Source organism: Trachypithecus francoisi, unplaced genomic scaffold (assembly GCF_009764315.1).
Source record: "Trachypithecus francoisi isolate TF-2019V2 unplaced genomic scaffold, Tfra_2.0 Lachesis_group3, whole genome shotgun sequence".
Taxonomy (NCBI): Eukaryota; Metazoa; Chordata; class Mammalia; order Primates; family Cercopithecidae; genus Trachypithecus; species Trachypithecus francoisi.
Window position 1 is genome coordinate 104,128,482 of NW_022681468.1, and position 72,089 is coordinate 104,200,570.

Sequence of the window (72,089 nt, forward strand, 5' to 3'; positions counted from 1 at the left end):
AAAATTATTTATAAGGAGAGATAGGGGTGTGCTCTGGATATTACCCATTCTGTGATGGTCTGTAGTCCTTTCCTGCAAAGGAATATGGGTTAAAATTCCCGCCAAGGAAAACGGGAGTATCAATAATATCTAGTCGCAAGCGCGCTCTGGAAGCCTGGGTCAGAATCAGTTCAAACAATTCAGATAGGGATCTAAATCAGACGAGAGCCGGGGGACGTCTCCCACCGGTCTCCGCTGGCTGTCCTATAGCGCATCTGCCAGGACTTATGCCAGCTTTCAGCTTCAGTTACAGACCTCACGAGTCACAGATTCAGAAAGGAGTCAAACGGGCTAACAGCCTCAGATGCAGAGCGGACTCAGAGAGCCGCGGATTCAGACAGGCTAACAGCCTCAGATTCAGAGCAGACTCAGAGAGCCGCGGATTCAGACAGGCTAACAGCCTCAGATGCAGAGCGGACTCAGAGAGACGCAGATTCAGACAAACAGAGACGAGCTGGCTCACCTATTAGCAGATCGATCCCAGTAGATCCATTGACCGGGAGTCTGGTGGGCTTGGGGGAATCCCAGATGAGCCCCCAGATGTTATGCCCAGACCGTTTATTCCCTGAAGAAGACCACCAGAGTCCAGAGTCAAAGCCAAGTGGCAAGGATCTTTAATGCAAGTTCGAACTTGGTCCCTCCGTTCTACAACATACAAGAGGGCCCCGAATGATGCATGTGCCCACTTTTTATAGCCCGATGCATACAGGATATGTAAGGTTACAGAGGTACAAAGGAATTCTTTTGGTTGCAGCATCACAACTGGTAATTGGTTAATATTTTAAGTTACACAATTAACAGTTTTCTACTTGTTCCCGCGCATTTAGTAAAACTACAAACGGTTGTGACCTTATCAGGGGCTCTCTAGGTGGTGTTTCTGAGGTGTGCGTGGGGGGGTGTGTTTGTGTTGGGCTCAGGAAGTTGGGACAAAATAGAGGAATGTGTTTGTACTGGGCCCAGGACTAAGATATGTGGCAGACACCGGTAATTAGAACAGAACAGAGCAGGACAGAGACTTTCACAACATTTGTCCTTACAATGTCTGGAGTCTATAGATAACCTAATCGGTTAGGTCCGGGGTCGATCTTTAACTAGGCTCAGGGCACCGCCCGGGCTATTTGCCTGTGGACTTCATTTCTGCCTTTTAGTTTTTTCATTTGATCTCTTTCAGGTACAACTAACATAAGATCACTTTACCACCATGCATAATCCTGACATTCTCTTGGATTATCTTGGAGCATCTCAGCATTACACAAGGTTCTCAAATTTGGCTCCCCAACCTTGCTCATTTATACACAGAAGACTAGACTGCTTAGTACAGGTGGTGACTCCCTTCCTCCTACCCTAGAAAAAACAAAGCAGATCCCTCATCTGAATGTGATCACAGACTAGGAAATTCTGGAGGTGAATAGCTGGAGGCTGTGGGCAGCAGGGAAAGATGGGTGTCTTTCCTGACCATAGAAATAGGTCAGAAGCTGCCCTAAAGGCTGTGTGCTACAGCATTTCACTATTTAGCTCAACTACCATTCCCTCCATAAGAGTGTGAGTGGAAGCTTCTTAGAGCACCATGTTGCCTTTAAACAAAGTCAAATTTTTGCTAAAAGCCATGGTCATGGTAAAAGAAAAAAGAAAAACCCTCTGGCTTTGGAAGGCTTTCTCAGTAATGTCCTAGAATTAAGATTAAACAGAAAACCAGCCTGACCAATGTTCTTCTGCCCCATGGCTTGCTCTCAGCTCCTCTTGGTAGGGCCTAGGGCAGTCAGGCTGTCTGGCTCCAATCCTTGCTCTGCCACCTGTGACCTTGGACAAGTTTCCTGCCTTCAGTTGCCTCATCCATAAAATGCAGATATTAATAATACCCTCTTTTTAAGTTATTAAGAGGATTGAAAGAGCTAATCAAAAGTAAAAACTAAAAAGACTTGGTAAGCATAGGCAGAAAGGGGAAAAAAGTAAAAATAAATAAATAAAAAGACTAGTGCCTAGCACATAAAAGTTCATCAGGAATTAATTCTATAACATGAACTCAATTTTGCAAAACTTCAAAGTACATATAACTTTTACTAGGGTATACATACCAATAATAAATTTACAACTGTAGACATGTTTGTCTATAGTAAATATAACAAAGACTAAGCAATCAGATACTAAATCATTAAGTGATTAGCAGTCAGTATCTTTAATTTTCTTGTATATTTTCCATAGATTATCTTTGTAACAAAAAGAAAACAAATCAAATGAAAATGAAATGAATTTTCTCAAAAAAAATTAAGACAGGAAGTAGGCTCACAAAGTAATATAAAATATATCTTATGATTTATATAAAATTCTTAATAGAAGTACCTTCTTTGCTCCAAGCTGCACACTGGCTTTGCCTTTGACTCAGGTGGCATTTATTTGCATGATGACTGATTCTATCGAGTAGGCACTGCTTCAGCCCTACAGGAAGAACAAAACATCTCTAGAACACAGCAGCATTCCTGATTCCCACTTGAGAAGCCCTAACAAAATGGCATATAACTTAACAGCAGCAGACCAGTGTTACAAAGTCTGGAGTCAAGGGGAAAAAGTAAAATTGGAACATTTCCAGAATCTCACAAAAAACAACAAACTGATGTTCTAAGTGCCCAACGTGAGCAAATTAGAACCTTAAATAAAGGTCACTCTTAATGCCTATTCTAGCATAGATTCAGCACCAAGTACAACGTCATTTTACTGGTTTACCTTTTTTATTTTATTTATTTATTTATTTATTTTGAGACAGAGTCTCACTCAGTTGCCCAGGCTGGAGTGCAGTGGTGCCGTCTCGGCTCACTGCAAGCTCTGTCTCCTGGGTTCATGCCATTATCCTGCCTCAGCCTCCTGAGTACAGAGGGGCTGCCTAAAAGTGGTTGACTCTACTACTGGGACTACAGGAGTCTGCCATCACGCCTGGCTAATTTTTTTTCTATTTTTTTAGTAGAGACAGGGTTTCACCGTGTTAGCCAGGATGGTCTCGATCTCCTGACCTCGTGATCCACCCACCTTGGCCTCCCAAAGTGCTGGGATACCTTTTTCATTCTTGAAAGTAGGAGCTATGAAGAAAAAAGCAACAGCAACAACAAAAAACCCACTAAAATGTCTTTAAGAGAACCTTCTACTTACCATCTAACTTACATAATCAGAACACTCTATTGCGTGTGAAAATTGAGTATTATAAGAAAATAATCACCTGTTTTGTGAGAGGTTCCATACAGAATGCTCCTCCACCCAATATATACCTTAAAAAGAAAAAAGGAAACACAGAAAATTATCTTGAGAATTATTCCTGCTTAAACATTTCTGTGTGCCACTATCAAGAAAGCATGCACACAGTAAAGATAAGAAGAGAACATGCAAGCATGAACATACTTGTTAAGGATATAGGACTATGGATAATTTAAAAATTCTAATGGTATTACTCTCATGTAATTGCTCTGAAATTCTAGTTAATTGTTTGAAATGGCTCTTAGAACAGAATACTTTGAAATTTTGATGATGTCAAAAGCTAAGAACTTGGCCCTAAATATTCCAAAGAATAAGGGCAGAAGAACCCGTTTCCTTAAATGGCATTTGAGTATTCTTTACAACGGAAACTTTCTCTCCCATCCTGTGATGGCCAAGGGTTTTTCCTCTGACAATGGCACTGACCTTACCCTATCCAAAATATGAACATCTGCATGGTTTCATGGTTCAAATTGTTTTTATGCATTCTGTTGTGAGAATCAAATGGTTCACACCATGCGGCTTCTCTCAGGGACTCCTCAAGTCTTTTCTAGGCCTGAAGACTGTTCTCTGAACCAAAGACAGCTTCTGGGGATGTACCAAATCTCCCATTAGAAAATTATTTAGATCAAGATGTTTTAACCTTTTAACTCTTTCTCAAACAAAATAATTTCATTTCTCCTTTAATGTTATTTTAAATTTCAAAATACACAGATAGCATGCATAAAATAAAATCAAAGGAATGATAGTTTTAGAACGAAAACTGTGGTAATTTTGAAAACACAAAAGCTAAGACCACTGATTGGATCTACGTGGACTCCAAGTCCACCACAAACTGTTCTCTCCTCTGGGGCTTGGCAGTTTCTTTACTGTTACTCCCCTGTTTCTCAACCAGTTACACAGCAAGATGAATATCCAGGGGTAATAGTTTACTTACTAGAAAAAAAAAATCTGTCACCAATTCACAGAAATGTTTCTGTGAGAATATTTCCTACAACTCTTCTACGTGAATCCTACCCTCCTTGTGTTATAGCTCAAACTGGTCTCGTGTACTCTGAATCCCTCATTCTCTTTCCTAGATACCTGATTGTGTTTACTTTTCACCTATGTAAATAATCTTCCTGCAACCTCCACCAACTGACCAAACCCCATTCACATTTCACTGCCCAACTGAGATCCCACCTACTTCATGAAGAGCAACTCTTTGCAGCTTTAAACCTCAGAGAAATTAAGTCCATGCTTAGCTTTTCTTTTTCTTTTTTGTTCAGATGGAGTTTATCTTTGCCACCAAGGCTGGAGTGCAGTGGTGCAATCTCAGCTTACTGCAACCTCTGCCTCCCGAGTTCAAATGATTCTCCTGTCTCAGCCTCCTGAGTAGCTGGGACTACCAGTATGCACCACCACATCTGGCAATTTTTTTGTATTTTTGGTAGAGATGAGGTTTCACCATCTTGGCAAGCCTGGTCTGGAACTCCTGACCTCAAGTGATCCATCCCCCTTGGCCTCCCAAAGTGCTGGGATTACAGGTGTGTGCCACCGTGCCTGACCTATGGGTAGCATATGATAATCAATAGGGTACTTAGAGTTCTTAGTACTTTTAATCTCCTCTTATATAGCTGGCATTTGGTATAATGAAAAACACTTTACTAGGAATCAGAAGATTTATTTGGGTAGGTCACAAGCTGACTTATTATTCAAATTATTCATCCAAATAATGAGGACTATAACACACTGTGGCAAAAAAGAATCAATGAAGATTCTATGTGAGAGATTTTAAAACTGAAAATGGCACGACTCATAACTTCATGTATTTGTCTCGATTCTAGGTGGTATACTAAGATAATAAACTTACATTCTTGGGATTCTTACAACAAAATGTTGAAAAGCTATACTGGTCCATTTTATAATCACGTTTTCAAATGTTTTCATACATTTATCTTGAATTTACAGAGTTTTATCCAAATCTTCTCCTTGATCATTTTTTTTTCTCAAATAAGATTCTGAACAAAAATGACCCGCTTTCCTTTCCTGTGCTTATGGGAATATTGAGTCAACATACACAATTTTATAAACCAGCACATAAAACTAAAGCACAATGCTAATGTCTTTTCTCCCCAATCAGTAAGGGCTTCATTAAAAAACCCTTACATTTTAACATTTAACTATGAAAAACAAAAGAACTATGGTCTGGTGGCTAGTAAAAGGCTGGTGTAGTGAGTAAGAGACACAAAGGTTAAACAGTTACTATTTTTCAGTCTTGTGTTTATTTTGTATACGTAAGTATTTGGCTGGGTTACCTAACACTGGACTTCCAAAACTGACCATGAGGTTTTATGACAAGAGAAGTACTTTTTATAGCAATTTTACTGTTGAAACCAAAATAGCCCAGAGAAGCTTTAAAGGTAGCAAAATAAAACAGTACACAATTCTAAACAACTCTGCTTCACACTCAACCTGGGACTTACACTCACCTAATAGTATATTTGTGATTACCTTTGTAACAAGCTGTCAAAAGGAGACCTCTAATATCAGCTCATGAAGGAATCACTTCAGCATGTCCTGCTCTGCAGCAGAAAACACATGGGAATCACTCAGAACTCTGGATTTCCAACAGAGCAGCATTTCCCAGAGAGTAAGCCCGAGGGCACTGTCCTCTGAGATGCTGTCAGGAGCACTAATAACAAATTTGGGAAAAACAGAAAATGGCATTAAGGCTTCCAGGTGTCTTAATTTAATTTAATGTAACCTAATTTAGGAGAGCTAAGTAATTAAACATGAGGCCAAAGTACATAAGAAAGCGGCAGCCCTTTATTGCAAATATGCACACACTCTTGGGCGAGGTTCTCTGGACCTCAGGTATGGGGCCAGGGAAGTCACGCCAGCACTCTCGGTGAGGTTCTCTGGTCCATGAATGCGGGGGCTGAAGAAGTCACGCCGGCTCCTGCCGGCAGCGGACTTTTATGCATTGGTACTGGAAGGGGGAGGGCAGTGGGCAGAATAAGGGCATGATAGGGACATCTCCATAGGTGTGGCCGGGTAAGTTTCGATCTCTTCGGATTGACCTCACCTAGCGCATGCTCGGTTGATCTGCATTTTCCTGCGTGCGGGTAAGTTGGTGAGGAAGAACCTGGAAGCCACATGGATTGTGCCTTCTTGTTCACCTTCCTCCATCTTGTCCTTTCTCCCTCACTCGAACACCAGGAAGTCCTTTGGTAAAGACATTTTGAACCTGGCTTCCCCAAAACCTTGCAATCCCCACAGAACAAATATCTATGAACATACCACTATATTAGCACTCACAGAACACTTGGGGAGATATGGCAAAGATTAGGCTGCAGGCCTTAGGTAAGTAAACTCTTAAAACACAATATTGAAAAAAATAGAAATTTAAAAATTAAAACAGAAAAACAAAAGCAAAAGATAAGTAAATAAATAAAAAATTTTAACAAACAATATTGGGCTGGGCAAAGTGGCTCAGACCCATAATCCTAATACTTTGTGAGTCTGAGCGGGGTTAATCGCTTTAGCCTGGGAGTTTGAGACCAACATGAACAACATGGTGAAACCCTGTCTCTATCAAAAATACAAAAATTAGCTTGGCCTGGTGGCATACGCCTGTGGTTCCAGCTACTCAGGAGGCTGAGGTGGGAGGATGGTTTGAGCCCTGGAGGCAGAGGTTGCAGTGAGCTGTGATTGCACCACTCACTGCAGCCTGGGGCAACAGAGCAAGACCCTGTCTCAATAAAATTAATTAATTAACTAATAAAACCAATATTCATTTACTGTGTGGGGAAACTCAAAATGAGCTTGGCACATCCATATGTAATACTAAGGTTTTTTTTTTTTTTAAACCCACAGTTTTTTTTCTCTGAGCTTTTACCGATGGATATCACGTCCAGATAAGTATTCTGTAGTACCAACACCACAGTTAATATGTATTTTGATTATACAGAATAATGATTCTTAACAGGATCTTAGCCCCAAAACACATACATAAGCATGTACAGCAAATACAAGTAAAAATAACTGTAGCAACAAAGCTCTTCTGGAGAAAGTTCTGAAGTCGGAAGAAGTCACTCATATTTTTACCCTAAATACAACTATTACTATCTCAACCATAGAAATGATCAAAGTAAGGGCTGGAGATATTTAGATTTTAATCACCATAATGTGGATTATGTCACATAATGGAATTAGTCAGCTGAGTGTTTGAAAATCCTCATTACTTTAAATTGCTCATACTTTCAGGGTCTACAGAACATTTCACAACTAACCTAGCAAACTGTGATCTTTTCCCCACTTCTGTAAGACTTCCAATCACAAAAAAGAAGCAATACAAATTTCAGTAAAACTGTATGACAATTACCATTTGATTCTACTACATTGCAACTATCACCTCTAGAAGTAATTAGCCAGCTCCACAGGTCCATGAGATTTCCCATGATTATTCCTAGAAGTACTAATTAGGATCACAGGCACGTGGGGACCACTCTGTAATCGTAACATTCTCTAAACCTTCAGTCACAATTTACATTTGAAAAACCTTTGGTTTTTATGATTAAAATGTGTATATATGTGTGTGTGTATACGTGTAAATATGTATGTGTGTGTATATATATATATATACATATATCACTAAAATCTCTACCTATCAACAACATAATGATTTATAACCAACAGTTTCAGATGTGGGCCCCAGAAAACCAGTACCAGCTTCACCTGGGAACTTCTTAAAAATGTAAATGCTCAGGCAACACCACAGACCTACTGAATCAGAAACCCTGGGACTAGCTCTCCAAATGACTCTGGTGCACACTGTATTAAAAAAAAAAATGTAGGGGCGGAGCAAGATGGCCGAATAGGAACAGCTCCAGTCTCCAACTCCCAGCACGAGCGACACAGAAGACCGGTGATTTCTGCATTTTCAACTGAGGTACTGGGGTCATCTCACTAGGGAGTGCCGGACAATTGGTGCTGGTCAGCTGCTGCAGCCTGACCAGCGAGAGCTGAAGCAGGGTGAGGCATCGCCTCACCTGGGAAGCGCAAGGGGGAAGGGAATCCCTTTACCTAGCCAGGGGAACTGAGACACACAACACCTGGAAAACCGGGTAACTCCCACCCCAATACTGCACTTTAAGCAAATGGGCACACCAGGAGATTATACCCATACCTGGCCAGGAGGGTCCCACGGCCACGGAGCCTCCCTCATTGCTAGCACAGCAGTCTGCAATCTAACCACAAGGCAGCAGCGAGGCTGGGGGAGGGGCGCCTGCCATTGCTGAGGCTTATGTAGGTAAACAAAGCCGCTGGGAAGCTTAAACTGGGTGGAGCTCACAGCAGCTCAAGGAAACCTGCCTGTCTCTGTAGAATTCACCTCTGGGGACAGGGCACAGCTAAACAACAACAACAAAAAAAGCAGCAGAAACCTGTGCAGATGCAAACGACTCTGTCTGGCAGCTTTGAAGAGAGCAGTGGATCTCCCAACACGGAGGTTGAGATCTGAGAACGGACAGGCTGCCTGCTCAAGTGGGTCCCTGACCCCTGAGTAGCCTAACTGGGAGACATCCCCCACTAGGGGCAGTCTGACATCTCACACCTTACAGGGTGGAGTACACCCCTGAGAGGAAGCTTCCAAAGTAAGAATCAGACAGGTACACTCGCTGTTCAGCAATATTCTATCTTCTGCAACCTCTGCTGCTGATACCCAGGCAAACAGGGTCTGGAGTGGACCTCAAGCAATCTCCAACAGACCTACAGCTGAGGGTCCTGACTATTACAAGGAAAACTATCAAATGGGAAGAACACCTATACCAAAACCCCATCAGTATGTCACCATCATCAAAGACCAGAGGCAGATAAAACCACAAAGATGGGGAAGAAGCAGGGCAGAAAACTGGAAATTCAAAAAGTAAGAGCACATCTCCCCCTGCAAAGGAGCGCAGCTCATTGCCAGCAACGGATCAAAGCTGGTCAGAGAATGACTTTGACAAGATGAGAGAAGAAGGCTTCAGTCCATCAAACTTCTCAGAGCTAAAGGAGGAATTACGTACCCAGCGCAAAGAAACTAAAAATCTTGAAAAAAGAGTGGAAGAATTGATAGCTAGAATAATTAATGCAGAGAAGGTCATAAACGAAATGACAGAGATGAAAACCATGACACGAGAAATACGTGACAAAGGCACAAGCTTCAGTAACAGACTCGATCAACTGGAAGAAAGAGTATCAGCGATTGAGGATCAAATAAATAAAATGAAGCGAGAAGAGAAACCAAGAGAAAAAAGAAGAAAAAGAAATGAACAAAGCCTGCAAGAAGTATGGGATTATGTAAAAAGACCAAATCTGCGTCTGATTGGGGTGTCTGAAAGTGAGGGGGAAAATGGAACCAAGTTGGAAAACACTCTTCAGGATATCATCCAGGAGAACTTCCCCAACCTAGTAGGGCAGGCCAACATTCAAATTCAAGAAATAGAGAGAACACCACAAAGATACTCCTCGAGAAGAGCAACTCCAAGACACATAATTGCCAGATTCACCAAAGTTGAAATGAAGGAAAAAATCTTAAGGGCAGCCAGAGAGAAAGGTCGGGTTACACACAAAGGGAAGCCCATCAGACTAACAGCAGACCTCTCGGCAGAAACTCTACAAGCCAGAAGAGAGTGGGGGCCAATATTCAACATTCTTAAAGAAAAGAATTTTCAACCCAGAATTTCATATCCAGCCAAACTAAGTTTCATAAGTGAAGGAGAAATAAAATCCTTTACAGATAAGCAAATGCTTAGAGATTTTGTCACCACCAGGCCTGCCTTACAAGAGACCCTGAAGGAAGCCCTAAACATGGAAAGGAACAACCGGTACCAGCCATTGCAAAAACATGCCAAAATGTAAAGAACATCGAGGCTAGGAAGAAACTGCATCAACTAACGAGCAAAATAACCAGTTAATATCATAATGGCAGGATCAAGTTCACACATAACAATATTAACCTTAAATGTAAATGGACTAAATGCTCCAATTAAAAGACACAGACTGGCAAACTGGATAAAGAGTCAAGACCCATCAGTCTGCTGCATTCAGGAGACCCATCTCACATGCAGAGACATACATAGGCTCAAAATAAAGGGATGGAGGAAGATCTACCAAGCAAATGGAGAACAAAAAAAAGCAGGGGTTGCAATCCTAGTCTCTGATAAAATAGACTTTAAACCATCAAAGATCAAAAGAGACAAAGAAGGCCATTACATAATGGTAAAGGGATCAATTCAACAGGAAGAGCTAACTCTCCTAAATATATATGCACCCAATACAGGAGCACCCAAATTCATAAAGCAAGTCCTTAGGGACTCACAAAGAGACTTAGACTCCCATACAACAATAATGGGAGACTTCAACACTCCACTGTCAACATGACAGATCAACGAGACAGAAAGTTAACAAGGATATCCAGGAATTGAACTCATCTCTGCACCAAGGGGACCTAATAGACATCTATAGAACTCTCCACCCCAAATCAACAGAATATACATTCTTCTCAGCACCACATCGCACTTATTCCAAAATTGACCACATAATTGGAAGTAAAGCACTCCTTAGCAAATGTAAAAGAACAGAAATTATAACAAACTGTCTCTCAGACCACAGTGCAATCAAACTAGAACTCAGGACTAAGAAACTCAATCAAAACCGCTCAACTACATGGAAACTGAACAACCTGCTCCTGAATGACTATAACAAAATGAAGGCAGAAATAAAGATGTTCTTTGAAACCAATGAGAACAAAGATACAACATACCAGAATCTCTGGGACACATTTAAAGCAGTGTGTAGAGGGAAATTTATAGCACTAAATGCCCACAAGAGAAAGCTGGAAAGATCTAAAATTGACACTCTAACATCACAATTAAAAGAACTGGAGAAGCAAGCGCAAACACATTCAAAAGCTAGCAGAAGGCAAGAAATAACTAAGATCAGAGAAGAACTGAAGGAGATAGAGACACAAAAAACCCTCCAAAAAAATCAATGAATCCAGGAGTTGGTTTTTTGAAAAGATCAACAAAATTGACGGACCACTAGCAAGACTAATGAAGAAAAGAGAGAAGAATCAAATAGATGCAAAAATAAAAAATAAAAAATAAATGATAAAGGGGATATCACCACCGACTCTACAGAAATACAAACTACCATCAGAGAATACTATAAACGCCTCTACACAAATAAACTAGAAAATCTAGAAGAAATGGATAATTTCCTGGACACTTACACTCTTCCAAGACTAAACGAGGAAGAAGTTGAATCCCTGAATAGACCAATAGCAGGCTCTGAAATTGAGGCAATAATTAATAGCCTACCAATGAAAAAAAGTCCAGGACCAGATGGATTCACAGCTGAATTCTACCAGAGGTACAAGGAGGAGCTGGTACCATTCCTTCTGAAACTATTCCAATCAATAGAAAAAGAGGGAATCCTCCATAATTCATTTTATGAGGCCAGCATCATCCTGATACCAAAGCCTGGCAGAGACACAACAAAAAAAGAAAATTTTAGACCAATATCCCTGATGAACATCGATGCAAAAATCCTCAATAAAATACTGGCAAACCGGATGCAGCAGCACATCAAAAAGCTTATCCACCATGATCAAGTGGGCTTCATCCCTGGGATGCAAGGCTGGTTCAACATTCGCAAATCAATAAACATCATCCAGCATATAAACAGAACCAAAGACAAGAACCACATGATTATCTCAATAGATGCAGAAAAGGCTTTTGACAAAATTCAACAGCCCTTCATGCTAAAAACGCTCAATAAATTTGGTATTGATGGAACGTACATCAAAATAATAAGAGCTATTTATGACAAACCCACAGCCAATATCATACTGAATGGGCAAAAACTGGAAAAATTCCCTTTGAAAACTGGCACAAGACAGGGATGCCCTCTCTCACCACTCCTATTCAACATAGTGTTGGAAGTTCTGGCTAGGGCAATCAGGCAAGAGAAAGAAATCAAGGGTATCCAGTTAGGAAAAGAAGAAGTCAAATTGTCCCTGTTTGCAGATGACATGATTGTATATTTAGAAAACCCCATTGTCTCAGCCCAAAATCTCCTTAAGCTGATAAGCAACTTCAGCAAAGTCTCAGAATACAAAATTAATGTGCAGAAATCACAAGCATTCTTATACACCAGTAACAGACAAACAGACAGCCAAATCAGGAATGAACTTCCATTCACAATTGCTTCAAAGAGAATAAAATACCTAGGAATCCAACTTACAAGGGATGTAAAGGACCTCTTCAAGGAGAACTACAAACCACTGCTCAGTGAAATCAAAGAGGACACAAACAAATGCAAGAACATACCATGCTCATGGATAGGAGGAATCAATATCGTGAAAATGGCCATACTGCCCAAGGTTATTTATAGATTCAATGCCATCCCCATCAAGCTACCAATGAGTTTCTTCACAGAATTGGAAAACACTGCTTTAAAGTTCATATGGAACCAAAAAAGAGCCTGCATTGCCAAGACAATCCTAAGTCAAAAGAACAAAGCTGGGGGCATCACGCTACCTGACTTCAAACTATACTACAAGGCTACAGTAACCAAAACAGCATAATACTGGTACCAAAACAGAGATATAGACCAATGGAACAGAACAGAGTCCTCAGAAATAATACCACACATCTACAGCCATCTGATCTTTGACAAACCTGAGAGAAACAAGAAATGGGGAAAGGATTCCCTATTTAATAAATGGTGCTGGGAAAATTGGCTAGCCATAAGTAGAAAGCTGAAACTGGATCCTTTCCTTACTCCTTATACAAAAATTAATTCAAGATGGATTAGAGACTTAAATGTTAGACCTAATACCATAAAAACCCTAGAAGAAAACCTACGTAGTACCATTCAGGACATAGGCATGGGCAAGGACTTCATGTCTAAAACACCAAAAGCCACGGCAGCAGAAGCCAAAATTGACAAATGGGATCTAATTAAACTAAAGAGCTTCTGCACAGCAAAAGAAACCACCATCAGAGTGAACAGGCAACCTACAGAATGGGAGAAAATTTTTGCAATCTATTCATCTGACAAAGGGCTAATATCCAGAACCTACAAAAACTCAAACAATTTACAAGAAAAAACAACCCCATCAAAAAGTGGGCAAAGGATATGAACAGACATTTCTCAAAAGAAGACATTCATACAGCCAACAGACACATGATAAATGCTCATCATCACTGGCCATCAGAGAAATGCAAATCAAAACCACAATGAGATACCATCTCACACCAGTTAGAATGGCAATCATTAAAAAGTCAGGAAACAACAGGTGCTGGAGAGGATGTGGAGAAATAGGAACACTTTTACACTGTTGGTGGGATTGTAAACTAGTTCAACCATTATGGAAAACAGTATGGCAATTCCTCAAGGATCTAGAACTAGATGTACCATATGACCCAGCCACCAGTACTGGGTATATACCCAAAGGATTATAAATCGTGCTGCTATAAAGTCACATGCACACGTATGTTTATTGCGGCACTATTCACAATAGCAAAGACTTGGAATTAACCCAAATGTCTATCTGTGACAGACTGGATTAAGAAAATGTGGCACATATACACCATGGAATATTATGCAGCCATAAAAAAGGATGAGTTTGCATCCTTTGTAGGGACATGGATGCAGCTGGAAACCATCATTCTTAGCAAACTATCACAAGAACAGAAAACCAAACACCGCATGTTCTCACTGTAGGTGGGAACTGAACAATGAGATCACTTGGACTCGGGAAGGGGAACATCACACATTGGGGCCTATCATGGGGAGGGGGGAGGGATTGCATTGGGAGTTATACCTGATATAAATGACAAATTGATGGGTGCTGATGAGTTGATGGTGCAGCACACCAACATGGCACAAGTATACATATGTAACAAACCTGCACGTTATGCACATGTACCCTAGAACTTAACGCATTAAAAAAAAAAAAAAAAAAAAGTAGGCCAGGCACAGCTGCTCATCCTGTCATCCCAGCACTTTGGGAGGGCAAGGTGGAGGATCGCTTGAACCCAGGAGTTCAAGAACAGCCAGAGCAACATAGTGAGACTTCATCCTATAAAAAACTTTTTTAAACTAAAAAAAAAAAAAAAAAATTTAAAGTAATCACTTAACTTATGCTCCTGAGAGAACAGTTAACACCACTCAAACAAATGGAGGATCAAATGAAAAGTTATCTAAAAAGCAAATAAGCAAGTTTAATTAATTTGAAGAACATCCTTAATGCTACATACTATTTAGAAGATTTTCAAAGAATCTATAAAAGAATATGTACATTTATTATCAGATAATGGGTGAAAGTCATAAAGGTAAAATTAGTAGGAACAAAAATGAAAACCAAAGCAAGTAAAAATGAAGTGAAGATCAGGCCCAAACAGAACAGTGTTATGGTAAACTTATGGAACATATGAAGGGGTTCCACTTCAATAGAACTATATAAAAAGGAACCATTCCAACGATGACAGACTAGGTAACTTAGATCAATCTTCCGACTGAGAACTAGAAAAGTGGACAAAATGTAATGATTATAAGGCTGAGTAAAGGCAATACCAGAGAACAGGGTCTTCTTTTTTCCCCTTGGGTTTTCTTCCAATGACAGCAGATAAGAAGAGGTTAATAAGCTGAGCTAGAACTCACAGCCTCACAGAGCCACAGGGAGATAAACATTGGAGCTCAGCGTTCACCGAGGAGAGGCCCTGCTAACTCTCCCACTCCTTAGGTTGGGAACCTGAAGAACAAACTGCAAATTGCTCTGACAGGGAATGATGGCCAGCTTTAATCATCTCAATCCCTGATTGGATGAGACAATCCTGGGTTGCTAATTTCCAAGCCCCTGGCAGGGGCAAATGTAAATCCTCTCTGGAGAAGAATATCATCCAAGGCTTCAAATTGGCTCCACATTATATATTTCATGTATTTCATGTATAATGTCTATCACTAAAAATAAAAAGCCACATGAGACTTAAGAATGACATAACAGAAAACAAGAGAAGCAAACAAGACACAAAACCACAAGGGATCGAGATAACAGAGTTACCAGACACACTTCCAAATAACTCTGCTGAACATGAGTAAGGAAAGACAGGACAAGACTGAAAACCTGGCAGAGAAATGCAACTTATGAAAATCAACCATATGAAATCCTGCAATTTAGAACTACCAAAACTGAAGTTAATAACTTAATGGATACGTTTAACCACAGCAGTAACCTAGCAGAAGACAGATTCAGTAAACTGGAAAAAGCTCAGAAAGACAAAAAGGTAGAAAATTGAGAAAAAAAAGACAATATGTTGAAAAGTTTATCAATACGTAGAGTCCTGGAAGAAAAAAGGAATGGGACAGAAGCAAGAGCTGAAGATATGGTTGTAGAGAGTTTTCAAAAACTGATCAAAGACTTCACAAGATTGGAGCACCATAAATGATTCAAGAGAAACAATGGAAGCTAGCATAAGAGAATGATATCTTCAAGGTGCTGAAAGAAGGAAACTGCCAATCTAGAAACTTACACTCAGTGAAGATACTCTTCAACAATGAAATAAAAAGTAAGGATTTTCTCCACCTGCAGACTCACACTAAAGGAAATACTAAAGGGTATTTTCAGACAGGAGAAAGAGGATCCTCTACATCAAAACCTGGGGACTCTATTCCATAAACTCTGTACCCTGGAGCTCAGGAATTAAGATTTTACAGAAATAAAAAGCGTTCTTCAGGGAGGGGAAAATAAAGGTTGAGGGTGACTGGTAAAATGAAGTTTGAGTTACCTTAGTATGTATTAACTCTGAACCAGACTCTCAGGCTCTACAAGGATCTCATGAAGGTATCTGATTTCCCATTTAACATCTCAGCCTTCTAAGTTATTCTTAAGGATGAAGAACATTCTGTTTTTCAAAGACTACATCACCAGGTCTAAATAGTTACAAGTCACTTCCTTACATTGAGTTGAAAATCACCCCTTGTAATTTGACTTATTAGTTCTAGTTTTATGCCTTGTCTTCACCAAAAACAAATAAAAATAAAAACTAATGCTTCCATATACATACTTTTTCAAATAGCTAAAGACAAGCTATCATGAACCTGAACCCCCATGTTTTCCTCTCCAAATCCACAATTTCATCAGCTATCCTAGGACATGGAAAAGAATCTCTTCCCAATCCTGGCTATTATTTTCTAAATGAACCTAACCTTATCTAAGTAGACCTTTCTTAAAGTACCACCTCAGAATTCAAGTCAGTAATTCTGATGTTGCCTGTAACATCAGAAAATGACTTCCTTAAAAGTACAGCAAGTTGGATTTGCCAAGTTGCTGACCAGGTTGCATTCCCTCCTGCCCTTACTCCCATCTTTGTGTTATGCTTTATCTCAAGTTCCATTTTGCTTATTATTCATGACTCTCAAGTTGTTACTGTGGACATCAGAGGCCATACATATATATTGTTCTGGCTCTTTCCTGCAAATCTTTCTGAGTCATACCTGCTATTCTCCAAAGTCTGTGAATCCCAATACTAATAACTTGGCAATTCAGTTTAAAGTCCTCTTCAGAAGGTCAGTTAGCTCAAAGCAATCACATTCTTCCCAGGCCTCTTAAGAAATACTCCAACCCCAGAAAAGGCCCTTCTTTCTGGTATCAGGAGCCATGGGCCACAAATACAAATCCAGTAGCATTTCAGTCATTTACCTCCCAGATTGTCCCCTCCCTAAAGTTCTAACTAGAACAGGAAAAAATAATGAAAATACCACCTGCAGTCACAAATCCTCCAGTTTCCTGACCAAGATTTCATATTCCCTTCAAGATACCTCCCAAAGAGGACATGACAAGGGAGGGGCACACAGGGCGCTACAGGTACTGAGAAGGTTCTATTTCTTTTTTCTTTTGTTCTTTTTGAGATGGAGTTTCGCTCTTGTCACCCAGGCTGGAGTACAATGGTGCGATCTCGGATCACTGCAACCTCTGCCTCCTGGGTTCAAGTGATTCTCCCACCTCAGCCTCCCAAGTAGCTGGGATTAGAGACACTGGCCATCACGCCCGGCTTATTTTTGTATTTTTAGTAGAGGTGGGGTTTCACCATGTTGACCAGGCTGGTCTCAAACTCCTGTCCTCAAGTGATCCACCTGCCTCGGCCTCCCAAAGTGCTAAAATTACAGGAGCGAGCCACCACCCCCAGCCAAAGGTTCTATTTCTTAAGTTTGGTGTTGGGCACATGTTCATATGATTTAATGTTTTTTTAAAAAATGATATCTTCCTGTTTTCTGTGTGTGTGTTGTTTTTTTGTTGTAGGCCTGCGTGCTTCATTCGTTCACCCATATGAATCTGTAGAGAAGTAACCATTAGCAACTTCAGTCAATATATACTAGACTCATACTTTAGGAAGACAACCCAGTTGACAACGACAACAGTTTCTATGCTAACAAAAGTCAGAGAAAATACTGACATTAGGGTCATTTCTAGAAAGTTCAATCATAAGATATATCCCCAAGCAAAAATATACACACAGAAAAGCTAAGTAAGAAGCTTTTAGAAAACTACTACCATCCTTAAAGTACAACAAAGTATTCTTTTATGTCGTGTTTTTTTCATCAAAATACCTCATACAGCCATAGATTTTAAACCATTACATCTTATCTAGATTCCATATTAGATCATTAACATTTTTTCTAGATTCCATTGTTACTCTTTTGTAACCTTTATTTTAGGTATCTTAAAAATACTTTATTAAATATAACACATTCAGAAAAGTGCAGAAAATATACCTTAAGGTAGACCTTAACAAGTTACTCTAAATTATTTGCCCATGTAACCACCAGCCTGCTCCAGAAAGATATTAGAGCCAGGATCCAAGAAGCCCATAGATGTATCTTTCAGTTCACACCTCCCACCTTGATGGACTCCTCAACCTACCCTGTGTGTAATCACCTCTCTTTTCTTGATAGTTTTACTGCCCAATCCATAAATAAGTGTTTCTCAGTTTTCTTTTCATTTATGTCCTATGGCCCTTTGGAGGGCAGCAGACCATTATAATAGGTAAGATTTTCTTTCACTCTAAGGACCAGTTTTCACTCCACTGCTGGCGATATTGCCTCCACTAAGAATGTATGCCCTAACCAACATGAGTTTTGCCTATTTTTGAACTCTATATAGAGGGAATTGTACAAATTAGGTTTTGGGGGTCTGGTCTCTATTGCTTAACATAGTGTTCAAGATTCGCCCATCTCGTCCCACATAGCTGTAAGCCATTTTATGAACACCACAATTCTCCATTTTACTGGAATGAACATTTGGGTTATTTTCTGTTTGGGGCTATTATAAACAATGCTGCTCTGAACATTCCTGTGTCTCCCGGCACCTACGTACTCGTTCTTGTGGAGTATATATCCGTGAGATTCCTGAACCACAGGGTATGAGTATCTTCCACTTTACCAAACTGTTTTCCAACACTTGTACAAATACACACCCATTAGAAGGATATAGAGCCTCGTAACAATTTTCTTACCTTAAAAGATAAACAAAATGTCTCCTATCCCTTGTTTGTCTTTTAAGATCTGAAGATCACTGTGTAAGGGACTATCAGAGTCAACCTTGAGAACTACAAAACAAAAAAACAATTCAAACAGAAAGATTATTATTATTATTATTTTTACTAAGTCAAAAATGAACCAATCTGAAAGCTAAAATAGAGCACCTAGGGTAAGTTCCAGAAAGAGGAGATTTTCAACTGCTCTATATCCCCAGGAAGAATAGAGGCCACTATGGCTTCCAGCTCCTTTAGGATAAGTGTCCCAAAGAGATCATAGTAGCCTAAATCTAATCTAATAAGGGGCTTCAGAGTTTGCAGTCATTCTAAAGGAAAACAGGCACATGTATATAATGTTCTCAAGAATTCAAAAAAAGTTTGCTATGCTTTCCTAAACTTGTATTATTAGCCAGTGTGCTTTAGGAGAAAAACTTGCCATGGACAGAACTGTCAAAAAAAATTTTTTTTTGAGACGGAGTCTTGCTCTGTCGCCTCCAGTGGTGCGATCTCGGCTTACTGCAAGCTCCGCTTCCCAGGTTCACGTCATTCTCCCGCCTCAGCCTCTGGAGTAGCTGGGACTACAGGCGACCGCCACCAAGCCCGGCTAATTTCTTTTTTTTTTTGTATTTTTAGTAGAGACGGGGTTTCACCGTGTTAGCCAGGATGGTCTCAATCTCCTGACTTCGTGATCCGCCCGCCTCGGCCTCCCAAAGTGCTGGGATTACAGGCTTGAATCACCGTGCCCGGCCAAGAACTGTCAAAAGTTAAATCACTAAAGAATCGGTATTTTCTACAACTGTCCTATATATACATATCCAATATGTATCCCAACTCCCACTCCCCACTTTTTTTGTTTTATGAGACAGGGTGCCTCACTCTGTCATCCAGGCTGGAATATAATGGTGCAATCACAGTTCATTGCAGCCTTGACTTCTCCTAGCTCAAAAGAGCTTCCTGCCTCAGCCTCCCACCACCCATCATAGCTGGGACTACAGGTGTATTCTATCTATATATTTCAAAAGTAATAACATAACTACCTCCACAATAAGAGTTGATTATGTTGCTTTCAAACTTGGGGGAAAAAAATCACAAAAATCAACTTGGCAATCATTCGCTGTATAATGAAATGTATTACTTTTATTTACTTATCAAGCCATATTGCTCGAGCTTTTTGCCAGAAGATAAAAATCATGTAAATGTTCACTCTATCAGGAAGATGACAAAAACAATTCCAATGGGCTTATAAAAACAATTTCTTTAAATCCAAAAACAAGTAAACTCATCCTATCTTACCCCCTACATCTTTTGGAACTTGATTGCATTTGAGATTCACAAAATAAAGCTAATAAACATTTCCATATCTGTCCAGTTTTAAGAAATGATATTTTAATCTGACAAAAGAAAAGAACAGAAGAACAATCAGAAGAGCAGGGATTAGAGATCCTTACCTGTCTTATAATTCTGCGATCTGTATATGTCCCTGAGCTCCTCCATAAGTCTATCTGAAGCTTGCACTGACCCAGACACTGCAGCCTGAAACACAAAAGCCACTGTTTACCAGGGTCTACTGAGCCAACTAATTTAAAGATTTAAGGTATTTCAACCTGCTCCAAAAGATTACAGTAGCCAGGCAGGGGGCTCACACCTGTAATCCCAGTACTTTGGGAGGCCGAGGCGGGTGGATCACGTGAGGCCAAGAGTTTGAAACCAGCTTGGCTGTCAGGATGAAACCCCATCTATATTAAAAAAATAAGAAAGTTGGCCAGGTGTGGATGCACGTGCCTGTAGTCCCAGCTACTAGGGAAGCTGAGGCAAGAGAATCACTTGAACCCGGAAGGTGGAGGTAGTACTGAGCTGAGATGGTGCCACTGCACTCTGGCCTGGGCCACAGAGCAAGACTCCATCTCAAAAGAAAAAAGAAAAAGATTACAATAAAATTGGATCACCACTTAACAATTTCAGAAGTAAAAAAAGGCCAGGCACAGTGGCTCATGCCTGTAATCCCAGCACTTTGGGAGGCTGAGGTGTGCAGATCACAACATCAGGAGTTTGAGACCAGCCTGGCCAACATAGTGAAACCCAGTCTCTACTAAAAATACAAAAATTAGCTGAGTGTGGTGGTGCACGCCTGTAGTCCCAGCTACTCAGGAGGCTGGGGCAGGAGAATTGCTTTTACCCAGGAGGCAGAGGTTGCAGTGAGCCAAGACCATGCCATTGCACTCCAGCCTGGGTGACAGAGTGAAACTCCATCTAAAAAAAAAGAAAAAGTCCCATTAAATGAAGCATTATGAAGTTTGAAGAGAATATAAAACTAGACACAAGTCTGGTCCATTTCCTTTTTCTTATCACCTGAAAAACTCTAGCCAACATGTTCAGACCACCATGGACTCTACAGAAGCATAAAATTCAGTATGAGTCTATTCCAAACCCCAGCAATTTTTGAAAATACTGGAAGACACTCAAGGTGACACATTATTAACTCAAATAGGCTTCCATTCATAAGACGACAAGCAAGAATATTACACAGATGGTCTAGTTCACACATTAAGACACTGGGAACCATGTGTGCCTACATGCAACTGGTTTCAGTTTTTCAGTGCAGGGACTTCTCTAAAGATGAAAAATATCGATATCTTATCCTAAGACTATATAGAAATGGAACTACTTTTTGGTCATGTGAAACCAAAGGTTTTAAAGACTGTACTAGACTTTGAAGGAGAAAAAAAATCAAGTTTATAAAAATATTACTTCCTAGCTATGTAACCACGAACTCATTTCATATATAAAATATGAGAAGCTTTCCTATCTCTAAAATGTGAAGAGCACCTATTTCACACAGTGCTATGATGACTAAATGAAAAGATCTATAAAGTATAAGTATTTAGCATAGTATCAGTCATGCAAAAGTGTTCAATAATTTATCCTTGTTTTGAAGATAACTCAAACTGGAATTGATCACAGACACAGAAAGTACAGTAACATTAATTCAAATGCTACAATCTCAGTTTTTTAAATAATCAAGATGTGGGGGATTGGCTAAATTTCTTTGCCGTATGAAAAATTACCAATTAAATTAACATATAAATAAGATGGAAAGAGGGAGAGTTATCTATCTGATTTCAACATTTGGCATCTATTTGGCTAACAATTCATTCCCTGTTTTGGAGAACCTGTGCCCAAGACAAAGTAACTGGTCCTCGGATATTGTGGAGTTGGTAAATAGCTCTAGTACAAGGCAGGAAGCAGTAAGTGTTCAGACAATCATTTGATATTTCCCTACTCTGTCTAGCATTTTTTGTATATACATCCATCATTTTAATTTATTTTTCATAGCAACCATCCAAAAGATATGTACTGTCTAATCATATTTTAGAGTTGAGCAAAGTGAAACCATAAAAGGTGTGTCTGTCTCCAAACTCAGTGTTCCTTTCCCATCCTGCTGCTTCACATAAAAGAGATTTCAAGTCAAAAGAGAAACACTACTTCTGGTTTGGTCAGAGCAGGATGGACCAAAGTCGGCTTCATGAAGGAGAAATAATTTGAGTTGTGTTTTGTAGGAGAGAATGAATTTGAATATACAGATGCCACAGAAGAAAAGGTCAGCAGAGAAAACAGCATAGACAGGAGGAAAGGGGCATATACAGGGATCAGCTGGTGGTTCAGGATGTGAAGAGCAGATGAACAGGATAAAAAGTGGCTATTCATAGATGAGAAAGATAACCCTGGGCAGCAAAGCATATGAGCGTGGCTAGGCAGAGTGGCTCATGTCTGTAATCCCAGTACTTGGGCAGGCCGAGGTAAGAGGACTGCTTGAACTCAGGTGTTCAAGACCACTATGTTCAAGGTCAACATAGTGAGACCTCATCTCTACTAAAAATCAAAAAGTGGTGTGGTGGCATATGCCTATAGTCTGAGACACTTGGGAGGCTGAAGCAGGAGGACCACTGGAGGCAGGAGGACCACTGGAGCCTGGGAGATAAAGGCTACAGTGAACTATGATTGTGCCCCCGCACCCTAGCCCAGGTGACAGAGCAAGACCCTGTCTCAAAATCAATAAACAAATGACTGAATCTACCACTAAAGCAGGAATGGAGGAGGAGAGCAGCTGAGATCGTCATGTTCATGAATTGCCTGGTGTTAACTATAATTACTTGACCAAAAAGTCCAGGCTCCAGATATTTATACACAATTACACATTTAAATGGTCTTACCTTTCAGTCTTCCTAATTTTCTTTAATATTGCCCAATTTTCTTTTTCAATTCCTTCATCCTCCAACTTTTTCCCACTAATAGGCTCTTCTTTCATCTCATAGTGATCTAAGTTTTCTATAGCCTGCAAAAAGAAGAAAAATATTAGCTTATTCAACCTGCTTTCTTAGTAGTTTCTTATGCCAAAAGTTAAATTATTCTTGACTCAATGGGGGACAAGAAACAGAATATATCTGTCCTATGGGGAGAGAGATAAAGCCCTTACATTCCATTCAAGAGGCTCCCACCTTTTATATCCTGTATTTTATTTAAAAGTTAGACTCTGAGTAAAGCAGATTTAAAAGCTTTACAAAGTCACAACTATTATGATAAGACATCATTTATTTATTTACTTTTTATTTAATTTATTTTTTTTAAAATATAGAGTCTCACTGTGTCACGTAGGGCACCGGCCTACAGTCCCAGCTACTCAGGAAGATTGCTTGAACCCAGGAGTTCAAGGTTACATGACCACGCTACTGCACTCCATCCTGAGTGACATAAGACTCTGTCTCAAAAAACAAACAAAAACAAGCTTCCAACACTACTTCTTTAGTTCTGAAGCCCTCTAAAGTATATTTTAGGTTAATAAATTCCAAACCAAGAAAATGAAAGCCTAAATTAATTATAAGACCCCAAACAGAAAAAAATCTTTTAAAACAATCAAGACCATGGAATTCACATACATTCTATTGGGTCAATGCAGAGATATAGATCTTTGTTCCGAAGTTTAAATTTAAATGCAAAGCTTCAGAGCCTGAAAACATCTAAAATTATACTCATGACTGACAACTGGCCTAGGCTCAATGTCTTTGGAATTTGCCCTACTAACTTTGCTACTGTTGGAATGTATTCCCTCCAAAATTCATCTGTTGATGTTGTCAACGTGATGATCCTAACAGGTAGGACTTTTAAAAGGTCATTAGGCCAAGAGGGCTCTTTCCTCATTTATGGGATTAAGGCCCTTTTGAATGAGGCTTCACACATTGGACTAGCTTGGTCTCCTGCCCTTCTGCCTGCTACCATGTGAGAATGCAACAAGAAGGCCCTGAGACACCAAACGTTGATATTTTCATCTTGGATTTCCCAGACTCCAGAACAGTCAGAAAATAAATGACTGTTCTTTATAAATTACTCACTCTCTGCTATTCTGTTACAACACTATTAAACAGACTAAGACAAATGTCTTTGAATGATTTTTCAACGAGACAGTTTCACTACCTCCAGCAAGTAGTCCCTAAAATATTCTCAAATTCTCCTTATGCAAACATAAAATTTTAAAAATTCAGTAGTTTCTCTTCCAAAAAGTAACCACATACAGGTTAAGTACTGATTAGTATTAAATATAATTTTAGTGCTAAAAGTTAAGAGCTTTTGTTTTCTGGAAAACCAAATCCAACAATTCACATAAAACAATTTGCTCAAAGGCATATCATGAGTTAGAGGTAAAGCCAGAATTTATAAATTACATTCCATTCCAAATACAATGTCTTTCAATATTCCACATTAGTAGTTACTTATAAAGGAGATTAGAGAATGACTCAAATGTTCAAAACTGAAGATATTTTTTTTTTTGAGACAGAGTTTCCTTTGTCATCCAGACTGGAGCACACTCTTGGCTCACTGCAACCTCCACCTCCGGGTTCAAGTGAGAAGAAGGAAAAAGACAAAGACTCATCCTTCAAATTGGACTTTTATTTAAACCAGGGTTTGTCACCCTCGGCAATATTGATATATTGGGCCAGACAATTCTTTGTGGAGGCTTCTCCTGGTGTGTTGTGGGACATTTAATAACATCCCCTCTACCACGGGATGCCAATAAGACCTCCCAACCATGGCCAGTTGTGACCACAAAAATGTCTCCAGATATTTCCAAATGTCCCATGGGAGGCAAAATATTCCTGCAGGCAAAAATTACTATGTAAACTAGATCTACATCCTAGGTCTTAGAAAAAAGATGTAAAGCTTCCCAAGTTAGCCCTGTACACCCTTGATACTGAAATGAAATAACAGCCTTAAAGGAAACAAGCAAAACCTTAATCTTCTTTAATACAGAAGTAAAAATGCAACAATAAAATATTACTATAGCCGTTCTAACATTGTTTTTTATAGGAATGCAAGGATGATTCAAAATTAGGAAAATTTCATCAGGTAATTCACAAATTATATTTCTCCATAGAATTGTAGGCACAATCATGAAAAACAAGGTAGCTCTATAAGCATTAAGTCCCCGTGATATTCAGTGACAAACACAAGTTGCAGATGTCATACAGAAAAAACTGGACACTGAACACATATTTCCACCATCTGCTCTTTGTCCTAAGACTCCACTAGAAATACAGTGAAGAAGAAACATATAAACACACAATTACAAAAAAAGAAATAGGATTACCAACAGAAGAGAATTCACCTTCATTAGACAATGACAGTAAATGGAAAATGGTTAATTAATGGAGCAAAGCAAACAAAAGTGGAGGTTCCAGCCATCATTTATGATTGCACCAGGAGATAAGATAGAGGGTTAGAGGATAACAATTAGGAATCAGCATACATTCCCCCCTAAAAGCTATCAGTTGCCAAGTCTTGGCCATGAAGAACTCCCAATTTTTTTTGTTTTTGTTTTTTATTTGTATTTATTTATTTATTTATTTATTGAGGCAGGGTCTTGCTCTTTCACCCAGGCTGGAATGCAGGAATGCAGTGGGATGATCACAGCTCACTTCAGCCTCAACATCCCAGGCTCAAGTGATCCTTCTGCCTCAGCCTCCCAAGTAGCTGGGCCTACAGGTGGGTGTCACCACACCTGGCTATTTTTTTATTTATTTTCATAAAGATGGGGTCTCACAATGTTGCCTAAATTAGTCTTGAGTTCCTGGGCTCAAGTGATCCTCCCACATCAGTCTCCCAAGCACTGAGATTGTAGGTGTGAGCCACCACAGTCTTTTAGTACTTCTCTCATATATGAATGAACAAAAAGGGGAATTAAAAAAAGAGAGAATACAGGCCAGCACAGTGGTTCATGACTTTAATCCCAGCAATTTGGGAGGCTGACTTGGGCATAGCCCCTGAGGTCAGGAATTCGAAACCAGCTTGACCAACATGGAGAAACAAATACAAAAATTAGCCGGGCTTGGTGGCGCATGCCTATAATCCCAGCTACTTACGAGGCTGAGGCAGGAGAATCGCTTGAACCCAGGAGCTAAAGATTGTGGCGAGCCAAGATCATGCCATTGCACTCCATCCTGGGCAACAAGAGTGACACTCTGTCTCAAAAAAAAAAAAAAAGACTACAAATGATAAGCAACATAGAATAGATATTTAAGGAAAGGCTTCAAAAAGAAAAATAAGACCAAAATAAACTAAGAAAAAAAAGTATTAACAAAGAGATGCTAGGGAGCAGACAAAAGAGTATCAAAATCACTTCATAAAGACATTTGTGAATGTATTATATGAATAAAACAAAAATAGAATATGAATAAGGAATAATCAGAGAAGAAAAAGGTCTTAGAACTCAGGGTTCATCTTGGGAGCTGGTCCCCAATGAGCCACACCTCCTGTCATCATGTCCTTGGACAGGCTCATCCCACAGTGAATCTGAGTTGGCCCCAAGACTCACTTTAACCTAGAGAATTTGGTAGAAATGACACTGGACCTGTTCCAGGTCTAAGCCTTAAGAACACCTGGCAGCTCCACTTCTGTGCTTCTGGAAGCCAAAAATAACAATTGGCTATCCTCTTGGAGAAAGACAAGCCACATGAAGAGGCCTGAGAGGATGAGATGCTATGCAGAGAGGAAGGCCACATGAAGAAACACCAAGACAGCAGACCTGTGGGTGAAGAAGCCATCTCAGACATTCCACTGCAGCTGAGCATCCAGACGACCAGTCCCTGACACCATCTAACTGCACAGTGAGAGATGCCAAATGAGACCAGCAGAAAAATTGTCCAGTTAGTCCCAGTTAACCCATACAGTAGTGACAGATAGACAAATGTGTGGTTTTATGCCATTAAGTGTTGGGAAAATTGGTTAAGCAACAATAAATAACCAAAACAAAACTTAAATTTATGACTATCCAAATAAAATTTCCTAAAAGTCAAAAGATAAGAAAAATGTTCCAGAACTTAAAATTTAAAAAAGAATTAGAAATAACGTGAGATACAAGACTCAAGACAAGAGGACTAAAATCCAATTAACAGGCATTTCAAAACAAACAAATAAAATGAAAGGAAAGTTAACAAAAATATGACAAGATTCAAGATTCCATCTTTGAAAGACCCCATCCATAGGCCTGTCCATTCGGTGTATCCAGCACAATGAATGAAAAAAGACCCACACTAAGTACAATGTTGTGCTATTTCAGCTCAGCAAGGAAAAGACAAACTCCTAAAAGCTTCCAGAAAGTCATGCATAATGAGTGAAACTCAGGATGACCTGAGGCTCCACCACCATGACTGGTTAGAAGACAACAGCACAGACTTTGAAATTCTAAGATAAAATTATCCTCAACCTAGAAATACATAATCAACCAAACTATCCATCAAGTGTGAGGGTAGATTATGACAAAAGAGAATAGTGATGGGGATGTGCTATGCACCAGGCACTGTTCTAAATGGTTTACATGTATCAACTCATTTAATCCTCATAGCGCCCTAGAAACATAGGTACTAATACTATTACTGGCTCCCCCATTTTGCAAATGGAAAATTGATGCATAGAGCACTTAGGGAATCAGCCCAAAGGCATACAGCTAATAAGCAGTAGAACCAAGATTCAAACCTATCTCAGACTGGCTCCAAAACCCAAACACTGGATTGTATTTTTTCAGAATCTAGAGATCAGAAAATATACCACCCCATGCTTCCTTTGGGTTTTACTTGAGGACACAGTCAGGTAAAATGACAAAGGGAAAGCCAAGAAAGATGACATGGGATCCAGGAAACTATGGATCTACTCTAGGAGAGCAGATAAGAAAAACCTCAAGATGACATCTGCACAGCCAACCCAAAGAACAACCTGCCAAAATGGGCACAGAGGAGCCAAAGACTTTGGAAAAGAAGGAGATCCCACAGAAAGGGCTACAACAGAATTTTTTATTTAAAAATTACTATTATGAGGAAGACACTGCAAAACAAAAAGCAGCACCAAGAAAACAAATATCCTACCCTAAATATTCTAGAAAACTTGGCTTTATAAAGTCCTAATGATAATTACTGATTACTTATATGACTAAAGATAATATTTGAGGAAGGGAAAGGATGGTATAAGAGCTAAATTCTCATGTATTATACTAAAAAGTCAATAACAGAGGCCTAAATAGGTAAATCCAGGAAGAAGTTAGGGGTAGTGGTGACCTAGTGGTGATTTCTGTTGCTTGCAGGAGATAACACGTGGGCGAGTCCTTAAGAAGCAGAGACAGGGCCGGGCGCGGTGGCTCAAGCCTGTAATCCCAGCACTTTGGGAGGCCGAGACGGGCGGATCACGAGGTCAGGAGATCGAGACCATCCTGGCTAACCCGGTGAAACCCTGTCTCTACTAAAAAATACAAAAAACTAGCCGGGCGAGGTGGCGGGCGCCTGTAATCCCAGCTACTCGGGAGGCTGAGGCAGGAGAATGGTGTAAAAACTCGGGACGCGGAGCTTGCAGTGAGCTGAGATCCAGCCACTGCACTCCAGCTGAGCGACAGAGCAAGACTCCCTCTCAAAAAAAAAAAAAAAAGAAGCAGAGACAGACTTAAGGAGATGGCATTTCTAGGTGAAGGTAATTCAGTGAGCAAAGACAAACAATGAAAGAAGCAAGAACATTTATGGACACCAGGAATATTAACAACAAAAAGCTGGTGTTAGGGAAAAGGGCAATTTTTTACCTGTCATACTAAATGCTAGCAGCTCCAAAGAATGAAAAGGTTATTTTTAGTATCTAAAACAGAACAAACAAAACAATTCAATAGGAAGAGAAAAAAACTAACTTCTTTTTTTTTTTTTGTGAGACGGAGTCTTGCTCTGCCGCCCAGGCTGGAGTGCAGTGGCCTGATCTCAGTTCACTGCAAGCTCCGCCTCCTGGGTTTACGCCATTCTCCTGCCTCAGCCTCCCGAGTAGCTGGGACTACAGGCGCCCGCTACCTCGCCCGGCTAGTTTTTTGTATTCTTTTAGTAGAGACGAGGTTTCACCGTGTTAGCCAGGATGGTCTCGATCTCCTGACCTCGTGATCCTCCCGTCTCGGCCTTTCAAAGTGCTGGGATTACAGGCTTGAGCCACCGCGCCCGGCCCAGAAAAACTAACTTCTAAATGACTTGAATAATAAAAAAGAAATCATCCTAGTTTGACTTTTGTTTGACACAATTTATTTTAGCTCTTGAACACTAGAGAATTTTTACTTTACCTGACCCATGGGTAGTGGTTGATCTGGCATCTCAACATCCAGGTGCTTAGGAAGGTTATCTAATCTGCAGAGTCCACATATGCAGCACTTCAGTTGCTGATGAAGCTACAAAGCACATTTCATTAAATAAGCATTATGTTAAAGAGCCCTTAGAGGACATCAATAATGTTATGACTACTGTAATCAATCCAGAAGGAAATAAAAAAGTTTGTTACTGCTCAACTGTAGCTTACAGATAAAAAAAAACTCTTTAAAATATTTTCAGGAGTCTCTATTTTAAGAATGTTACTATGGCTTGGGGTATAATCACTACAACTGTTAACTAGCGGAATGACAACAATAAAGGCAGAGGAAGGAAGGAAATTGTCCAATTTCTCATTGCTACCTTGTTTTCTTAGAAACTTACAACTTCAAACAAGAGAACATTCATGCATTAATGAGGCTACCAAAAAAGAAAAAAAGAAGAAAAAAACACACAGGCAGTGTTGTTACACATGGCTTGTAAAATTATATATTCCAATCACAGTCAGTTAAAACTACAAAAGCAAATGTGATCCAGCAGACAGAGCCTGGAAATCTAGATGACCTTGGATATCATATCTATTTTCCTGATTTGAGTCTACTCATTTGTAAAAGAAAGAAATGAAAACTTTCCCAGAATGGTAAAGATTAAATAAACCTGCAAAACACTTGATACTTAGTAGGCTCTTAAGTGTCTGTCTAAAAAATAATAATTCACTAGGAAACTGGTAAATTTCCATGTTTAAGTCCAAATTGTGTTGTAAGCACATTTACTTTAAGGAAGTAAGCAAGGTAAACTATGTGCACAAGTGCGGTTTTCATTGTTTGAAGTGTTTCCAATGTATAAGGTGACTCAAATGGGATCCAATAAGGCAACTTGCTTCACTTGGTCAGGAACAATTTTCTGGGTGTCTCTGACCAAGAAAAGAGATGAAGAGAAAGCAGCAGGTTTACAAAGCACAAAGAAAGAAGACACAGGATTAGAATGGGTTAACAAAACAAAGAATAAGCCTTCTGAAGGTGATCAATGAAGAAGGTGGAAACAGGAAGGTTGAACCATAAATTTAGGATCCACCAAAAATCCTCATGCTTAAAAGGAAGCCAAGCCCCAGTGTGGATTTTTTATGTACCCAATGTGCTCTGCTTTGTGCTAAGTACATAATGAAGATGAGGCAGGGCTATCTGGACACAGACCTGGACAGGACACTCTGACCTCTAGCACAGAAGGGGCTACAGGAGAGCTGGGGTGAAACAGGAATTAAAAGAAATTAAAGAATGTGAAACTACCATCAGAGTGAACAGGCAACCTACAGAATGGGAGAAAATTTTTGAAATCTACTCATCTGACAAAGAGCTAATATCCAGAATCTACAAAGAACTTAAATTTACAAGAAAAAATCAAACAACCCCATCAAAAAGGGGCAAAGGATATGAACAGACACTTCTCAAAAGAAGACATTTATGCAGTCAATAGACACATGAAAAAATGCTCATCAACAGTGGTCATCAGAGAAATCAAAACCACAATGAGATACCATCTCACACCAGTTAGAAGGGTGATCATAAAAAAGTCAGGAAACAACAGATGCTGGAGAGGTTGTGGAGAAATAGGAACACTTTTACACTGTTGGTGGGACTGTAAACTAGTTCAACCATTGTGGAAGACAGTGTGGCCATTCCTCAAGGATCTAGAACTAGAAATACCATTTGACCCAGCCATCCCATTACTGGGTATATACCCAAAGGATTATAAATCATGCTGCTATAAAGACACATGCACACGTATGTTTATTGTGGCACTATTCACAATAGCAAAGACTTGGAACCAACCCAAAGGTCCATCAATGATAGACTGGATTGGGAAAATGTGACACATATACACCATGGAATACTATGCAGCCATAAAAAGGATGAGTTCATGTCCTTTGTAGGGACATGGATGCAGCTGGAAAACATCATTCTCAGCAAACTATCACAAGGACAGAAAACCAAACACCGCATGTTCTCACTCATAGGTGGGAATTGAACAATCAGAACACTTGGACACAGGATGGGGAACATCACACACCGGGGCCTGTCGTAGGGTGGAGGGGAGTGGGGAGAGATAGCATTAGGAGATATACGTAATGTAAATGACAAGTTAATGGGTGCAGCTCACCAACATGGTACATGTATACATATGTGACAAAACTGCACATTATGCACATGTACCCTAGAACTTAAAGTGTAATTAAAAAAAAAAAAAAAAGAATGTGTAAGCAAAAACTCAGCTGTATGTAAAAAAAAAAAAAACCAATTCCCCCTAGAAAAGAAAAAGAGGTGGAGTCCTTTAAAAATTAACTGCTTGTTTTTCTGAGGCTAGTGAGCCTTATCTCTCCTCCTTTCCCAGGCATTGTGAAGACCCTGTTTCTCTAGCTGTGCAGCTGCAAGGTCACTAGACAGATAAACTCAAGTCGTAAAACATGTTTTTCTTTGAAAAGTAAGAAACAATGTAATGCATGTCTCAACTGAATAACTGTCTTTGTTTCTTGCTTCTGTAATATGCTTCTCCCTGCACAGATCTCCCCTCTACCCCACAAAATGCTTAAAAGGTAACCTGACTCTTTGTTCAGGGCTCAGTCCTTTAGATGTTAATCTGACTGGGCCAGTGCACCTAAATAATAATACATATCCTCATCAACCCCTCAGTCTCTCTGATTCCTGAATTATCCCGCTGCAGGGGGAGAGAGGCAGCAGGGTAGTGGAGTCATACCAAGCAACAAGAAAGGCAGGGTAGTGGCTGGGCACAGTGGCTCACACCTGTAATGCCAGCAATTTCAGAGGCTGAGGCAGGAGGATCACCTGAGGTCAGGAGTTTGAGACCAGCCTGGCTAACATGATGAAACCTCATCTCTATTAAAAAATACAAAAATTAGCTGGGCATGGTGGCAGGTGCCTGTAATCCCAGCTACTCAGGAGGCTAAGGCAGGGAATCACTTGAACCCAGGAGGTGGAGGTTGCAGTGAGCCAAGATTGCACCATTGCACTACTGCAGCCTGGGTGACAAGAGTGAGACTTCATCTCAAAAAAAAAAAAAAAAGGAAAGAAAGAAAGAATGAAACAAAGAAAGACAGGGTAATACATGTTCCATAAATTTCAATTTTACTCTCTTCCCCCACTGCACACACACAAAAAGCATTTGAGGGATAGGAGGAAGAAACAGATCACAAGGAAAATAGTAAGAGACATTCAGAAGGACAGGTCTTAGAAATTTACTAGTTTGTGGGGGGTGGGGGTCAGAGAGCAGTAGTATATAAAAGAACACTAGGACAGTTCCCAGGTTTGGCCATGGGTGACTAGTTTGATTATTTCATTTTGTCCCATCCACAATGACAAGGAGAATTATTGATGGAACACATGATGGGGCTGATACAGTGCTAAGAGGTAGATACATGAAGATTTAAATATCATCATTTTGAACACCCATGTCACTCCAAGTGAGATTCCTAACATATATGATATACAGACAGATATATGGGTTTGAAACTCTGGAGATGAATACGGATTTAGGAATCCCTGGAACACAGGTCATGACTTAAGTAATGGGAGTCAAAGATTACTCAGAGAAAGCACAGAATGAGAAGAGAAGAAAGAAGTAGGCCAAGGAAGAAGAGATCAGAGGAGACCAAGGCAGGGTGATAAGATCAAAACAGGAGAAAAGAATCTGATACAAGTCCCATTCGATTATCATGTCCCTTCCCAGAGACATGGACATGCCTTTTTTGTCTTTTATACCCAATTATTACAAGTCCTGGCACAGAAGCCACACAGTTTTTTTAAATTGTGTTCTACTATACACAGTTTCCCGTATCCACCAGGGGAGAAAAAAGTAAGTATAAACAAACACAGATATAGATTTTTTTACACTATATACTAAAGGGGTCAGATTATACACAATATTTTATGCCTCACTTTTTTACTTAATATATCTTAGAAGTCTGCACATGCTCTTATGGAAAGACTGGCTGCATTTTTTGGTCTACAACAGAATATTCTATTATAAAACTACACTATAATTGTTATTTAACCAACTCTTTATTGGTGGACATTAAGAATGGAGGAATGTTTCAACAAAGGAACAATCAACAGTATCAAAATACTGCAGAGGGGTCAATTTGGGGACTAAGAGGGGAGCCACTGGATTTGGCAACTAGGAGGTAAATTTTAGCGCAACGATGAAGGCAGAATCCAGATTATAGTGAGTTCAATAAAAAAAGGTGAAGACATGTAGCTTATGCTCTCAAGAAACTAGGTTATGATAAACCGGCAGAGGCTATAAGAGTGTGAGGCGAGTTGTTTTCTCCTTCATGTAAATATATTTATTTTTTAAACACTAGGCCCCATTTTATATCCTACTTCATTTAACTTTATGAACATGAACATGTTTATGTATGTATGTATGTATGTTATGTAATGTTTTAGACACTGAAAAATAACTCATTTCTGCTATTATAAAACTGTTATCTTTAGATGTTCAGAAGCAACTTCCTAAAAGGAGGTAGCAGTAATGGAGCTATGTCTATCATTCTTTCCCATCAACCCCCTTGCTGGAGATGTAAACATGTGTCCATCAAGCCTTTAATTTTTACCTCTTATCTTCATGGCTCTCCATACAAACCTTAACTCTTTTTTGTACTTGTATATGTGTATTTATATGTATATCTATATCTAGAGAGAGAGAGAGTCTTGTTATGTTGCTCAGGCTGATCTCGAACTCCTGGGCTCAAGCAATCCTCCCACCTTGGCCTCGAAAAGTGCTGGGATTAAAGGCATGAACCACTGTGCCTAGCCTCAGCCTTAACTCTTAAAATATTGTCCAACTGAAGTTCTTCTCTTCTAATTTTTAAGAATAGATGTGTTTAAACTAACTATAACTTATTTTGACAAAAACTGAAGTTAAGACTCAAACTTCCACAAATGGCCAGTTCTCCTAAAACCATTTATGGAATAATCTATCCTTTCACTATTAAGGTAAAATACCACCTTTTCCTTATATTAAACTCTCATTTGCATGACTCTGGTTCTAAACTTCCATTGCCTTTATCTGTCTGGCCCAGGGCTAGTCTACAATATTTTATTTAATATCTGATTGAAAGAGTCTATACTTGATTATTTTTTATTATTTACTCTTCTAAACAAATTTTAGAGTTGTTTTGTCAAGTGCCAAAAATAAATCTGCTGGAATTTGTACTGAAATTTGTATACATATATACAAAATGTATATATATATAAAATATATACACACACATTTTTCTCTTTTTTTTTTTTTTTTTTTTTTGAGACACGGTCTCACTCTGTCACCTAGGCTGGAGTTCAGAGACATGATCTCGGCTCACTGCAACCTCTGCCTCCCAAGCTCAAGTGATCCTCCCGCCTCAGCCTCAGGAGTAGTTGGAACTACAAGTGTGTGCCACAGACACCCAGCTAATTGTTATCTACTCACCTCAGCTTCCCAAACTTTTGGGATTACAGGTATGAGCCACTGTGCCCAGCAGAAATTACATTTATAAATTAATATGAAGACATGGTGATAACTAACATATTTATAGCATGAAATCTGCTCATCCAGGAACATAGAATGCAAATCTTTCATTCCACTCAGCAAAACTTTGTCATGTCCTTGATAAAAGTCCTGCACATCTAAGTTTATTCCTAGATATTTAATTTTTGCTGAAACACCTGAAAAACCTGAAAAAATATCGCATCACTATATCTTCTGTGTGATTATAGCTAGCATTGGGGAAGGATATTGATTTTTATATAAAGAGCTTTTAGCCACTAATCTTAAAAGTTGTTTTTTTCAGTTGGTTCCTTTGGATATTTTCAGGTAAACAATCATGTCAACTGAAAATAATGATTTTTTTTTCTATAAACACTATGACATCATGGTAAAATACAGTAAATACTTTTTAAAAGAATATAAAAGGGCCGGGCACAGTGGCTGACACCTGTAATCCCAGCACTTTGGGAGGCCAGGGCGGGCAGAACATGAGATCAGGAGATCGAGACCATCCTGGCTAACATGGTGAAGCCCCATCTCTACTAAAAAATACAAAAATTAGCCGGGCATGGTGGTGGGCACCTGTAGTCCCAGCTACTGGGGAGGCTGAGGCAGGAGAATGATGTGAACCTGGGAGGCAGAGCTTGCAGTGAGCGCAGATCATGCCACTGCACTCCAGCCTGGGCGACAGAGCGAGACTTCATCTCAAAAAAAAAAAAAAATATATATATATATATGTATATATATATAAAATTATGGAGAATATGACCTCAACTATTTAAACATATCTATAAGGGATATGTATTTTACTACCAAAGAAAAAATATATACTGGTAGAAAATGGCCATCATGTCAACTGTCAATAGTGGCAATATTAGGTAGAGAAATTATGGAAGACTTTAATTTTTTTCTTTTTCTTTTCTGTACTTTACTAATTTTCTCAACAGTGGTTGCTTATGAGTTTTATAATTAAAAAAGGTTTTTAAAATTTTTCCAACATGGAAAGTTATATTTCTTTACATACTAAAAATAAAAACAAAACTTTTAATTTGAATACCATTGACTTTTACTGCAGACTTACAGTCCCTTGAAAGAAAAGGCAATTCCCACCAGGTGTGGCGGCTCACGCCTATAATTCCAGCACTTTGGGAGGCCGAGGCAGGTGGATCAGGTGGTCAGGAGATTGAGACCATCCTGGCTAACATGATGAAACTCTGTGTCTACTAAAAACACACAAAAAATTAGCTGGGCATGGTGGCAGATGGCTGTACAGCTACTCGGGAGGCTGAGGCAGAAGAATGGCATGAACCCAGGAGGCGGAGCTTGCAGTGAGCTGAGATCACACCACTGCACTCCAGCCTGGGCAACAGAGTGAGACTCTATCTCAAAAAAAAAAAAAAAAAAAAAAAAAAGAGGCAATTCCCTCCTACTAGTTCTGGTGTCATTCTCCCCATCGCTACCTTCACTTCCACCTTGGTCTTTTCTCTACTTCTCACCTTGGCTAGTGGTCTCTACCCAAAATGCTTGCTTGGCTCTTAATGGTTAGAATTCAGGGAAAAAGAGATCCTGAATTCCTAATCTAAACTAGGTTATACATGTGGTAAATAATAAAGAGAATCCAGGTAGTAAGAAAGATTCAGAGGACTTAAAATACCCAGGCTTTAAATCCTCTAAGATTATAGTCATTAAGCATGCTTTTTAATCATATTATCTCTTAACATTCAATTTCTAAATATCATGTTCATGAGGAAAACAGAAAATTGCTTGGCTCCTTTCCTCACCAAATTGTTGTTCTTAGTATCTTCTAGACATTCCAGAACTTATGTCAGATTTGGCTCATCAGAGTCCACAAACCATATCGGTGAAGAAAATGAACAGTATTCCTGTTTAACACAGAGACACCTATGTTAGACATTTACATACAGACTAATCCAAATATAAAATTAAACCATACCACTAAATGGCAAGATGACCATGGATTTAAACAAAATGTGTGGGGGAAAAGGCAACACATTAAAACCCAAGTGAGGAGCTGGACTTCTGAGACAGCCATTCTCCTTGCATAGCACTGTCTGCTGCTACAGCTCATAGAAGTCAACAATTTTCTTCAACACCGGTAGGCAGCCTCTAAATGGCCCTGATCACTGTCACCTCCTGCCATTCATGCCCTTGTAAAATTCCCACTCCTGGACCTAGTGACTCACTTCTAACCAAGAGAATACAGCAAAAGTAATAACATCCCTTTTGAGGTGAGGCTACAAGGAGGCTACGATGCCTGCCTTGGTCACCCTTCTCCTGCTCTTTCCATTGCTCCCTCTGATGGAAGCCAGTTGCCATGTGATGAGGTGCCCTATGGAGAGACCCGCATGGCAAGGTGTTGTAAAAGGCCTCCGACCAATAGCCATCTAGAAACGGAGGCCCAGTCCAACAGCCTCTGAGATGAATCCTGCCAATGCAAGCTTGGAGACGGATTCTCTCCCTGTCTTGCCTTGGGATGATCACAGCTGCCACCAACACCTTCACTGCCTGGTGAGAGGCCAAGCCAGTGAACCCAAGGTAAACTGCACAGACTCCTGACCCACAGAAACTGTGAGATAACATTTGTTGTTTTAAGCTGCTAAATGTGTTACAGAGCAATAGATAAGTAATTCAAACACCATAAAATTCTAACATTTTATTCTATCACACGAACCAAGTAATACCAATAAATGCCATTACTATACATATATTTTCAGAACACAATTACGTGTGATTTTTTAAAAAAGCTAATGAACTAAGCATTATGTGCTTTCACCCACTAATAGATATTTACTCTGTTATGTTGTAATGTTTTCTGTTACAAATTGGGGAAAAGCCGTTATTATTATATATTAGCTTCAGAAGAACTAGGTTCAAGTCATGGAAAACCATTTTGCACAAACAACGTTAGGAAATATTGCTTTCAAAACTGTAATCTGAATTATAGCCGAAGCCACAGAAACCAAATACTTACCAAAGATTATTTTAAGAAAAACAAGTTGGCTGGGCGCGGTGGCTCACGCCTCTAATCCTGGCACTTTGGGAGGCTGAGGTGGGTAGATCACGAGGTCGGGAGATGGAGACATCCTGACCAATGTGGCGAAACCCTGTCTCCACTAAAATAAAAACAATTATCCAGGCATGGTGGCATGTGCCTGTAGTCCCAGCTACTCAGGAGGCTGAGGAAGGGAAATCACTTGAACCCCGGAGGCAGAGGTTTCAGCGAGCTGAGATGTGCCACTGCAGTCCAGCCTGGTGACAGAGAAAGACTCCATCTCAAAAACAAAAACAAAAACAAAAACAAAAACAAAAACAAAAACAAAAACAAAAAAACAAGTTGTATTGAAGGAGGACATCATTAACAGTATATCTCTTCAATAATTATTTATTTTACTATTCTCATTCTTCTCATTCCTCTCTTACAGTGTCCCAAATCTCTTTACAGGCTAAAACTCTTCAGAATTAATCCTATTTTTTTGTGAGATGGAGTCTTGCTCTGTCTCCCAGGCTGGATGCAGTGGCGCGATCCTGGCTCACTGCAAGCTCAGCCTCCCGGGTTCACGTCATTCTCCTGAATCAGCCTCCAGAGTAGCTGGGACTATAGGCGCCCGTCACCATCCCCAGCTAATTTTCTGTATTTTTAGTAGAGATGGGGTTTCTCTATCTCTTGATCTCGTGATCCACCCGCCTCGGCCTCCCAAAGTGCTGGGATTACAGGTGTGAGCCACTGCACCTGGCCCAATCCTATTCTTAAAGAACACCACTTACGGACTATTGCATTTTCTTCTTCAAATTCTGCAGCATACATTGGGAATACACCATATGGACCATTTGTACATTTTTAGTTTTGGGGTTTTTTTTGTTTGTGTTTGCTTTTTTTTTTTGGCTAAAGAAACTGCAACTAGATTTAGGACCTCATTCTATTAGGTTAGTATTTGTCTAGTAAACTTCAGCATAAGCAAAATAAAATACGTGTTGTTGCTCTGGACTGAAACCCATCAAAAGCATATTTTAAAAATTACAAAAACATTAACTGCAATCAAGTTTTTAAAAATCCTGTAGACGAAAAGATATGATATATAGTAGGTGTAAGTACCTATTTCAATGGTTCCCAAAGTGCGGCCCTCAGACCCCCAGGTCCAAACAATTTTGACAGGAATACTAACACGGTGACATTTGCTGTAATGGTGCAGATACAATGGTGGGTTAAAATGCTGGTACTTTAGCACAAATAAAGGCAGTAACACCAAACTACTAGCAGTCATGGTATGACTACTATGCATAGGAAATGTTTAAAGGTTTAAAAAGGAACGGTGGGACGGGCAGTGACTCAGGCCTGTAATCCCAGCACTTTGGGAGGCCAAGATGGGCAGATCACCTGAGGTCAAGAGTTTGTGATTAGCCTGGCCAACATGACGAAACCCCATCTCTACTAAAAATACAAAAATTAGATGGACATTGTGGTTGCATGCTTCTAGTCCCAGCTACTTGGCAGGCTGAGCCAGGAGGATTGATTGAGCCCAGAAGGTTGAGGCTGCAGTGAGCTGTGGTCATGCTACTGCATTCCAGCCTAGGTGACAGAACAAGGCCCTGTCTCAAAAATAAAAAGAATGTCTATGATGAAGGAGTGAAAATTTTACATCTTAATCCTTGAATATATCTTTTTAATATTTCAAGTGATGAAATGGGAAGTATACATAAGCATTCCTACAGACGGCCTGAGAAAAAACCCTTGTGTGACTAAGTCATGAAGTGAATTAACCACTTTAATGGAATATCATTTTTACTTCAAAGGATGACTGACAAAAATGTTATTTCAGCTTGGGTTTTGGGAGACACTTTCTCAAAAAAGGAGATTCTACTATTTCTTTTTTTTTTAATGTTTTATCTTCTAGGGTACATGTGCACAGTGTGCAGGTTTGTTACATATGTATACATGTGCCATGTTGGTGTGCTGCACTCATTAACTCGTCATTTACCTTAGATATATCTCCTAAAGCTATTCCTCCCCCCTCCCCGCAACCCACGACAGGCTCTAGTGTGTGATGTTCCCCACCCTGTGTCCAAGTGTTCTCATTGTACAATTCCCATGTATGAGTGAGAACATGCGGTGTTTGGTTTTCTTTCCTTTCGATAGTTTGCTGAGAATGATGGTTTCCAGCTGCATCCATGTGCCTACAAAGGACATGAACTCATCCTTTTTTATGGCTGCATAGTATTCCATGGTGTATATGTGTCACATTTTCTTAATCCAATCTGTCATTGATGGACCTTTGGGTTGGTTCCAAGTCTTTGCTATTGTGAATAGTGCCACAATAAACATACATGTGCATGTGTCTTTATAGCAGCATGATTTATAATCCTTTGGGTATATACCCAGTAATGGGATGGCTGGGTCAAATGGTATTTCTAGTTCTAGATCCTTGAGGAATGGCCACACTGTCTTCCACAATGGTTGAACTAGTTTACAGTCCCACCAACAGTGTAAAAGTGTTCCTATTTCTCCACATGCTCTCCAGCATCTGTTGTTTCCTGACTCTTTAATGATCGTCACTCTAACTGGTGTAAGATGGTATCTCATTGTGGTTTTGATTTGCATTTCTCTGATGGCTAGTGATGATGAGTATTTTTTCATGTGTCTGTTGGCTGCATAAATGTCTTCTTTTGAGAAATGTCTTTTCATATCCTTTGCCCAGTTTTTGATGGGGTTGTTTTTTTCTTGTAAATTTTGAGTTCTTTGTAGATTCTGGATATTAGCCCTTTGTCAGATGAGTAGATTGCAAAAATTTTCTCCCATTCCATAGGTTGCCTGTTCACTCTGATGGTAGTTTCTTTTGCTGTGCGGAAGCTCTTTAGTTTAATTAGATCCATTTGTCAATTTTGGCTTTTGTTGCCATTGCTTTTGGTGTTTCAGACATGAAGTCCTCGCCCATGCCTATGTCCGGAATGGTACTACCTAGGTTTTCTTCTAGGGTTTTTATGGTTTTAGGTCTAACATTTAAGTCTCTAATTCATCTTGAATTAATTAATTAATTTAATTTTTGTGTCTTGAATTAATTTTTGTGTAAGGTGTAAGGAAGGGATCCAATTTCAGCTTTCTACTTATGGCTAGCCAGTTTTCCCAGCACCATTTATTAAATAGGGAATCCTTTCCCCATTTCTTGTTTTTGTCAGGTTTGCCAAAGATCAGATGGTTGTAGATGTGTGGTATTATTTCTCAGGGCTCTGTTCTGTTCCATTGGTCTATATCTGTTTTGGTACCAGTACCATGCTGTTCTGGTTACTATACCCTTGTAGTATAGCTTGAAGTCAGGTAGCGTGATGCCTCCAGCTTTGTTCTTTTGGTTTAGGATTGTCTTGGCAATGCAGGCTCTTTTTTGGTTCCATATGAACTTTAAAGTAGTTTTTTCCAATTCTGTGAAGAAAGTCATGGTAACTTAATGGGGATGGCATTGAATCTATAAATTACCTTGGGCAGTATGGCCATTTTCACGATATTGAGTCTTCCTATCCATGAGCATGGAATGTGAAGGACCTCTTCAAGGAGAACTACAAACCACTGCTCAATGAAATAAAAGAGGACACAAAAAAAATAGAAAAAGGGAGATTCTGTTATTTCAAGGAAAACGACAGACAGGTCATAATAAAATTCAACAATAAAATTGCTAATAACAAAACTCAAGCTTTTGAATAAAAAATTAGAATTTTAGAAAACTTTTATCCACCATAGCTTTTCAAATGTATTCTGATGAGATTGATGGTGATATTGATGAATGTATTTTGATACCATATAATCAAATGTATCAGCATATAGAAGATCTTAGTGAACCATTATTTTTGAAGTGACCAAGGCGTGATATTATAATATCATGCAAGGGTAAAATATCCAAAGTTCAAGAAAAATCAAGTTTTGATGGAGTATCAAAAAAGCAGCTAAGGCAACACGGCAAAACCCTGCCTCTACAAAAAATACAAAAAATTAGCTAGGTGTGGTAGTACAGGTGTGAGAGGACATCAGACAGGGACTGGCCATAGGTCACACCTGGGCACTCAAAGCTTAAAGTCAGACGACCAGTGGCCATCACCTGGGTGCCTGGGAAAGGGACATACCAAACAGAGCAAAGAAACCTGCAACTGATGGCAGCCTCCCGGGGGAACACACTGCTGCTGGTGGTGAAAGGACAGCAAGGGGTCTTGCAGTCGAAGGTGAGAGAGGACAGACCAGCACTGAAACTGATGAGTCAGCTGTGTTAGCATGGTGCTGTTGCATTGCAGGTATTCTCTCTTTTACTTATCTCAACGAATCTGGGTGATTAAACCCATTTCATGGATGAGAAAACAGAGGCTCAGAGACAGTAAGTAAATTGTCTAAGGTAGTCTCATTAGAAGTTAGCTGTGCTGACTGGGTGTGGTGGCTCATGCCTATAATCCCAAAACTTTGGGAGACCAAGGCAAGAGGACCACCTGAGGTCAGGAATGTGAGACCAGCCTGACCAACATGTTGAAACCATGTCTGTACTAAAAATACAAACATTAGCCAGGCGTGGTGGTGGATACCTATAATCCCATCTACTCAGGAGGCTGAGGTAGGAGAATAGCTTGAACCCAGGAAGCAGACATTGCAGTGAGCCAGGATCAGATCATGCTACTGCAGCCCAGCCTGGGTGACAGAGCAAGATTCTGTCACAAAAAAAAAAAAAAAAAAAAAAAAAAAAAAAAAAAGATTCAAAAGCATTAGAAACCAAATAAATGTAATGAAAACAATGAGATTTTCTGCTTAAAAACCAGTAAGGAGTACAAATTGAAGGGGGAATGTGGAGCTCTGCCCCTGTTGTTGGGAGTATAAACTGAACCAATTTTTCTGCAGGATAATTTGAAAATTTCTATTAAAAACCCTAAAACTGTTTTATGTTATTTTCCTCCAGAAATTCTACTTCTTTGAATTCATTCCAAAAATGTTTGCTCTAATCCATTAAAAAATATATGTAAGAAAATTTACTTCTGGGGTGGCAATGATTAAATTAATATACATCAAGCTATTAAAAATGATGATGCCAAGGATACATTTACTGCCATAGAAATATGCCCAAAACATAGTGACAAAAGACTATATATTATGATTCTACTTTTTAAAATGTTTATATGCATAAAAAAGTATAAAAAGCAACAAACCAGAATGTTTTGATGGCAAAATTAAAGACTTTTCTTCACATTTTGTCTTCTAAATTATTACAAAAATAATGTGATTTTCTTTATAATCAGGGAGAAGTATTATTTTCATTTATTTATATTTAAGTTTCTTTTCTTTTCCTTATTTCTTCTCATGGATATATTACCTGTAGTCTAGAGAGCCTGAGTCACTGCCTCTTGACATAATCAGCCCATTTCAGTCTCTATCAGTTTGCCTTTTTTGGACATTTCAAATCAATGGAATTATATAATATGTGGTCTCATGTCTGGCTTTTTTACTTAGCTAATGTTTTTGAGGTTGTTCCATGACATATTGTAGCAAGACAAGCCACAGACAAAACTCCTCAGATACTGTGTTAAAGAAGGAAGGGGCTTTATTCAGCTGGGAGCTTTGGCAGGCTTGCATCTCAAAGCCAAGCTCCCCAAGTAAGCAATGCCTGTCCCTTTTAAGGGCTTACAACTCTAAGACTGTCTGCGTGAGAGGATCGTGATCGATTGAGCAAGCAGGGGGTTGTGACTGAGGGCTGCATGCACCAGTAATTGGAATGGAACAGAACAGGACAGGGATTTTCACAGTGCTTTTCCATACAATGTCTGGAATCTATAGATAACACAAGCAGTTAGGTGAGGGGTTGATTTTTAAGTACCAGGCCCAGGGTGCACACTGGGCTGTGTGCCTGTGGAGTTCATTTCTGCCTTTTTGTTTTCACTTCTTCTCTCTTTGGAGGCAGAAACTGGGCATAAGACAATATGAGGGGTGTTCTCCTCCCTTATTCCCCCTTTGAGAACTTCACTTAAAGTGAGAGTTCTCACTTTTATCCTCACTACCCATGTCTTCTTGTAGGACAGATTGATAGTGATTTATATAGTACACTTGTGCTGAAGAATTTTGGTGAACTAAAGTAGTGATGAAGCTTTTTATCATTTGAAGGAGTACAGGTAGCAAACAAGGGAGTAGTAAGCAGGTTCTTATTACTATTATAATTTCTGTTATAAAAGTTTTAAATCCTCCTAGTGCTGGGAACCATTTTCTAAACATGGCCCCAGGATTAAATACATGCCGCCCTTGCATGAGCACATGTACCAGTTTTGTCATATCTTTATGTCTTCAACTACTTGCTCTTGTTCATCTATGTATAGACAGCAATTGGTAAGGTTAAACTTCCCACAGACCCCTCCCTCAGCTGCTAGCAAGTAGTTGAGAACCAATCTAGTTTGACAGATAGCATGTCTCATCTTAATTTCTTGCCGGCCCAGAATAGTAAAGGCTCTGCCGGGTTCACTAGTGATTATTTCTTTTTTTTTCTTTTTCTTTTTTCGAGATGGAGTCTTGCTCTGTCACCAAGGCTGGAGTGCAGTGGCACATCCCAGTTCACTGCAACCTCCACCTCCTGGGTTCACGCCATTCTCCTGCCTCAGCCTCCTCAGTAGCTGGGACCACAGGCACCTGCCACAACGCCCAGCTAATTTTTTGTATTTTTAATAGAGATGGGGTTTCATCATGTCAGCCACAATAGTCTTGGTCTCCTGACCTCGTGATCCACTCACCTTGGCCTCCCAAGGTGCTGGGATTACAGGCATGAGCCACCACACCTGGCCTCTAAGACAGCTTGTAACCGCATGATTTGGTTGAGCATATAAAGGGTGTCGGTATGCCCACGAGCTGTCATGTGACCAAGTAGCAGGCTCATAGTATTGTATGACTTTTTTAGGGGGCCATTTATCATCTTTCCGATTACCTATAGCTTTGTTTGTTTGTTTGTTTGTGTTTGTTTGCAGGAAGCATAGATAGGGAAGCCCAGGAGTTCACCTGTTTTTATGGGCAGTGGGAAGAAGGATGGTTTAATAGTGCCAATCACACAACTACCTGCCCACTGGTAGGGTAATTTGGCATAAGCTCTATGCCTGCATATCCAGTATAATCCAGTGGGGGCTGTCCAGTCCTGGTGGGACTCTGGGTAGGTCCACACGGTTTGCAACTTTGGGAATTTACTAAATGGATTCTTTTTAGTATGGCCTAGACCCCATGAGATGACTGTTTTTAATTTTATTTTAAAAACTGTGACCATAGGGGGCTCAGATGGGTTATAACACACATCAGGCTGGTCACTTCCTGGGCTTCATACCTTGTACTGGGTGGCATTATACAAACAAGTCCCTTTTAGAGTTCCAGCACATTTATAATAACTGTAGAAGAAAAAGAAAATTTTAACTTTTTGCCCTACCTTAGTGACCTGATGTATAAACTGGGAACAGTCCTTATTTTGAGGAAGGTCAATTGAAGTCCCTACTGTATAAGTCCAAAATTTAAGGAAAGTAAGTCCCATAGTGAGTTTCCTCATGTTTTGACCGTGCATGGACCAGTCAGCTTCCGGGTGTGACTGGAGCAGGGCTTGTCATCTTCTTCAGAGTCACTTTGCAGAGATTGTCCAGGCTTGGTCTCACCTCCCAGGTCTCAGGTGCTGTGGGTTTCACGTGGCTGTGGTAGATCCAGGCTGGGATTCCTTTTCTTTTACAGCTGTGGGAGTGGTCAAGATGATGGTCTGGGGTCCTTTTCATGTGGCCACAAGGGGTGCTATGTTCTAATCCTTGATCTACACCCGATCACCTTTGCTGTCCTCTGTAACAAGTCAGTCACAAACACCAGCCCATTGTCCAACCCAATTCATAAGAGCAGTCCAAACCTATGGATGAGATCTCCACATTTGGACATCTTGGTGAAGTCTACTTGGAGATCTTCAAAGGGGGCTGTTCTGTAAGCCTGTATGCCAGGCAATACAGTTGGACCTTGCCTAGCACTGTGCTGCCGGGAGGTGACACACTGCTGTGCCACTGTTTTGGCAAGGGTTGACAGACATGAGATGTAGAAGTACCAGCTTAACAACTTTTCAAGTGACCCTTGGCCTAGGTGGGTGGTCTCATACACAGCCAGTATGACTGCAGCTCCTAGCAGTTGTGGCACAGCTATTCTTCCGTCTGATAACCAGATCCATCCTTCTTCTAATACCCACCCTCCCTCTAGTTGATGAAATACCAGGGTGAAAGGGATAGCCAATTGGGCAATAGTACAAGTGCCATTCCAGTTATTCAGCAGAGTGTCCAGTAAAGGTCCACCACAATACCACCACACATCTGCTCAGGGATGAACAAAGGCTAACTTATTGCTAAGCTCTTGAAAATTCTTAAGTTCACTGCATCCCTTCAGGTCTCCAAGGAATGCTATGTTTCCTCCCTGTCTTGACAGACACGAAGTGAACTTAGTGTTGGGAGATGGAAGCTGGATGGCCCTCAGGGGCTGACCCTCAGGGTGTTGAACTTTGGGACATAGCAGAGAGAGAGCTTGGCACAACTTGTTATTCAAGGCTGTAGAATCCTGGAAAAGAGCTACCATGTAGTCCATGCCTGGTTGACTGGAGGACAACCTTAGTGGAAAGTGGTCAATGTGGGCTTTTGGTCTGCCATGTGCACAAGCATAACAATTGCTTTTGTTTAACATGTGGACAGAATATTTGATCTATTCCAACCAGGCATTTCCATCTTGGTATCCTATGTTAATTGTCAAGGTTTGTTTTAAGTCTTTAACTTCTATGATCCTCCAGTAAAATGAATGTATGATTTTAGGATATTACAAAAACTGGTTGGGGCAGTCCATCCTTGCTCTTTAGTGGTCCACAGAACACTGGACCAACTATGGGATAGAAGTTCTACATCGCGAGGAGGCAGGGGGCAAGACTCCTGGTTGACACTGGGGTCTTTATTGAAATCTCCTCAATTAAATGGTCCTAACTTACTAATGCCTAGTCTGAGGAGAGTCAAGAGGGACAGAAGTACTTTTCTGAAATAGAGAGCTGTCTTTGACTTGGCAAGTCCCCACAGGTTATAACAAAGCAAGCATTAAATGCAACAGTTTGAGGTGAAATTGACTTGGTTATGTTAATAACTAGATGATCAGCAATACAGTGAGGAAAGAAGAAAGAGTAATAGAATAGATAAAAGAGTTAAATTTTTCTTAGCTTTAGTTTGGTAGGGTTTTCCCCTGGGACTATGGCCCACAACTCTGGAGGGGTTGGCACTTTCTTGACTCGGGTGTGACGAATCCATTCCTTTTTTGCTGTATGAACAGCAGTGTCAGTGCTCGGTAGCACAAGATAGGGTCCTTCCCAGGCTGGCTTGAGTTGTCCTTCTTTCCATCCTTTGATGAGAATGTGATCTTCAGGCTGGTGCTGGTTTACTGGAAATTTTAGGTGTGGTACATGTGCTAAAAGACTTTTAGTTTTGAGGGAAAGGAAAGTGGAAGATAAACCAAGTATATAATTTTTGAGAAATTGACCATTTGTTTTAAATGTGGGGATATCAGCAGTGGACTTTATAGTCCTTGGTGCCTTCTTACTGAGAAATTTCCTTTAGTATTTATTTTTGTTAGTTTTTAGACCAAAGAAAGCCAGGCACCATTTTATATTTGGCAATGCTTCTGTATGATTTTTATACCAGATAAGCTAAATTTCACCTTTATATTAGTGTGTTATTAATGAAAAACGTAGTTTTAATAAAACTCAGTAGACATATTAATTCAATTTTTAATGTCTGACCATAAGGTAAGATTTTTATAGACTCTTTTTAACCTTTTATAATTTTTGTTAAAGAGCAGGTTAGTGTCTTAAGAAAAACCCGTTGTGTTTTTACTTTAAGGTCCAGTTCACAGAAAAACTGGATGATACCCCTTTAACTTTAGCTAATATGTTTACACACAGAATTTTCTTTACCACTAATGTTTTGAAACATACCTAGACCTTCAAAACAAAAAAATTTTTAACCTTTTAATGTAGGTAAAAAATCCACATTCTTATGCCTCCATATAATCGTTTTACCAGAAGTATATTTTACTTTCCTTACACATCTTGCACATAAACTGTTTTTTCAATAGTTTTACATTCAGGAGGCCTAATTACTTTTAATTATACAACATTTATTGCATACATTTTTTTCATGACTTTTGCAGACAATTCTTCGACATGTCTCAACTTTCTGACTTATTACAAACATTTATTTCGTTAAACAACCAGTTAACTTATTTCAGGATAAGAATTTACCATGCAGCATTCTTTCACATAAATTCTGCCTCCATTTTTTCCTTTCTTTTTTCAAAGATGATAATCTCTCTTTTCCAAAGCAAACTTCTTTCGTGTCTGTGGACTAGACTGTCTAAGGCCACAAGATTAGAAGTTACTATAATACATGTTACACTGTTAACTTTTAGCAAACTTTACTTTTGTTGAAAATCTTGTAAGTTTGGGATTTCAATTATCCTTTGCTATTAATAAGACCTTGTTTAGTCCAAATTAACTTAGAATTGGTATAAATGGCTTATTTTTTTTTTTTCCCTTCAATTACCCGAAAGGAACCATCTACCCTCCTGTCCTGAAGGGAGTTTCTCCTAGGTCTGGTTGGACCTTTGTATGGTAATTATGGTTTAGATCTCTGTTAGGAAACTTGTTGTTGAGACGGAGTCTCGCTCTGTCGCCCAGGCTGGAGTGCAGTGGCCGGATCTCAGCTCACTGCAAGCTCCGCCTCCCGGGTTTACGCCATTCTCCTGCCTCAGCCTCCCGAGTAGCTGGGACTACAGGCGCCCGCCACCTTGCCCGGCTAATTTTTTGTATTTTTTAGTAGAGACGGGGTTTCAAGGGTTAGCCAGGATGGTCTCGATCTCCTGACCTTGTGATCTGCCCACCCCAGCCTCCCAAAGTGCTGAGATTACAGGATTGAGCCACCATGCCCGGCTGGGAATTTTCAGTGATTAATGTTAAATTATCTTTTTTTTTTTTTTAATGGAATAGCCCTATACTTTAAGATTTTTAAGTTAGTAAGCTACATTTTTGCCTTTTTTTTTTTTTTAACTTAGGTTTCTTCTGAACTGGTGAGGTGTGCTCACAATGAGGTTTCCTCTAAAACTTATTTTTCTACTTTCTTCTGTTAGCAAAGCAGTTGCTGCTACACATTGAATGCATTTGGGCCATCTGTGGGATACTGGGTTAAGGATTTTTTGACAGGAAGGCTACGGGTTATCAGTGGCCTCAGTGCTTTCAGGGTATGCCCTTATTTACACTGACAATAAAGTGGTATTGGAGTGTTATAGGGTTACGGAGAATGCCTTTAATTATCAATTATAAGTTTTAAATTTACCTTGGCTTTTAAAAGAATAGGGTATGCTTTTTTTTTCTTAACTACTTGTATATCTCTCTCTTTCTCTCTCTTACTCCCTTTGACTTTCTGCCTCTCTGACTTTCCTTTTGCCTCTGTCTCTTCCTCTCACTCTCTGCCTCTCTCTCCCTCTCCTTGACTCCCTCTTTGTCTCTCTGTCTCTTCCTCTCTTTCTTTGCCTCTTTTCCTGTCTATCTCTTTCCTCTCTCTCGCTCTCTGCTGGTCTTTCCTTGCCTCTTCCAGCCACTTATGCTGCTGATCTCTCAATCACTGTGGGGGCATCTAAAAGCAGCTGTAACCAAGTGTCTATGTATGGGAACTGGTCTGGCTCCCTGGCTTACAGGTTACCTTGTGCCATACCTTTGAAACAAGGGACCTGTCCAGGCTTCCTTCTGATGGCCAACCCACGTCTAATACTGGCCAGTCTATTTCTCACAAAGTTCTAAATTTTCCTGGTGTCATAGTAACACCATAATCTCCCTTAAATCCTTTCTTGGAATTTTTCAACATAGTTCCTAGTGGGGTGGGCTTACTTTGTGCCTGACCCATGTTTCCTTGAAACAAAACACCACACTCACACCACCGGCACACCACAAAACAAAGAATGGGCAAAAAGGGAACACACACACTTTTACAGTTTACACCAAACCAGACTTAAAACCAAAATCAGAGTGTCAACAAATCCAAGCCAGGTCAAAACCAAAACCAAAGTATCAAGCAATCCAAGTCAAGTCAAAACCAAAACCCAAAGTGCCGGTATAGGCATGCTGTGGGTGATCAGGCCACGCTTCCACTCAAAAGGAGTGGGCAAGTTCCAAAGACAGTTTTACCAAGTTTCAGGTGTCTGGACTCCAAGTGCTGGTTCCTTCCCAGTGTTCAGCCACTGCACTGATCCTCCACAGGGGCCGGCCACAAGCTGCTCTGCTGAGGCGTCCCTCTGAGGCAACTGCCTACCTGGCAGCGCTCTTTGGATCCAAAGAGCTGGTCAGAGTCCCGTGCAGGGATGCTCCACAGGGCAGGCCTAAGTGACCTAAGAGGCTGCCTCGACCATCTGCCAATCACCTCACTTCCCGGTCAGGGAACCAAGAAATGTAGCAGGATGAGCTGCAGACAACCTGCAGACACTGCATTAAAGAAGGAAGGAGCTTTATTCAGCTAGGAGCTCCAGCAGACTTGCATCTCAAAAGCCAAGTTCGTTGAGTGAGCAATTATTGTCCCTTTTAAGGGCTTACAACTCTAAGGGGGTCTATGTGGGAGGGTTGGTCATCAATTGATCAAGCAGGGGGTACGTGACTGGGGGCTGCATGCATCGGCAATTGGAATGAAACAGAACAGGACAGGGATTTTCACAAGGCTTTTCCATACAATGCCTGGAATCTATAGATAACACAAGCAGTTAGGGGAGGGGTTGATTTTTAAGTACCAGGCCCAGGGTGTGCGCAGGCTATCTGCCTGTGGAGTTCATTTCTGCCTTTTAGCTTTTACTTCTTCTTTCTTTGGAAGCAGAAATTGGATGTAAGACAATATGAGAGGTGGTCTCCTCCATTAATAGAACATGTTTTGATAGTTTGTTCCTTTCATTACAGAGTAGAAGTCCATTGATGGATATAGCACATTTTGTCAGCAGAGAGCCTTTCAAACTTGGATTCCAACTTCCTGCAGTCTAAATGAAACCCTCTGAACACAGGACTTATAGACACAGCTGCTGTGCATGTCAAAATAACTACTTATCAGAATGAGCTTTGTCATCAGGAGTCTGAACTGCTGCAGAAATTTTTATCATTTTGCAACATCTTTTTTACAAGCAACCTTTGTGCTACTACACGTTAGGACTTTTGAAGCATCTGATACATCCATCTAATAAGTATGAGCGTGTGTCTGAGTGGACAAGTAAAACCATCTATGCTACACTGCATATTTTTTCCTCCCCCAGACTGGACCAGGGAATCTCTCAGTTTTCTAGAGTATCCTGTCTCCATTGACAAAGCGGAACAGTATTAAAGACCCTGCTGCCTTTGTTATGCAGATTCAGAGGGGAGGCCCAAGAGCAAGGGTGGAGAGGAAATAGAGAGGGGAGCTTGTGGAACAGGAAGCCCCCCCAGGGTCCGTGCATGGCTCCCATCTGTTGAGGATATTGTGGACGGGGAAGTGCTGATGGTGTCCTGAGGCAGCCTAGCACCTCCATTGGGCCCAGAAGGTCTTGACTTTGGACCCTTACCCATGTTCCAGAAGTGTTTAAAAGATGAAGTTTTTTGTTCTTATTGTTGTTGTTGTTATTTTCCTAAATAATAATTACTTGGTAGTTATTAATCTTTCTTTGGGAGAGGGATGGGGCTTTAAAACTGAAGAACATAATTTTCATGAAAATATCAAAAATGGAAAAAAGTTACTTTGCAAACAATTTGCTATACAAAGCAAATGGCAGCTGTTGAGGATCTCAGTAAAATGTTAAATGCGTTTGCTGCTTTTAGAAGAAAAGTGACAGACCTGAGTGAATCAGCACATCTTAAAAAAAAAAATCTAATAAAACTAACTTTTAATAATCCTGAGGTTGGTTTTTGAAATAATGGATACAATTATTTACTCTAAGCATCTGATTATGATTTTAAATCAGTAATGCATACTGTCTCCACCTTTTTTTTAAAAAATGGAAACAGAGATTTCATCCAGAAAACCCTAAAACAGTGATTTTTTTTTTTTTTTAAGACAAGGTCTCACTCTGTCACCCAGGCTGGAGTGGAGAGGTGGATCTCAGTTCACTGCAGCCTCAACTTCCCACCTCAGCCTCGCGAGTAGCTGGGACCACAGGCACCACTGTGCCCAGCTAATTTATTGTATTTTTTTGTACAGATGGGGTTTTGCCATGTTGCCCTGGGTGGTCTCAAACTTTTAGTCTCAAGCAGTTCACCCACTTCGGCCTCCCAAAATGCTGTGACTACAGGCATGAGCCACAGTGACTTTTTAAAACCCTTTAAAAACTTTTTTAAAGCATCTTTTCTTAATTCCTTGAACTGGAGGTATCTCTTCTCTCATTCTCCTCATCTTTGGTGTTCCCTCAGAGTTTATTGCTGACTGGATGTACAACATACATTTCAAAGTCAAGGCTGGGTGCGATGGATCATGCCTATAATTCCAGCACTTTGGGAGTCCAGGGCAGGCAGATCGCTCGAGTTCTGGCACAGGTTCGCAAGTGCATAATCTGGGGAAAAAAACAAGAACACCTTTCGCCTGGAGTAGTGCATGTGCGCCACCTTTCTAACCTACTGAACAAAACTCTGATCCTTTCCTATTTCTCCCAGTGTGGCACTGTTACAAGGTTCAGACTATCCAGAATAAAAAGGACTGGAAATAGCAAAGGCTGTGCAAGTGTGGAGTGTGAGTCTGAGGATATTGCCAAGATAGTTGCTAAAACGATGAACAACTACCTGTTTGGTGAAAGACTCTCAGAGTGTCATTTCATGCCACCTGAAAAAGTCAGAAAGAACTCTTTAAAGACTGGGATATTCCATTTAAGCAGCCATCATATCCATCAGTGAAACGTATAATCAGAATCGGCACTTACACAAAAGCTGCTGATGGAGGGGTGATTTAAAAAGAAAGAAAGATTACTTTGGAAGAAATTAGTTTAAAAAGGAATTGATTATGATTTTCCTTCTTTGAGTTTACAGAAAATGGAAAGTATTTCAAAAATGAATAATCAGATATCTACAAAAGGCCAGGTTTTATGTAAGAAGAAGGAAAAGGTTTTAGGCACTCCTGACTCTCCTGAGAAGACTGCGGATACCCAGGGCCCCACACCAGTTTGTACATCAACACTTTTGGAGAGAGGAAAATCTGAAGCGTCTGAAACGAATGGTGATGATGAAGATAATGAAATAGTTTTCAAACAGTCCATATCCTGTGTAAAAGAAAAAATAGAAGAGACTCAAACATCTACACATTCACAGAAAAAAAGAAGAAAATCAATCACTGATTTTCAGTGTATTATATATGATTTCTTCTGAAAAGTATAATATTTTTATGACAAAAATACAAAAAATTAGTTGGGTGTGGTGGCTCATGACTCTAGTCCCAGCTACTCAGGAGTCTAAAGTGGGAGGATCACCTGAGCCCAGGAAGTTGAGGCTGCAGTGAGCTGTGATCATGCCACTGCACTCCAGCCAAGTCAAGTCATTACATTTATCTTAGCCTATTCTGGCTGGCTTAAGAGGGATTTGTATTAAGAATACAATAGGCAATCTCACAGACATCAAAGTACAGAACTCAACATATGACCACACCATGGAAGGACTGGGCTGGGAGATTATTTTTCTCTCCTGCATGCCTTTCTCTGGACTTCTGCTCCATGCTTGTGCTTTGCTCTGCAGATGGACATTCAGCATGTACACCAGGCTCCTCCAGCCTGTGAGACTTTGGCTTACCCTGGCAGTACCCCTGGTCCCAGGGTTACTGGACCTTTCCATACAGATGCTCATCTGCAAAAAAATCTATCGAGCACTCTCTGTGTCATTTCCAATGAGAGGATAGAGAATCTGATCTGCCTAGCAGTGAGGGTGGGAGTTCCATAGTTGTCCCTGGATGTGTAGTCCTGCCCTTTCCAGAGACTCAAGGAGGGGCTGGATATCCAAAAAGAGGGCATGGGTGGGGAATCAGTAATGCAGTCTATTTCAACAAGAAAGTATAAAGTAGAGGCGGTGGCTCACGCCTGTAATCCCAGCACTTTAGGAGGCCAAGGAAGGCGAATTACTTGAGCTCAGGAGTTTGAGACCAGACTGAGCAACATGGCAAAACCCAATCTCTACTAAAAATACAAAAACTTAGCTGGGTATGGTGACACATGCCTGTAGTCCCAGCTACTTAGGAGTCTGAGGTGGGAGACTTGCTTGAGCCCAGGAAGTCAAGGCTACCGTGAGCCAAGATCATGATGCCACTGCACTCCAGCCTGAGTGATGAAGCGAGACTCTGTCTCAAAACAAAACAAAAAAAGTGTAAAGTGGAAGCATCTGTATGCATGATTGAAGTCATGCTTTCCATATTTTTTTCCACCTTGCCCTTTTTGTCTCTACAACACTGTATCTGAAGCTTTTCCCTATGTTATCAAGTACTCATAAGCATTATTTGAATGATTGCATCAGATCCATTATCTGGATTCATTGTCATTATCCATCTGCAGTTGCTGGAGTTACTGCCCTTTCTGCCACACTCAGTCACCCTTCTGACCTTGCTCTTGTCCTGTTATCTACTAATACATATACTGGTCATTTAGGACTTAAAGTTAAGAATAAATAATTATCATAGTTCCTAACACTTCAAAGAGAATGTAGCTTCCTAAAAATAGAATGGCTTGGTGGTTATAATAATTTTAAAGTAAAATAGACAAATTGATATTGAAATTAATGTTTTACTTTCTTCTTATATCTATTTTTCACTTCTCTGTCATTTTGATGGACAAAGTTTCATTTGAAAGTATTTTTATTTCAAAATAGAAATAGCATATGACGTGAGAATGGGAACTCTGAAAGGTTCAACTTTCTAGTCATTAGTTTCTTAGATTGTTGCAAAAACTACTGATAGTCAATCATGATTGGCCTATATTGAAAATGAGTTAACATTATGTACAACTTAAGCACTATACTTTCTATCAGATATAGAAAGATAGGTGGTGTGTTTGGAAAAGTATTGGGCTAGGAGTCAGGAAGCTTGACTGTTAGTCCCAACCCTGCTTCTTCAACTGAGTGCCCCTAGGCAATAATTCAGCAGCTATTTCTTAAATACCTACCAAGTTTCAGGCTTTGTAGTTGGGCTGGGAATATAGACATAGATATTGCATTCATGATTCTCCAAGTGTCCCCTCCTCACCCCAGCTCATAGTGAGCTTTCTTATGCATTGTGTAAATCTGTCTCCTAACAGGCCCCTACTCTATCTCCAATCTGCTTCCCAGGGCAGTTATGAGGATCAAATGAGGGAGAATATGTGTGAAAGCAAATTGTAAATGATTTTAAAATGCAATAAATATATAACCCATGGAAAATTATTTAAAGATCCTTAGAATTTTAAATAAACAGTACATTAAGCTGAGTTATCTATGGTTTTTATTTTAAATAGATACGAAAGTTTTACAATGAATCACTGATATGGTAGAAAATCTTGGCTTGATTATTCTCCAAGAAAATGATACAGTGGTTTGTGTGATGAATTTTCTAAAATTGCCAGCCAAAAAAACCCAAAACCTCTTTTGAGTTGAGTGCCTGGATCAGTTAAAGGAACATTGACTGTGTAATGGAGAAATTATGGGTATAGAGTATCCGATGAAGAAAATGAAAAGAGTTATGGAGATGGGTAGTGGTGATGGTTGCCCAACAATGTAAACGTACTTAATGCTGCTGAAGTATATACTTAAAAGTGGTTGGGCCAGGTGCGGTGGCTCATGCCTGTAATCCCAGCACTGTGGGAGGCCGAGTGTTTGCCTTTGTTTGATTCCAGCTGCAGCATATCATGAGTGATGAGATCTGTGTACAGGTGACTGAACTTTACCTGGCAGAAAATAATAATGGGGCCACTGGAGGCCAGCTGAACACACAGAACTCAAGAAGCCCTCTGGAGTCAACACATCAGCGGAAAGCTGAGCAGCTGATGTCAGATGAGAAACGCTTTAAGGTGAGAGTTCCTTGTTTAGTCAAAGACCTTGCTGGTGATAATGTAAGTTGTCAGGATTCTCTGAATCAGAAGTTAAAGCCAGGATACTTTGACCTTGTGATTCTACTCCTGAAACTTTTTAGAGTTCCTAATGAGTTCAGCAGAAAAACACAAAGTGGAAGTAATTTCCTGGACAATCTACTTTCTTTCTTGCCTTAAAAACAAGCAAAAACCTAATTATATATGATTTTTACAATTTTGTATTCTCTTTCTCTGAACATTTTTCATAGTATGCTTTGTAAATATTATTGTAAGAAAAATGTTGGTACATGAAACCCATGGTCATGGTGATTATAGAAAAGAAAACGTTGGCCTGGCACACATGGCTCACACTTGTGATCCCAGCACTCTGGGAGGCCGAGGTGGGCAGATTGCTTGAGACCAGCTTGGGCAACATGGCAAAACCCCATCTTTGCAAAAAATACAAGAATACAAAAATTAGCCAGGGGTGGTGGCATGTGCCTGTAGTGCCAGCTACTCAGGAGACGGAGGTGGGAGGATCGCTTAAGCCTGGGAGATCGAGGCTGCACATCACTGCACTCCAGCCTGGGTGACAGAGCAAGACCCTATCTCAAAAAAATAAAAGAAAAAAAATGCAGATAACCGAAAAAATCACTTTAGAATTCTTTCCTGAAATTACCATTGATGACATTTCTAGACTTTTCTGTGCTAGAGTATATATTTTGAAAGAGTTTATACTGGACAAATGGTCTTTCACTTTTTTTTTTTTTTGAGATAGGGTCATGCTCTGTTGCACAGGCTGGAGTGCAATGGCGTGATCTTGGCTCACTGCAACCTCTGCCTCCTGGGTTCATGCGATCATCGTGCCTCAGCCACCCTAGTAGCTGGAATTACAGGCAGGTGCCACCACACTGGCTAATTTTTGTATTTTTAGTAGAGATGTGTGTCAGATTCCAGGGTCCAGGTCCAGCCCATGCTGAAGTCTGAGGGGAGTCGGTGGGTGAGCAGAAAAAACCCTTCGGAGGGCTGTAGGCAGGTGAAAGATAGTTTTATTCAGGGGCAGCTCTCATTAACAGCTTCCTTACACTAGCTCTCTTATTAGCAGCTTATTCTTAAACAGTTCACCCTGTCTCTGCTGCTTGAGCCAGCTGCCCCCACACACAGCTGCATAGCCGGCTCTCCCTCGCTTTCAGGGTCAGCAGCTTAACTCCTTCTCTCTCTGGGCATGAGCAAGCCCAGCTGTGTCCTGGCTCCCTCCCATCTGTCTGCCAGATGGACGGCTTTTGGCTGTCTCTTTCTCTGGGTGCCAGTGCGCTCGTCATATCAAGCCATGTGGAGCCGAGCTGAGCCAAGCCCCCAAGAGCCATGTCTCTTATGCACAGCGTCAACAGGGCAGTTATACCTTTTACAGACCACAGTGGCATAAAGCCAAGTATGAACTTACACAAACAGGTTATATTACAAGTGGAGCTGTGTGCTTGCACTCCAAATTCGAGTCATGCAGGCCTGGCTATCCGCCTCGGCCTATTCCTTAGCCAAAGCACATCCATGTACCTTACAATGTGGTTTTGCTATGTTGGCCAGGCTGGTCTCAAACTCTTGGACTCAAGTGATCTGCCCTCCTCAGCCTCCAAGTGCTGGGATTACAGGTGTGAGCCACTGCGTCTGACCTGAAATGGCCTATTTTTGCTCAGTTAGCAACACTTCTGGGTCTTTAAAGTTTTTTCTATGGCTATTTGATATTCACTTTATAGAGAATTAAAGCCTGTATTATTGGACATTTAGGTTGTTTCCAATTTTTTAGCATTATAATGAATAATTATAAAAGCAAACAGTTGGAAACAACCTCGATGTCCAACCCACTATGGGGATTGGTTAATGACATCCTGTTACGAATACTGGAGACACATTTTGCAATTTTTAAAAAATTTTTATTTATTTATTTATTTTTTGAGACAGAGTCTCACTCTGTCGCCCAGGCTGGAGTGCAGTGGTGCGATCTCTGCTCACTGCAAGCTCCGCCTCCCAGGTTCACGCCATTCTCCTGCCTCAGCCTCCCGAGTAGCTGGGACTACAGGTGCCCACTGCCACTCCCAGCTAATTTTTTGCATTTTTAGTAGAGACGGGGTTTCACCGTGTTAGCCAGGATGGTCTCGATCTCCTGACCTCGTGATCCGCCTGCCTCGACCTCCCAAAGTGCTGGGATTACAGGCGTGAGTCACCATGCCTGGCCCACATTTTGCAATTCTTAAAAATAAATTATAAATTGGAGAAATGCAGGGTCTGCCCCTGACCAAACTATTTTGGAAATAACTGTATTTGTGTGTATATATTATATTCTTGCCAGGCTGTAAGCTTTACTAGCAGAGAGGAATTTTTAAAGCTTTAAAAGAACACTGAGCTAGATCTAGCTTCTGGCTCTATGTTTATTGACTAGTGGTGTGCCTTGACAAACCAGAACTCTCTGAATTTCAGTCTTGTCTCTGTGTAAATGAAGAAGGTTGAAATAGAAAATTCTCAAGTGTCCTTCCAGGCTCTGATATTCTCCATGTGATTCTGATAGTTACCTTGTCTGCAGAAAGCCCTTAGCGTAATGGCACTGAGAATCTCAGGGTTCTGAAAGGGGAGATCCACGTGCCATCACCATTGATAGTTATTTTGTTCAAAACATGGTTTGCTTGCCTCTATTGGTGTGTTGCTTTTAAGCATGGATTTTTTTAATCACACAAATAATATTAGTGGAACTCAGAATTTCAGGAACTTCATATACAATTGGTGCCTTTATAACAATACTTGTTTTGTTTTGTTTTGTTTTTGAGACAAGGTCTCACTCTGTTACCCAGGCTGGAGTGCAGCGGTATGCAGGAATGTCAGCAGTTTTTAGCCAATACAAGAGATCCCTGGAGGTCAAGGGATCCTGGTTATCACTCTAGCCTTCCTACCAATTAAGTTAATTACATCCACATTGTTGTTGATGGTGACATGCCACCACCTGGCATCTGCTGTTCTGGCCTTCCACCATTCCCACTGACACCACAAAGCCTGGTCCAATGGCAACATCTCCGCTTGTCGATCCTGGCCTACAAAGGATAATGCCACTGAGTCTCTGAAAGATTCAGGTGCCCTTCTCACTAGTGCCTTCCTCGTTAGCCTGGAGAGGGGAGTTCCTGTGAGGCCTCCAAGGGCACATCGTCAAGTGATGGATTCTGAATCTGCTGGCATATAATGAACCATTCCAACATTCCTACCTCCCTGTATTTTCCGGCTTCTTTGACGCCTCGTGAATGCAGTTGTATAATCTCCGCCTAATTCACTGTAGCAACTGTTACGTCCACATTTCTAGAAGCCACTGCAGCAGCATGTTACAGCCCCAGGTGTCCTTGCCAAGCCATTAAATCCTGAGCGTCCTCCCAGGTCAGTGTATTCTCGTGTATACAGCCTTTAGTCTCCCCCTGGTCCAACACCCTTATGTCCAGTCCTCCACCTCCTCTCCCAGATTCTGCCAGTACACACTAGGCAGCCCCTACAACATTTTTGGCAAAAAAAAAAAAAAAATCATTCTCCCAGAGCAGACTGTGCTTGTGACCTTGGGCCATGATGAGGAATGACCAGAGCCTGGTGTCAATGTGGGGCAGCAATGACGACACACCTCATCCTGCTGTAAGGCTTTGTTGGAGGCTCTTTGCCTAGTCTCCAGGCAAGGGTCAGCTGCCTTTCTCTTAGCAAGGAAAGGGGGCTACTTCTTTTAGCCCAGAGCATTGAGTGGAAACTGGAGGCTCAAAGTTCTCAGATGCATCTGCTTAAGTTTTCCGATACCAGATATCATACCTCTCTTCTCCTCTCCATTCCTCTTCTCTCCTCCAACCCCTCCTCTCCTCTCCTCTTTCTCTTCTTTTCTCTTTCTCTATCTTTTTCTCTCTTTCTCTTTTTTTTGTTTTTGAGATGGGTTCTCAGTCTGTCACCCAGGCTGGAGTGCAGTGACATGATCTCGGTTCACTGCAACCTCTGCCTCCCAGGCTCAAGTGATCCTCCCACCTCAGTTTCCTTGGTAGATGGGACCACAGGTACACGCTACCACATCTGGCTGATTTTTTTTTCTTATAGAGATGGGGTTTCACCATGTTGCCCAGGCTGCTCTCGAACTCCTGGGCTCAAATGATCCTTCTATCTCAGCCTCCCAAAGTGCTGGGATTACAGGTATGAGCCACTGCACTCAGCTCTCCTTTTCCTTAAGTGATTCTAAATAAAAACAAGACTAAATCATAAAATAAAATTTGTGTTTTTTTGGGGAAATGACACAAAACTTCCATGACACCTGAAATTAAAACAGTTTGTTTCTAGATTTTCTGTCGTTCGTGTTCACGTGCGTGTGTATACACACTCAACCTATTCTTGGTTGGTGCCCTATGTGTGTACTTGCTGTATCTACTGAGTCAATCTGCACAGTGTCTGACTGCACAATTTCTAGCACACAACAGCTCTACATAGCAGTTGAGACTGAAGCAGCAGTCTCCTTCTGGGTTTAATTTGAATTAAACTGTCAGGCTGTACTTGTGTGAGAAACTGACAATTTTCAGCAAGAAATTTCCAGATGAGGCCTGTCACCCTCCAGTGTAACTCTAGGGCCTGCTTGACAGGGGAACTGGCTTTGGCTGGAGGCTGGGTCAAAATGACTGCCCTGGTATGGCACATTCCCATCCCAGGATGGAGCCCTGTTGGAAGCATGAGATGGACCGAGAAGACCCATCCATTAGGAAAGTGACCCTTGGTCTGTCCAGTTTTAATGGAGGAGGGTGGTTGGTGCAATGACCTGTTTTGACAGGGGAACTAGTCGGGGACATGGGCATTGTCTTTCCCACGTGTGCCCCAGTGAGGGCCCACACCTGAGGGGTGAAAAGTTCCTGGAGACAGATCAAGAGTGGTGGACATGTCACAGCTGCCCAGGCTGAGCTCCTCCCACCACCCCTTGGTCTTGCCCTCTGGAACCCTGGGCAGACTGGCAGGAGCCCTGTTCTTGGTCTGGGCTTCTGGCCAGGATGCCTGTTGCTTCCTATCATCCATGTGGGGAAGGTTAATTTGAAGATTCTGAAACTAGGAGAACAGCAATTGATCAAGTGAACACAAGATGTGACTAAAACTATCTCTGATGGCAAAGCCTTTGATGACGAAGAGTCTGGCTCATAGAAAGATGACCCTGAGCATGGCACCTCTGACCAAATCCCTCACTCTGACCTACTGAGCATATGAGCCCAGCCTTGCTCACAGTCGGGGCTGGAGTAAGATCTCATGGAGTCCATGCAATAACTATACTTTCTGGGTGTCTGTCACAGCTGATTCCACCCACACTGTCCTCTGCCCCAGCCAGCCCAGCCCTGTCATGCCCTGCCATTGCAGTCAGGGCTCTTTGGGTGTGAGTGACAAAATATTCACTTGAGTTGGCTTAGGCAAGAAGGGAAGTTCATTGGTCAGTAAGTTAGCCACGCACAGGGCAGGGAACAGCTGGGCCTCAGGAATACCTGGTCTCAGAGTCACCAGTGCTGTCAGGATTTGCAGGCCCCTTTCCTTGTCTCTGTTTCCACTTCAGTCTGCAGATCAGTTTTGTGCTCTCAGAGTAACTTTCCCTGCAAGGTTGGAGTCAGGCTGTTGGCAGCATGAGGCTTCCATCTTCCTGGCTTTGCCCCCAAGAAAGGATGGGGCTTCCCTCCATTAGTTCCTATTCAGAAAATTCCAGAAGACAGTTTCTGCTTTGTCTGGTTTGGATTGGCTGGGTAGCTGGGACACTAGAACTTCCAAGCCCTCTAGTGTCATGTGGTTGAAGTAGGGTGAGGAGATGTATTAGACAGTTCAGGATGCCGTGCCAAAATACCACAGACTGGGTGGCTTAAACCACAAACATTTATTTCTCACAGTTCTGGAGGCTGGGAAATCCAAGACCAAAGTGCCAGCAAGGTAGGTTACATTCTGAGGCTTCTCTTGACCCATAGGTGGCTGCCATATTGTGTGCTCACGTGACCTCTTCTTTGTATTTGTGAGGAGAGAGTGAGTGCACTCTCTGGTGTCTCGTCTTATAAGGACACTAATCCTACTGAATTAGGGCCCCACCCTTAGGACCTCATTTAACCTTAATGACTTCCTGAGAGGCCTTATATCCAAATGCAGCAACACAGAGAATTAGGACTTCAATGTGAATTTGGAGAAGACAGGGACATTCAGTCCATAATGGGAAGAAAAACTATTCAGGAAGAAAAGGGGTGCAGTCGCCAGAAAAAGGGGGCAGATAAAACTTCAGATGCTCTCCCCATTTCCCCCAATACACCACACACACACACACAGCCCTGCCTTTGTCCCTTCCCCACAAGGCCACGCCCCAGTCCATTATTTACTTCTCTCCTATCCTACTTTCTGGCCTCTTCCCCTAAGTTGTCCTGTGGCTCAAAGAATGCTACATGCAGGTAGGTGCATGTACATTTAGCCTGGAACTGGGGGCCTTCTGGACCATGTGTGTCCTGAGCCCCACCATGGGACTGGCAGGAAGTGGGTATCACCCATGTCTACTGTCCTCAGGCAGAGCCTAGCCCTGGGACATGAGCTCAGTGGGTGCTGCAACTTTGTTGGATTCACCTCAGGCCCCCTTTCCCCATCCACTTATAAGGTTCCCAGGGCCTTGATACCTCTGTTCTTGGAAGAAAAGAATGAGATTACCCAGCTCACATGAACCTGCTAGTAGCTTCACACAATAGAAGGACATAATTTTCCTTTCTTTCTTCTTTCTTTCTTTCTTTCTTTCTTTCTTTCTTTCTTTCTTTCTTTCTTTCTTTCTTTCTTTCTTTCTCTTTCTTTCTTTCTTTTCTTTCTTTCTTCTTTCTTTCTCTCTCTCTCTCTCTTTCTTTCTTTCTTTCTTTCCTTCTTTTTTTTATGAAGTCTTGCTCTTTCACCCAGGCTGGAGTGCAATGGTGCAATTTTGGCTCACTGCAACCTCTGCCTCTCCAGTTCAAGTGATTCTGCTGCATCAGCCTCCCGAGTAGCTGGGACTACAGGCGCCCGCCACCACGCCCAGCTAATTTTTTGTATTTTTAGTAGAGATGGGGTTTCACCATGTTAGCCAGGATGGTCTCCATCTCCTGACCTCGTGATCTGTTGCCTTGGCCTCCCAAAGTGCTGGGATTACAGGTGTGAGCCACCACGCCCAGCCAGAAGGACATAATTTTCTAGTTCAAAAGTGTTGGGGTGATCAGGCCCAACACCAGGCTGTGGGGGCTACAAAGTCTGGCGGGGTCAAAGGAATGCGAAAAGGCCAGAGTGCATAAAGTGGGTCCAAGGGGCCAATGCTAGATTGGAGGCTGTGAAGGCCCCAAGCTCTGGGAGCCCACACTATTTATTGGTGATCAAACAAGCAAGTGGTGAGGACATGTGGATGTGGGGGTAAAAGGTGAGGGTGTGGGGACACGGGGGTAGAAAGGTAGCAGTGCATCAAGTGTAACTGTGATGGTTTAGCATTTTCTTTGATGCATATAGAATATGCTCTGCTGCTTGAGATAATGGAGAACATGTTTACGAGCCTGGGAAAGCAACCAACAAGTCTGTGCACATTCCAGAGGTTATGAGGGGTTTTATGCCCTGAGCCCTGGATTCCATCCAAGCCACAAGGGATTTTATGCCCTGGGCTTAGATTTCTGGTGCAGTAGGGCAGCCTTCCACCCTTTGGCACAGCACTTGGTATTCCAAAGGCCACGAGGGGTTTTAGACCCTGGACCCCGGACATGTTGCAAGACTCTTTTATATTATGCCAGACAAGCCAGTCCTACCTCAGCTCTTCTACCAACAAAAAGCATCTACCAAGTAACTAGCACAGTGAATGAAGAAAGACCTACAAGAAGGTACATCAGGCTGGGCATGGTGGCTCACGCCTGTAATCCCAGCACTTTGGGAGGCTGAGGTGGGTGGATCACGAGGTCAGGAGTTCAAGACCAGCCTGACCAACATGGTGAAACCCCATCTCTACTAAAAATACAAAAATTAGCTTGGTGTGGTGGCGGGCGCCTGTAATCCCAGCTACTCAGCAGGCTGAGGCAGGAGAATTGCTTGAACCCGGGAGGCGGAGGTTGCAGTGAGCTGAGATCGTGTCACTGTACTCCAGCTGGGCAAAAGAGCGTGACTCCATCAAAAAAAAAAAAAAAGGCACATTACTGAGAAATTCTAGAAAACCAAGGGTAGAGAGGAAATCCTAAAATCTTCCAGAGAGAAAAGACAAGTCATATGCAAAGAGCCAAGACTCCACATGACACCGACTTCTTCCCAAAAACACTGGGAACTAAAAAATAACAGAGCAATATTTCCCAATGTGAGGAGAAGTTATGTTTAAATTAGAGCATTACATCCAGCCAAACTAGTAATCAGGAGTTGAGGTAGAACAATGACATTTTAAAATATGTGGGGTCAGAAAGCTTGGCTTCCATTCACTCTGTCTCAGGAAGCCACTGGAAGATGTGCTGCAACACAATGAGAGGATAAACCAAGGAAAAAGATCTGGGGCCAAGGAACAGGAGATGCACACAGAAGAGGCAGCAGGATATTCACATGATGTTGCAGAGACATGCCAGGATGCCAGCTGTACCACAGGCTGAGAGAGCTGAGTCCAGTTTGGAGTAGAAGGATGGAGGGCAAGGGAGAGAGGGAAGCCTTCAGGAAAATAATGGGGCTGATACAGTATCCAGTGTTTCTTAGTTTTTGGATAATTATCACTAGACATTTGATAGATCAGTTGGAGCATCTGAGAAAAAAAACACTAGGTAATAGGTAGGTACAAAAACATATAAGCAAATGAAGGGAAGATATCTGAAGCAATTATTAACTCCAGGGGAAGAAAGAAATGAAACAATTTTAGTGCAGGACTTGGCTGAGGGAACAATATTGAGATATCTACAAGAATGTAAATATTTTGATTTCATAAGATTGTGATCCAATCAAATTGGTAGAACGGAGGCAAGGACATTGTTAAGACCTCATAAGGGAAGTAAATCCCAGCACTGTGCTATGCCAGGAAGTCCACAGATACTGAGGAAAACCAATCAAGAAGTGGCAATATAAACATTATTTAGAAATATAATTATAAATACCAGAGGCCATAGCAAAACGAGTTTAAAGTGATGGCCTCTGGGAATTAGCACTCAAAGGCAAGAAAGGAAAGGGCACAAGAAATGGTTTTTGATATAAGCCTTTTGTCACCATTTTGTCCTTTTCTTCTTCTTCTTCTTTTTTTTTGTTTGTTTTGCTGAGCATTTCTTGCTCCAGATACCATTTTGTTCATAACTCTGTGTATCTAGTAATTTGATCAGAATTAATATAATGTTAGTAAGTTCTGGAGATCTGTTGTACAGAATGATGACTATAAATAATAATGTATACTTGAAATTTTCTAAGAGTAGATTTTTTGCTTTTATTATTTTTAACTGACACATAATACATATTTATGTATGTACATAATATGTACATATTTATGGGTACAGTGTAATATTTTTATACATGTATACAACGTGCAATGATCAAATCATGGCAATTAGTGCCTCCACCACCTCAAGCATTTACCATTTCTTTGTTCTGGGAGCATTCAAAATCCACCCTTCTAGCTATTTGAAAATATATAATAAATTGTCATCAATTATTGTCACCGTATCGTGCTAGACACTAGAATTTTCCTCCTAACTATATATATGTGTGTGTGTGTGTGTGGTGTGTGTGTGTGTATATATATATATTTTTTTTTTTTTTTTTTTTTTTAACAGGCAGGGTCTCACTCTGTCCCCCAGGCTGGAGTGCAGTGACACAATCGCAGCTCACTGCAGCCTTGACCTCTCAGGCTCAAGTGATCCCCCCACTTCAGCCCCCCGATGTTTACTTTGAGTACTTGGATTAAGGTACATCTCTCAAGTTTCTCTACTGTAAACTTTTCCCCTTTGTAATTGTGAGCAGATATTTTGAGGCAAAATATCTGTTCCTCATCAACTTTTTGCCCACTAGCTTTAGCATCTATTGGTGATATTCTAACTCCATCATTCCTTTTATATTTCTTCGTACTCTACTGTAAGGAAGAGATTATTTCTTCCCAGCAAACGTTTGCAAACGTTTGTAAACGTTTGTATTTGTGTGCGTGGGGTGGGGTGTAGAGCATTCTCAACAAATACTCTTATCTTCTAAATACAGCGCGGCATAAAGAAGCCCCTTCCCTAGGTCTGGCGTTAATGGTGAGGAAACGATTGGGCTTTGTGTAAGGATGGCGGGGCAGGGACCTGAGACAAGGGGGAGCTTACACAAAGCCCAAACTAAGAAAAATTACCAATAATAATGAAACTGGGCAGCTTGCTGTGATACTTGCCACACTCCTCCACTAGGGGGAGCTGTCATTATTTTCATCTTCCCAGCTCGCCCATCTAGGAAACCTGCACTAGGTAACTTAGGTACGAAGTAAGAGATGGGGAGGGACGGGCGGCTGCACGGGGGCTGCGGGAAGCAGTTGTGACAGTGTTCCAGCTGTGCTGGGTAACCTGTTTAGGCTTTGGTTCTTTCCTCTAAAACAGGACTAATCATAGTGCTCATTAGAGCTACCCGAGGATCTCATTAAACGCAAACGGTCAGGCCCCGCCCCCGCCCCCGCCCCCGCCGCCAGGGGCTTTGATTTGTGTTTGTTTGGGGCGGGCCCAGCGCAGGTCTTCCGAGGGAGCTCTTCGGACAGTTCCGTGCTCCGCCCGGTACCCTCGGGGGCTATCCTCCCTAATTCTATGCGTCACAGTAATGCTGTTGGCTTAAACTGGACTGGACTGTCTTGCTTTCTGTGTCACGCATACAGTGCTTGCTGAAGATTGAAAGTGCCCCCAGAAATTTTGGGAGGTAATTATTTTTTCCCATATCTTTGTTGTTTTCAACAAACAAAAGTTAAATAATTATATAAAATGAGTATTGTTAAATATTTTTTAAGTTTATTTTTATTTTTTGAGGCAGAGTCTTCCTGTCACACCCTGGAGTGCAGTGTTGTGATCTCGGCTCACAACAACCTCCACCTCCCAGGTTCAAGCAATTTTCCTGCCTCAACCTCCTGAGTAGCTGGGATTACAGGCGCCCGCCACCACGCCTGGCTAATTTTTGTACTTTTAGTAGAGACAGGTGGGGTTCACCATGTTGGCGAGGCTGGTCTCGAACTCCTGAGCTCAAATGATCCGCCCACCTCGGTCTCCCAAAGTGCTGGGATTACAGGCCTGAGTCACCGTGCCTAGCCAAATTTTTTTTTTAAACTCAATTGGGGGAACTAAGATGTTATAATCAGTTCAAAGGAGAAGTCAAAGAAGGACAAATTAATTTGGAGTAAAGTAACGTTGAAATGAATTTATAAATGGACACAAAAGTAACCTCTTCCTTCTACAGTGGGGAAGTCAACTGAAGCTCTGTTGGAACAATCTTACTTGCAAGTCTCTAGACAGGAATTTTCTGCATGCTCAGGTATCTACAACTTTCAAAGTTGCAAAATCGCTTGAAGGCAGTGGAAGGTTCAGAGCCCCTGTAGAATCTGAATCAGAACCTGGGTTATTGCTCTTATCAGTGCATAGTTTTTCACTGAAGCACACATTTCCCCCCATATCTATAAATTCATATGTTTCCTGTATTGCCTATGTCATGAAGATTTTCCATTTTATTAGTATGTAGTTATGCATTGTTTTCTCTTGTAACTAGGAAGATTCCAAATCTAGTATGTCTCATATTTAATAGTCTTCATTTTCTGAATTAAACGTGTCATGTGTTTGATTATTTTACTGATAGTTTCAAAGAACCAGCATTCGGAGTTCTTCCTCCCTTCCTTCCTGTTTACTTGAGGATGCCTCTTTTTCCCGTCAGAACTTGTGAGAAATATGAATACTGCTTATTTTCTGTCTTCAGCTGCAAAGTTTGGCAAATGATAGCCAGCTGCTTGTTTGTGTGTGAGCCAGAAACTAAAAATGGCTTTTTATTGTTAGTTTTTATTATTTTTAAGACCACCCTCCAGCAGGTGTATAAAAATGGCTTTTCCTTTTTTTTTGTTTTGTTTTGAGACAAGGTCTCACCCCGTCACTCAGGCTGCAGAGCAGTGACGCCACGGTGGTTTCAATACGCCTGTGTTCCAGGAAAACTTTATGGGCACTGAAATTTGAATTTTCACTGACCATATTCTTCTTCATCTTTTAAACATTTAGAAATGTAGGGCATGGTGGCTCACCACTTTGGGAGGCCAAGGCAGGAGGATTGCTTGAGGCTAGGAGTTCAAGACCAGCCTGGACAACATAACGGGGACCTGTCTCTACTAAAAGTTAAAAAAAAAAAAAAAAATTAGCCAGGTGTGGTGGCACACTAATTTTAAAGTCCCAGCTACTTGAGAGGCTGAGGTGGGAGGATTGCTTGAGCCCAGGAGTTCAAGGCTGCAGTGAGCTATGATGGCTCCTCTGCACTCCAGCATGGGCAACAGAGTGAGACCCTGTCTCTAATTTACCAAAAGAAAGAAGGATGGGAAATGATTTTGAGTGGTTTTCCTTGGCTTTTGATGAGTCAACAGATGTTACCAATACTGCTCAAGGTGTCAGTGCCAAGTTTGAAGAGACTGAGAATTTGACTTTATGAGTAATCTACACAGAACAACTATGGGTGAGAATATTTTTAAAGAAGACTAGAAATCGCTAATTCAGTGTAACCTGAGGTGGGAATCTGCTGAGCTCTGGTACAGCTTGTTGTAGTAAAAGTGTGTGTGGAGCAGAAAAAGGCTCATTTGGAGAAATTCCAAAGCTTGCAAAAATGTAAAGTGTTTAAAACCATGGTTGTCATTATATTATTCATCAGATACCTTGTGGAAAATATCTATGTTGTGGATAATGGAAGTGAACTTCATTTCCTCTCACTTAACTATCATCAATTCTATGAAATTTGGTAAAGTGTTGTTTTTAAAGTGTGATAAAATATAATATTTATCATTTTAACCACCCATAAATGTACAATTCAGTGATGTTAAATGCATTCATGTTATGTATCATCATTGTGTATACTCAAAAAACTTTTTCGTCATCCCAAATAACTCTATACTCATTAAATAACTCCCAAACCCTTTCCCCAAACCCCAAGTAACTTCAGTTCTGTTTTCTGTCTCTATGAATTTGCCTTTTCTAGGTACTTCATATAAGTGAAATCATACAATATTTGTCCTTCTATGCCTAGCTGCTTTCACTAACCATAATGTTTTCAAGGTCCATCCGTATTGTAGCATATATCAAAATTACAGTCCTTTTATGGCTGAATAATGTTCCATTGTGTGTATATACCACATTTTGTTTATCTATTCATCTGTTGAAGGACATGTGGGTTGTTTCTATTGTGAATAATGCTGCTGTAAACATGGGTGTACAAATATCTGTGGAATCATTACTTGTGCTAACCATTCATTAGCACAAGACGTCTTTCTATTTATTTAGGCCTTTCTTTATTTAGGACTTTCAAGAATGTTTTGTAATTTCTGGGTTATATTCCCATAAGTGGAATTGCTGGGTCATATAGTAATTCTATGTTTAAGTTTTTGAGGAAATACCATACATAATATCTTCCACAGAAGCTGCACCATTTTACATTCTCACTAGCAATGCACAAGACTTCTGATTTTTCCACATCCTTGCTAACATGTTATTTTCCATTAAAATAATAGTGCTTATCCTAATGAGTGTGAAGTGAAGATATTTCATTGTGGTTTTGACTTGCCTTTCCCTAATGGCTAGTGATGTTGAGCATCTTTTCGTGTGCTTATTGAACATTTGTATGTCATCTTTGGAGAAATGTCCATTCAAATGCTTTGCCCATTTTTGAATCAAGTGGTTTGTTTTCTTGAGTTGTAGGAGTTCTTTATATATTCTGGATATTGATCCCTTATGAAATATGTGACTTGCAGATGTTTTCTCTCTATGGGTTGCCTTTAACTCTGTTGATAGTGTTCTTTGAAAACTACTGGGGGAACCAGCCCCCAATATTTCAACGTAGGTTCTTTTCTATTTTCCCTAAGTGTCGGCCGGTCTGAGAAATAAAGATAAAGAGTACAAAGATAAATTTTACAGCTGGGCCTCTGGAGGTGACATCACATATCAGCAGGTTCTGTAATGTCCACCTGAGCTGCAAAACCAGCAAGTTTTTATTAGGGATTTTGAAAGGGGAGGGGTATACAAACAGGGAGTAAGTCACAAGGATCACATGCTTCAAAGGGCCATAAAGATCACAAGGCAAAGGCAAAATTAGAATTACTGATGAGGGTCTGTGTCCCACTGTGCATGCATTGTCTTGATAAACATTTTAACAGGAAACAGGGTTCAAGAGCAGACAACCGGTCTGACTAGAATTCACCAGGCTGGAATTTCCAATCCTAGTAAGCCTGAGGGCACTGCAGGAGACCAGGGCATATTTCATCCCTTATCTCAACCCCATAAGACAGACACTCCCCAAGCGGCCATCTATAGACCTACCCCTGGGAATACATTCCTTCCCCAGGGTTATCAATTATTAATATTCCTTGCTGGGAAAAGAATTCAATGATATTTCTCCTACTCACACATCCATCTATAGGCTCCCTGCAAGAAGAAAAATATGGCTCTATTCTAGCCGACCCCACAGGCAGTCAGACATTATGGTTATCTTTCCTTGTTCCCTGAAAATCGCTGTTATGCTGTTCTTTTTCAGGTTGCCCTGATTTCATATTGTTCAAGCACTCATGTTTTGCAATCAGATTTCATATTGTTCAAACACACGTTTTACAAACAATTTGTACAATTAACGCAATCATCACAGGGTCCTCAGACGACATACATCCTCAACCTACAAAGATGATGGGATTAAGAGATTAAAGACAGGCATAAGAAATTATAAGAGTATTGACTGGGTAAGTGATAAATGTCCATGAAATCTTCACAATTTATGTTCAGAGACTGCAGTAAAGACAGGCATAAGAAATTATGAAAGTATTGATTTGGGGAATTGATAAATGTCCATTAAATCTTCACAATTTATGTTCTTCTGCTGCGGCTTCAGCTGGTCCCTCCGTTCAGGGTCCCTGACTTCCTGCAACAGATAACAAGTTTATTTTGATGAAGCTGAGTTTGTCTCTTTTTTCTTTTGTTGCCTGTGCTTTTGGTGTCGTATCTAAGAACGCTTTGCCAAGTCCAAGGTCATGAAGAATGATTCTTACGTTTTCTTCTAAGAGTTTTATAGTTTTAGCTTTTATATTTAGGTCTTTAATCCATTTTTTAAATTTTAGTGTATAGTATGAGGTAGAGGCCCAGCTTCATTCTTTTACCTGTGGAACTCCAGTTAACCCAGCACCATTTGTTGAAGAGACTGTTCTTTCCACATTGAACAGACTTGGCACCCTTGTTAAAAGTCAATTTGCCACAGATGTACAAGTTTATTTCTGAACTCTCAGTTCTACTCCATTGGTCTATATGTCCGTCCTTATGCCAGTACCACACTGTTTTGATTACTGTAGGTTTGCAGGTTTGTAGTAAGTTTTGAAGTTGGAAACTGTGAATCCTCTCAAGTTCTTTTTCAAGGTTTTTTTTTTGTTTTTTGGCCGTTTGAGCTATATTAGTTTTCTAGGGTTGCCATTAAAAAAATACCACAAACTGGCTGGGTACATTGGCTCATACCTGTAATCCCAACACTTTGGGAGGCCAAGGCAAGTGGATCACCTGAGGTCAGAACTTCAGACCAGCCTGGCCAACATGGTAAAACCCTGTCTCTACTAAAAATACAAAAACTAGCCAGGTGTGGTGATATGAGCTTGTGGTCCCAGCTACTTGGGAGGTGAAGACAGAAGGATCATTTGAACCTGGGAAGCAGAGGTTGCAGTGAGCCCGAGATCTTGCCACTGCATTCTAGCCTGGGTGACAGAGCTAGACTCCATCTCAAAAAGAAAACAAAAAACAAAGTACCACAAACTGGGTTGCTTAA

General features: G+C 40.8%; 1 protein-coding gene and 1 pseudogene across 1 annotated transcript; one reads left to right on the top strand and one right to left on the bottom strand.

The window, feature by feature from the left end:
- Positions 1–2,376: 2,376 nt before the first annotated feature.
- LOC117071088 (ubiquitin-conjugating enzyme E2 Q2-like) lies at positions 2,377–36,486 on the bottom strand. The gene is made up of 9 exons (XM_033190862.1): positions 36,463–36,486; positions 29,468–29,577; positions 25,345–25,423; positions 23,057–23,178; positions 20,294–20,378; positions 18,825–18,909; positions 3,248–3,296; positions 3,045–3,110; positions 2,377–2,475 (listed from the first exon to the last, which is right to left on the bottom strand). Exons 1-6 carry the CDS (start codon positions 36,484–36,486, stop codon positions 18,826–18,828), a joined length of 504 nt encoding a protein of 167 aa, XP_033046753.1. The 3' UTR covers positions 2,377–2,475; positions 3,045–3,110; positions 3,248–3,296; position 18,825.
- Positions 36,487–51,856: 15,370 nt separating this feature from the next.
- On the top strand, positions 51,857–53,442 carry LOC117071089 (annotated as a pseudogene).
- The last annotated feature ends 18,647 nt before the right edge of the window (positions 53,443–72,089 follow it).

What these genes read in the sequence shown, in the direction of transcription:
- LOC117071088 (XM_033190862.1), bottom strand. Translation starts at nt 36,486, where the DNA reads ATGGGGAGAATGACACCAGAACTA. An exon ending in GTATGACATCTGCAACTTGT is followed by an intron (nt 23,179 to 25,344) that starts GTTTGTCACTGA and finishes TTCTTTTTGCAG; the next exon opens with GCTATAGAAAACTTAGATCA. An exon ending in AAAATTAGGAAGACTGAAAG is followed by an intron (nt 20,379 to 23,056) that starts GTAAGACCATTT and finishes TTTGTGTTTCAG; the next exon opens with GCTGCAGTGTCTGGGTCAGT.